This window comes from Malania oleifera, chromosome 7 (assembly GCF_029873635.1).
Source record: "Malania oleifera isolate guangnan ecotype guangnan chromosome 7, ASM2987363v1, whole genome shotgun sequence".
NCBI classification, from domain to species: domain Eukaryota; kingdom Viridiplantae; phylum Streptophyta; class Magnoliopsida; order Santalales; family Ximeniaceae; genus Malania; species Malania oleifera.
The window spans coordinates 55,565,091-55,637,179 of NC_080423.1; the positions used below are offsets into that span (position 1 = coordinate 55,565,091).

Sequence of the window (72,089 nt, forward strand, 5' to 3'; positions counted from 1 at the left end):
TGGGATGAGAGTACCTGCATTTTAACTAACTCACACATGATCATTGATAGACAAAGTTAAGAGGGTGGTTATGAATTTTACCCTTTTTCTTCTTATCTCCTCCAGTCTTCTTCTCCAATCTATATGTGTCTAAAAGTTCAAGAACTGAAGTCAGGTTTGAAGCTCTGCTTCTGATTTTGAATACCACATGTCTCCTGCTCTAAATGAGAGTTGTGTTGGGTGTATGGTGCACATAGAATAGCGCCTTCTGGTCTTTACACCTACAGAGTCCTCTCTCTGGAACTCTCAATTTAGCAGAGCTTCCTTCCCTCTATTTTTCTATCTCTCCCAATTCTCACAGGGTTTCTATATGCTTTCTCTCTCTCAATTTTTGCTGAGTAATTATGTGCTCTCTGAGGTGTCTGCTACAGTGCAGGAACCTCCCTATTTATAGGGAGGCTAGGCTACCCATTTGGTGCCAATTTCCCATAACAGAATGTCAGAGAGGGAATATTACTTTCCAGGCGTCCTCTCCTCCTTGCGTATGTGAATTTCCATTTCCATTCTTGAACTTCTTTCTAACCAACTGATTCCTTTTGGTGTGCATGTGGCTCAAGAGATCCAAGTGGCATTATAGGAATGGCGAGCTTTCAGGGCTCTTCCAGCTGGCAGTCCAGGAGTGGAGGGTTTAGGATCAGCTATTTGCTTTTTGTATTTTGCATTTTTGTTTGTTTTTATTTTTTGATTTCAGCTGCTAACAGACTAATTCCACTTTACGTAGGTGAGCTGGAGAGGTGCAGCCTAGAATGGATGGCATGGAACTTTTTATTTGAATTTTGGTGTACTTTTGTATTTATTTGTGAGTGAGGACTGTATGTACACGTACCCCCGAGTTGCCTTGTGTGCAACTACCATTTGTAACATTCCCTTTACATTACTTAGCACTTCATTTCCCTATATCATATCCAGTATTGTATGCATGTGTCTTATTTTGATGTTTATTATTTTTATTATTTTGTAAAATTCTTGTACATGCATCTTTCTGTGTGGGCTCCTACTGCTTGTGCCTCCTACCCCAGCATGTGATTTTTTTAATTTTGACCCCAACAGTTTGATCGATTTTGACTTTCTTGCTTAAGAAGCTCAGAGCAATAAATGTGACTTTAGGATTGACTAATTTTGACCAAACAACCCAGTAAATATGACTTTAATAACCAAACAAGGCATGTCCTAAAGTTAAGACCCAATTTCGAAAATAATTTAAGATTTTGAAAGCTCAATACCAAGTTTGGAAATTTCCAAACTCATGGAAACTTAAAGGGCTCAATCAACTAAACTAATTTTTGAGTTTTGCTTAGGAACTAGGATATTAACTTGTCATGAAGGACAATACTTCTAACATTAGAGGACCTTGAAGCCTAGCCTACAATGAACATGGAAACTACATGACTCAACTAAGGAAAAATGGTCTTAAAATAAGCTACATTAGACGTACTCGACTTACGGACTCCTAAGACTCAAACCCTAACACCTAAAGGAGGGATTAATTTTGGAACTACGGGGTACTATACAACAACCAAGATTAATTTTGCAACTAAAAGAGTTAATTAAAATTACCATAAACCCTCCCTAACAATTGGCTTAAAACCTAAGACTTGGACTAAACATTTACAAGACTCGACTTTAAACCATATTTTTTATTTTAGAAGAATCGATCGACATTAGAAGGACTTGATTGAGGGATTAGGGTCTTAATTTCAAAACTCAGGGTTAGTCGTGACTCAAAGTCAACTCCTGTTTTGTTGGGTTTTCTTGGGAAGACCTGGTTAAAATTAAGGTGTCAACAATTCAGATCCAAGAGAATAATCATACAAACGTTAACACAAATAATCATAAATTCATTCTAAATCCCTAAAAAATACAATTAGACCAGTATCTCTCTCCCCCTTTTCCCTACTACATTGCCACTCCCTAACACAGAGCTTAAGTTCATTTATAAGTTTTATAGTGAACATGAAAGAATGTTGTTGTCTTCTCCCTCGAAGATTTCCACTGTGAAGTTTCCAGTAGGCAGTGATTCTGCACTCAAAATGTTCTTCTCACCATCATATGTAGTCATCCACATAGGATGCTATGGACCATCAAAGAGTAGAGGTTTTTTCCAATTTATCCTTTTTCTAAAAATATATATTAAATAATACATTTCTTAGGAAAATAATTCTCGAAATAATCCTAACGTAATCTTACTATTTGGAGTAGCGAGATTTGCCACGTGTCATTTTGGGAATTATTTTTTCAAAAAAAATATTATTTAATATTTTTTTTTTAAATGATAAATTGGGAAATAAATTCTTCTGCGTACTAAATAGGGAAATAAATTGTTTTAATATATTTTTTTTAAAATGATAAATAGAGAAATAAATTCTTTCAATAAATTTTTATATGCTATAATATTATTATATATAATAAAAATATTAATAATGATATCATAATATTAATATTATTTTAAAATTTATGTAATATATATTATATATAAATTGTCAAATTATAATAAATATTATGTTTTCAAGAATCAAGATTTGATTTCATAGTAAGAGATATGAATCAAAATATAGACAAAAGGGGAAATCTCATTTTGCATGCAGAATTGGAATGAGATTTCCAATAAGTAAACATTGAGAACGAAAATCAATTATTTCAATTTCAATTCCTATAATCCCAATTATCAAGCACCGCCCTAGTATAGTTGTGGAAAATATTTTTATTTTTTATTTTTTAAAAATTATAAAAATTATAATTGATTTTCTAGTTTTTAAGATTCATATTAAATAGTTAGAAAATAAATATTTTGTTTAAAAAGTCAAAATAATTTTTTATTTGTAATTTTTAGATTTTTAAATAATTATTAAGGTAATATTTTTTAAAAAAATTAAATTATCTAAGTTAATATTTTTGATCACTAATTTTGGATTTGAATTCATAAATCAAAATTTAATATATGAGTGAATGCTCTCAAGTCTTAATTAACAAAACAAGAGTTAGAAATCTAAAAAACAATAAAAAATATTTGTTACCTTTTCTATATGAATTTAAAAAATTAAAGAACGTCATTTTTAATTATTTAAAAAATAAAAAATAATAAAAATAGAACTATTTCTACAAGAAAATAGTGTCAAATTTTTTATACCGTTAATTTATTTTAGAAAAAATTTCTAAAAAATGAAAAATTAGCTATTTTTTAAATATTTTTTAAACTAAAAATTAAAATTAAAAATATTTTCCATAACTAAATAGACCCTTAATTTTTTTTAAAGTCTTCATGATATTTATTTCTACATTTAACTGGTGATTAAAAAGCCATATATGATGGCAATTTTTATATTTTGAAGAATATAAAATTTTAAAAAATTTGACACTCTTATCTTTATGCTCACATATGACAATGCTCACAAAATATGAAAATTTTAATTTCATACAACCAATGAGAATCTTATATAGAAATTTTATTTTTGTTATGAACTAAATAGAGAAATGGATATCGTCTATACATCTTTTATATTGATATAAGATAGACTAAATAAAAATATTTCACACTTATCCCATTTTTAAATCGTTCTAAAAAGAATCTTTAAATCTAGTGAACAAAACAATACTTTTAAGTAAAAAAAAATTTTCAAAAATATATTAAATAAAAAGGAAAATAGATATAATTAAATAGAAATTTTTTTTTTCATAAATTTATTGTTCCAAAAGTAATAAGAGAAAGAATTAAATTTTTTCTATATTGATATAAGATAAACTAAATAAAAATATTTCACACTTATCCCATTTTTAAATCGTTCTAAAAAGAATCTTTAAATCTAATAAACAAAACAATACTTTTAAGTAAAAAAAAAATTTCAAAAATATATTAAATAGAAAGAAAAATAGATATCATTAAATAGAAAATTTTTTTTTCATAAATTTATTGTTCCAAAAGTAATAAGAGAAAGAATTAAATTTTGTTTTATTTCTTAATTTATTACGCAGAAGATTTATTATGAGGAAGAATTTATTACGCAGAAGATTTATTTCCTGATTTATTATTTTTTTTAAATATAATAAGAATTTATTTTTCGATTTATTACGCAAAAAAATTTATTTCTCGATTTATTATTTTTAAAAATATATATATTAAATAATATTTTTTTTTGAAAAATATTTCTCGAAATGACACGTAGCAAATCTCGCTGCTTCAAGTAGCGATATTACGTCAAGAGTGTTCCGAGAATTATTTTCCGAACAAAGGTATTATTTAATATATTTTTTATAAAAAAAAAAAAGGATAAATCAGGAAAAAACTCTGAGAGAGTAACTAGTTCCTGATCATACGCAGATCAGATTTTGTAATTTTCCCATGTGGACCATTCTTGAATGCTCCATGCGGTTTGATATCAACATCATAGTGCATTATGAAGTCCTCAGAATTGAATCTGATTGGATAGTGATTATCAAGAATTGGGCAAGTTCTGATGGAATTTCTGCCACAATCAGGCCGTTTCAAGGGTTAAATTTTGTCAGCATCATAATAAGGCCGTTTCAAGAATTCAGTGACTGCACAAGTGCACATCTGAAATAATATGAAATGCAAAAAGCAATAAATAAAACACTTCAAACTATATATATATGTCTCTTAAGAAACAGCTTTAACACATTTACCACAGAAGCCTTTAGATCAATATCCTCAACATTTCGTTTAATAAGAAGGAAAAAAGAGAAGGATAACTGTAAGGAGAAAAGAAGAGTGAAAAATCTTATTCCCTCATTTGATTGGGTGAAAGAGTTAGGAGGATCATTGTAAGCTTTTCAACTCCTTCCAAGACCATTTGCTTCCAAAACAGGAGAGCAAAGGATGCAAAGAGAATTGCCCACTACATTTTCCCTCTCTTAAAAGAACAAAGGAAAGGGCGCCTGCTTTCTTTCCTTCACTTTTGCCTCCCTTGCACCTTCTGTCTTTTCTCCTTTGTTTTCTCCTACCCAACACGGTGAATTGCCCACTACATTTTCTCTGTTCTTTGGATTTAAGGTTTTCTCAGCTTTCGTAACAAACTGAAATAAATCAATCTTAGACTTTCACGTCTTAAATCGGTCTTTTGTTTTGGATTTGGTGTATCTAGGTTGTTTTGGGAAGATTCACCATCCCCAGCAGTATAGCATCACAAGCATAAATGCAGGCACTCTCTTTGCCGATTAAAAAACTGCAGCCGCCATCAGATTGCTCAAGCAATAAACTAATAACATCCCTCATCTCATTTATTCTTTGAACAAGCCAAAGCTACGAACATGCCCAACAGAAAACAAAAGTTCAGAATCAACAATGCTTAATCTTATACAAAAAATCACAAAACAATTCACAAGAATCAGAACTTACAGTTAATTTTGAGCGAAACATATTCTTCTAAACAAGAAAATGGAAAGGAAGCACATTTTTTTTGCCTTTCCCTTTTTCTTTCGCTTCCTTTCTGGGACATCAAAAGCAGTAAAAAGAAATAACTAGAAATTTCTCTTATCCTTTTCCTCCTTTTGTCCTTCCCTATTAGGATAGCATCGGTCCTAAACTAATCATCGTGAAGGAAATTAAACAAGATAAGTATCCACATAAAACTTTCATACTGAAACGTTGTAACCTTTCCCACATCAATGTTAGATGCCTTAATTTGAAAGCACTCCAGTCGAAGTCAACAAATTCACACAATGCAAAATACCATAATTTTTTATTTGACACAATGGCCTGACATTGTACCATTAACATTCATGGATGCTCTTGCCAGTCTCAATTCATCAGCCACCTGATATAACAAATTTAGGGCAAACTAAAAAGTGCGTCCCACATCAGTAGACAAGGAAAATTACAATGCTTAAATCAAGTCAGACAAACCTGACACTGTAACCATAAGCATTGTAACCACAAGAAAAATCCTCATGAAGGTTTTTTATCTTACTAGCTGCGTTCCACAGCTACGGAATCATAAATCCAACAAAATATTCAGAACTAAATCATAATAAGGACGATAGAAAATCTATAATCTCAAGATCTAGTTACAGATCCATACCAGGAACAGCTTCAGAAGATCTTTCAGACCTAACAGGAACATAAGCCTGTCCCCTATCCCAAACAGAAGATCCAGTACCCCTCCGATCTTTACCAGAACCAGCCTTGGTCGAACTCTCGCCGGAATCCGGCTTTGTTGGTCCCAAACTCTTACTGGAAACCACATCAACCGCGGGCCTTGGGAACCATCCTCGGCCAGAACCTTCCTGGTTACTCCATTCTTGAGGATATTGCTGCCCAGAGCTAGAACTTACTTGATACTGACCTTCTACATAGATAGGCAGAGGAGTTTGCTGACTCGAGGCAGAACCTCAATCACCATATCCAGCACCGCGACTGCCACCGCGACCGCGACCCCGACCATCGCCGCCACGACCGCCAAATTGATACGGTTGATCCGAATATTGTCCCTGTGTAGCCCCTTGGTAGGAGGACGAACCCCAAGTTCCAGATCCACCACCTCTACTCCTCCCTCTACCGCCACTGCCACCGCCACGGCCGCCGCCTCGTCCTCTGCTGCTACTTCCTCCCCAACCGTAACTCTCCATTTCACCCAAACTCACACAAGAAGAAATAAATTCAAATCAAAGCATCAAATGAAGCAAACCCAAGACAGTCGATGATTTGATCAAGCACTTATTATAGGAGATTTTTGGAAGGGAGGCAGGAGCGCGAGGTCAGCTATATATAGACGTGGAAGGAAGAAGATGAACCAGAGACGAGGGCACCGGTCCAGATGGTAGAAAGATAGGCTGAGGTAGAAGAAGTGGTGATGGCCTTTGGAGGAGATAAAGTGGGTAGAGAAAATTTCAGAACAAACTTTTTCGCTGATCCACTCAACATGCTTGGTTCTCCCATGCCGAACTGAATCAGAAGAGAGAGAGATGATATAGCAAACTTCTTGGAGTTTTTTCCCGTTTTAATTTTTTTTTTTTAAATATATTAAATAATACCTCATTCTGGGAAGTATTTCCCAGAATGACTCTAACGTAATCTCGTTAGTCCAAGTAGCAATAATTAACCAAATCTCGCTACTTCAAGTAGCGATATTTACACGTGTCACTGGAGTTTATTTTTCGTAAAGCACAAATCTCGCTACTTGGAGTAGCGAGATTTAATTGGGAGAATTGATGCTTTGCCAGCCGCTTTCGACGCGTGGTAAATCTCTGCCAACCACCATTTGACGCGTGGAAAATCTCGCTACTCCAAGTAGCGAGATTTTATTGGGATAATTAATGCTCTGCCACCTGCCTTTTGAATTACCTCCACTGGCTCTCGACGCGTGGCAAATCTCGCTACTCCAAGTAGCGAGATTTGCTTCAGATTAACCTCGCCCGTTCTTCCTCCTTTCTTGTGCGAACAAAGTACCTGTTGCAGAAGTCGAGCAGGTGACTGTTGAAGGGAGCCGGAACAGGTGACCGTTGAAGGGAGCCGGAGCAGGTGACCGTTGCAGGCTTTATCAAATCGAAAATTATATAAGGAGATGGGGTAAGTTATGTTTTCCATGTTCAGTGCTTACATTTTTACATTATTTTGATTTCATCGAAAGCTTTGATAATCCGAGAAAGAGTTTGTGATTTGTGTTAAAAGATTCGTGGACAAACATTACTGAAGGTTTGTATTTCATTGTTTTGGTATTTAAATTTAATTTTTTTACTGATAATATTTTATTTGTATTTCATTGGTTGGGTATTTGAATTTAATTTTTTGCTAATAATATGTTATTTTTTCCATTCAAACTATTGTTTAATATTTATTTATTTTTTTTACGATTGTTATTTCATTGTAAAATGCATTATGTTTCGTGCCCTATAAATTGTTGAAGTTTCCCCCACTCACTAAATATGTTGAATTTCCTTCTACTCTTTTGAATATAATTGTGCAATTATAATTAGATCATATGGATTACTTTAAAAGTGTGAAATTTTGTTATTCAATTCTTAAATTTTCTTCTACTGTTTTTAATATAATTGGGCACATCCACTAAAGTTGTAAACATAACATGCAAATTGTATGGTTTTAATTGATACTTTGAGTTAATGTGAGTGCACATTCTAATTATAAATTGTATTGTCATATATATAAGATCCTAGGATGTTATACCTTATTTTTCGTGTTATTAATAATTATGTTGAAAATTTTTTTAAAAAAAATTCTGACTCTTATATTAATGTTAAAGAAGTAAAAAAAAAAATATGTGATATTTTTATAATGTACAAAAGAAGAATCTGAAAATTGAGAATTATTTTCTAAACATTGAACACATCTTTAGGCTTTTCTCTTCCCTTTATTCTTTTCTTTTCACCAGTTAATTTAGGACTAGTTGAAAAATTAAAATTTGACAATATGTTTGGTTAATATTTATGAAAATTAATATAAGTTAATTTTTTTAATTAAATAATATTTATGTATTATTTTTAAATCAATTGATATTTTAAATATATAATTAAAAAAATAAAATTACAAATAATATATAATAAAAATATTATAAAAAAATACAATTTATTATAATTATTTTAATTAATTGTTGTACTATCCAAATTTATTTTATAATAAAATATTTTTTTTATATGACAATTGAAAATTTGTTAAAAATATTATAATATTGCTATATATATATATATATATCTTAATTTGAATTCTATTTCAATTTTTTTCATAAACAGTTAAAAATTGAAAATAAAAACAAAAAAATGACCACATAAGAAACATATTTATATAATATGTTTTCTTGTTCACTTTTCTAATCTTTAACTAAATAGTTTTATTTTATTTTTAGATTTATGAATTGGTTCTTCAAAAAACTAATAAAAAAAAAATTAGGGCCAGCACAGCACAATGATCATATATATATATATATATATATATATATTATATTGTTGGATGCTACGCCTTCTCAATTTCAAAAACTAACTCATAGGATAAATCTTTCCAAATACTTAATAATTGATTATTAGTACCTTTCACAATAATTCCAATAATCTCTCTCTCATACATGAGACTCCAATTTTAACCCATCTCGAGAAGAATGTTAAAACTTGTTTTTGACACTAGTATTTCGGGTGGGATTTTTTCCATACTTATATATATGTATGTGTGTGTGTAGGCTATGAAAAAAATGTTGCTTTGGGAATGTGTGTGTGTAGGTTATGAAAATAAAATAAAATTTATTACCTCTTTGTCTGCCTACTCAAGAATCCAGCTATAATGTGAATTGCTGTTTGGACATTATTGAGTTCTCCCTCTCCTAGACTAAGATGATCATGTGGGCAATGTTTGACAAGTTCTCTTCGAGTGAAGAGTTTTCTTAGTTCTCCAAGCTCATAGCCTAAATTTCTGTTATATTTTGTTCACCAATACTGACAAGCGTACTACTTGATTTCCAACAATCTACTCAATTCTAATTTACCCAAAATCACATACACAGAGGCAATGTTCACAGAATCACAGCGCTAGCTATGAAAGGTTATCTCACCCATCCTCTGTCATTAGTCCATCCTATGTAATAGAACAATGACTTTAACGAATATTAAAATAGAGGCAACTCCTACACTGCACATAAACTGCCAAAAAAGAAAGGTGCTTGAACAGCTGACCATCATTAGAATCCTGAAGTAGCAGAAGACAATTAGTTGGATTATCCGAGTTATTTGGTAGGTGCAGTAGTTCTAAAAAATGCGGTTCCTTAGGGATCAAATTAAAATAAAAAATTCCATGAAAAAAGCCCCATATGTATAACATCCTAGGGTGCGGGGTGCCTGAGGAGGCCACAGTCGACAGAGCACCATTAAAGATCCAACGGTACGAGGGCGAAACCGGCCTCAACTAGTCACCGTCGATGACACTGACTGGGAACACTGTAGAGATGATAGCTAAAAGGTCACATTATTAAAGGAGAGTAGTAATGAATTTTTTCCTCCCCGAATTTATGTATTTTTCACCAATATATCGATATAAATGCAGTGTTCACATTTTAAAGCACTTGCCATAAGACAATCCCATTCCCATTTCATGAATCAGGATGTTATGCGTTCTAAGTAACATTTTTCCAAAAGATCCCTTCAACTCCTTTGAGTATGGGTGTTTGGATTAGCAATGAATCCTCAAAAGGCTACTTAACAAAATTGAACTTCAAATTAAGTGGCAACGCAACCCATAATGAGGCAGAGTACGAAGTACCATTTTGGAAAAAATACTCTTAAGAGCACCATTTCATAGTTCTTTGGATTCTAAGTTGAATTACAATTTTGGGAAAATCTGAAGAATATGTCATATGGGGAAAATCAATACATATTCATGTTGTTTATTCATAGACGCTGAATTCATCTATTTATTTTCTTTCTGAGAAAGTTAGGTCCAAACTCTAAGTTCATTCATTCATTAGAATTTGTATACATCTATTTGGTTTATAGTTATTACTTATTTCGTCTCATTTACACATCACTTATACATACAATTTTGTCTTGCGTAGGTTTGTTTTATTTCCCAATCGCCAATCCAAAGGCAGGAAGCTCAAGTAGTGATCCAGTCACGGTATTTTTATATATAGGGGGGAACATTATAACCACAACAGATGGTGTTAGGTATACTAGTCGGCCAGTTTGACTTATTCGAATTGGCCGTAAGTGTAAATTAAGTAAATTATATACGAAGATATATAAATATTTGCATATTGATCCAGATCAATATGCATTGCAGGTGACCGCAAGATACCCTGCGCGAGAGTTAAATAATACAGCGTTCTACGAGGCTGTTCCGATTTCAGATGATTATGGGTTGTGCATTGTATTGGACGCACACTGTGTCGGTGAGACATATTTGACGATGCAATTGTATGTCGAGACTATTCCTCAAGTGGGTGTAATTGCAGTTAGGCAACCAGATGAGCCCGCGGAGCAATTGGGTGAAGTCGGTGAAGACACCGAACAAACACATCAGGTCGATGTTGGTCGGGAGGTTCGTGCTACGTCCACGGTCGATTTTAATGAATATCCGGGATCGTCATTCCAACTATCGGAGTACGAAGCACCTGTTCCTCAGATGTTTACATAGGGAGGTTGCGAAGATGTCCCAAGTGCGGTACCAGCATCGTTGTTTGCCATTGCAAACGACGCATTGGACGAGGGCATGAACATTACAAATGATGTTCATATTGAAGACGAACACATGCACGAGCAGGAAATGGGTGAAGGGTTAAATGATGTCCCCGATGATGTGAACTTACCTCACCATGACACGGACGACGCAACGTTTGACACACAATTCATCGGCGAGCTTCCGATGTACGGTCATATTGACCTAGCTGCTGCAGATTTAACTGCAGTCGATGAGCTTCCCATACGCGTCACTCGTTGGGAAGAATCCTCTGAGTTGAGTAAGGGGATGCTCTTCGGTTCGAAGGATCAGTTGATCGCCGCAGTGCGAATATATCACACTCGCACCCACCATGACTTCCACGTGGTGCGATCTACTCCTGAGTTGTGGGTTGCTAGGTGTCCAGGGGACCCGATTTTGCACATGGAGATTGCGTGGCATGTCTCGGATGATACACGTTTTTTTTTTTTCCAATCATCCAAATATAGTGGTCCGCATACGTGTTATGGAATGAGAATTATATCGCAGGACATAACCAAATCACGTAGTCCCTTTTGCCTGGGGAGGGATAGTGACTATGATCAGGGAGATGCGTCGACGCATCGCTACATTGAAGGAGTTCATCCTCAGGAATAGAGATAGATAGAGAGAATATATAGATGATATATAAGCATTTTAGCAAGGAATAGAACGAGCTAGTGGTTCCCCGCACAGGAGTCGTGAACTGCCCCTAAGAACGCGGCCTACACCCCGCAGGGGTTCCGACTCAATACCTAAAAGGAAATCCACCAGAACTAAAGTTCAATAGTTTTGGACGTACAACATTTTCTATAACTATCATTAAGTCAAATTAGGCTTAAAAGTCTTACCTCAACTTAGGGATGATTCCTAACGTTCCCAATCAACGCCCCTGGAAACGGAAACTTCCAATATTAAACTTTAATATTTTAAAGCGTACAACACTTCTCTCAACTGTCACAAATCCAAAAATTGAGTATAAAATCTTACCTTAGATTTGGGATGGTTTCCTCCTTGCTTCCACTGATGATCCGCTCCAGCAGATTCGGTGAGAACTCCTCCAGGAGTGTCGTGGTAACTTCGGATCGTCGATCCGACGTAAAAATAGCCCAAAAATGAAGAGAGTGAGAGAGAGAGAGAGAGAGAGAGAGAGAGAGAGAGAGAGAGAGAGAGAACCGAAGGAGAGAGAGAGAGAGAGAGTTAGCTTCTTAAAGAAGCTTTAAAAATCCGAATTTTTGTATATATAAAACAGGGGATTTCGTCGACGAGCCCGTTCTTCGTCAATGAATCCTTCACAAATTTCGTCGATGAGACCCTATATTCGTCGACGAAATTCAAGCTGCCTTAGAACCCCTCTCGATATTTTCTCGTCGACAAAGCCCTGTGTTCGTCGACGAATTCTCTTAAGCCTTCGTCGACAAGCCCCCTGTATTCGTCGACGAAGTCCTATTGATCCCTTTTTCCGTTTTCCCTCCCAAAGTTCAATGTCATCGACGAAGTCGATGGCCTCCTTCTGTTTTCGATTTCCATTTCCCTTTCTTTATTATTTAAATTTCATTTTAAATTCGGGTCGTTACATGGCCACTTCCCCATCCCATTATCACAATGGGCGTGTCTCTCTAGATTAATTTATAATGTTCATAATATTCCCTTAATCCCGCTTTTTAATATATATATATATATATATATATATATATATATTTGAATTTCATTCTTCCTAATTCATATTTATGAGTTCCACGATCTTCTTTCTCTCTTCCAAGAGAAAATAAGATAAGATTCGTTGTAGATCCTCAATTTTCTCTCCAACCAAACACACCCACACAAATAGTAAACAGAGTAGAATCCCAAAAAAGGGGAAAGGAGGGTGCTTTGGATAAGATAATAATAGAATAGAAAGATTGGCCAGAAAATTTACTAGAATTCTCAAGAAACTGCTCTCTTGTCCATACAAAAGAGAACTCAAGAACCCCAAACACCCAGACTCCACCACCTCTCTTACTTATCATTTATGATTCTAAAAGAATTAAAAAGATTCCAAGAAATTGAAAAATGGACGAGGAATAATATTTACAAATTTCACCATAAACCACACAAAAATGTGAATTTTTTTATTAACAGATGTAATCAGTGAGCACTCAAATCTTTTTACAACATCTAATAATAAATAAAAGGATAAAATTTAGCAATATCTCCTAAATTTTTTTAAATATAATACTCTTATCCCTTGAGTTCTTAAAAATTATTAAAACAACCCCTAAGATCTAATTTTATTAATAAAATGAATCTTCAACTAGCTAGCCGACAATTAACCATTAAATATATGCAAATATATATATATATATATATATATATATATATATATATTCGTAATAAAATGAGGTTTCAAAATGACATTAATTCAAAATTAAATTGAGAAAATTGACCTATAAAATGCTTTAAAAAAAAAAAAAGCAAATCAATAAACTAACCAATTCTCAAATGGACTAGTATAGTCGGTTCATCCACTTTGAGTCAACTAATTGGCATTCTATTATTTTTTATTTTAATTTTAAAAAATAATATTTAAAAAATAAAAATTACTTATAAATCATTAAAAAAATTACAATACTACAAAGTGTGTGTTAGATGTAATTTTTATAAAAATTTAATGACTATATACAAAATACAGTGCAATATTTTTAAATTTAAGCAATTTATCAAACATAGTGTTAAAAAAATGCAAATTAAAATTTTAAAACTCGCCCTTCATAAATTAAAATTATAAAGTTGACTGTTAGTTATTCTGTGTGTAAAATGTGTGCTAAATTTATAAAGAAAACTCAACTTCTATGTAGAATTTTCAAAAAAAATATCGTGTTTGATCAATTTTTCCAACTTAATTTATTAAACTAATTTCATTTTCTTAATTTATTTTATTACAATTGAATGAAAACGGATAAAAATTGTCATCCTTTTTTCTTTTTCCTTTTTTTGCGTATACTAAATGGTTGACTAACAACTAACTAACGAGAGATTCTTTTTGTTAATAAAATTAAACCTTGAAAATTTTTTTGGTAGCTTTCAAAAACTTGGTAGTAGAGTGTCAATATTCATAAAACTCAAGTGTTACTATATTTCATCTAAATAAAATTTTTGGATAAAGTATATATATGTACTTGCAAATATGTGACATGGGTTGCTCCTAATTGTATGTGAATAATATTGTGCAAAATATTTTTATAATTTTTAAAATATTTTACATATATTTTTAAAATAAAATAATAATACGTTGTCATAATTTATACAAATATTATAGTGCGAGTATTTAAAATTATTTTTTAAATTAATGTTTTTTAATTATAAAATACAAACAATGGCATAAAATATTGTTATGATATCACATAAATATATGGACATTAAATTTTTTAAAAAAAATATAAGATATAACATGACATGAATATTTTAATTAAAACTATAAGAAATATTAAATTTTGAAAATTATATAAAATTATAAATTAAAAAGAGTAATAAGTAGATTTTTCATTATTTTTTATTTTATAAAAATTCTCAATATATGGTTTTTTCCAGTGAAAATATTAATTAACTTTATTACAACTTCTAAATTGTGATTTTAATTAAAATGTGAATTATTGTTATATTTTGTTTACTTAATGATCAATGAAAGTTTTTTAAAAAATTTAAATAAATTTTAAATATATTATTTATAAGGTACTTCTAGGTCTATAGTTTCATTTTTTAAATTAATATTTTAAAAATTGTATTTTAATTTATCTAAATGATATTATACACTTTACGATAATTATAAAAGACATTAGAGGAATTTAATAATTCTATTTTGAATGTATATTTTATATAACAATCATAATACCATTGTATTTATTTTATTTTTTTGAATGAAATGAAGTTTTTATATCCAAATCTTAACCTATCTAAAGTACAAATGTTAAATGTAGAATCTAACGTTATTGAATTTCATTTTTTTAGAAATACTATTTTAGTTCTTAAAATAATAATATTTTTGTATAAAAAATCATAATTTACTAATTTTATTTTGAATGTATATTTTATATAACAATCATAATACCGTTGCATTTATTTATTTTTTAATAAAATGAAGTTTTTAGATCCAAATCTTAACCTATCTGAAGTACAAAATTTAAATGTAGAATATAATGTTACTGAATTTCATTTTTTTAGAAATACTATTTAGGTTTTGAAAATAATAATATTTTTGTATAAAAAATCATTTACACAATATTTACTTCATATATAATATTTATTTGAATATCCTATTTTTTTTTTCATTTTTAGGTTTAACCTTTAGTATACCTAAGATAGATTTTATAAATGTAATTTACGTAATTTTGGTTAAATTTATTTTCTTTTAAATAAGTATTTTTTTCGCAAAATATTTTACTTTATTCATATTTTTTATACATGTGATTTTATCTAATTTCAATTAAATTTACTTTAAATAGATTATAAATTTATTTTTTTAAGATTATTTAATCTCAAAAATAAGAATATTTTTTGTCAACAAAATGATCTACACTATCCATACTTCTATTTATAATACAAAAAATATTTAATTATTTTAGGAATGTTAGTTTGATAGTAATTTACTTTTAAAACTAATAATATTTTTTTCACAAATTAATTTGGAATTGCATCTTCACAAGTTTTGGATCTTTCTTTCAAATAATAAGCACATTTGTCCACAAAATGATGTGCACCACTTGTACTTCACATTACTTCATATGTATTTTATAAGTTTCCTAAAAAGTATACTTATCATAGATTTTTTTAATGTAATTTATGTAATTTTGGTTAAATTTATTTTCGCTTAAGAATGTTTTTGTATTACTTCTAAAATATAAGAATATTATTTTCACAAAATATTTTATTTTGTTCATATTTTTATGAATATAATTGTATTTAATTCGTATTTATTTTTTATGACTAATTGTTCTTACTACCAAAAGATAAGAATATTTTTATTAATAAAATAATTAACAAAATCTATTCTACCTGTAATATAAAAATTATTTTGAAACGATACTAATTTACTTTTAAAATAAGAATATTTTTTTTTTCCATAAATTAATTGACAATTACATCTTTTAGGAGCCTTTAATCTTTTTAAATGATAAGAATATTTACCCACAAAATGATCTGCATATATGTTGTAAACATATATATGAAAATATAAAGCCTACAGCTAAAACAAGTGCGTGCATGCCATTCACACGGATTCAGACAAAAGGCACAGCTGAAAAATGAAAATCCAGCCAGAATCAGAAATATTGCCTCTGAAGCATAGTTCGATCACCACTTAAGAAAAACAAAAAACACACAAAAATATAAAAACAAAAACAAAATCTACATAAAATATCCAATACACACCACACCAAACTCCAAAGTCCAAAATCCAAAATCCAAAACCCAATTAGATTCACGCACAAACTCCTTAACTAGTTTGTTTGACTAGAAAAGGGTCAGAGCCTGTACTGGGCCTTTCTCTAAAACCAAAAAAGGTACAAACATCCTTCAGCCATGTGTGAGGTAGAAAATTCCAGGAGAGAGTGGCTGCCGCTACAGCCTGTCAAACGAAGAACATGGCATCCTCAATGTTGCTGTGCAACCTGTAGGTCCTTTCACTGAATGAAGGTCCAGCTGACAGTGCTGCCGATGATGGTGCTGGAGACTGGGAAGGTGCCCGTGAACCCCTTGGCAGCCCACCCTCCATTAGAGCCTCTTGGTACATCCTGCCTCTATATGCAACAAGATCGGCATAATACACTGGAGGCACCAGCGACACAGGCTTCGTGCACCGAGCAAACGTGAAGCACAGATTGTATATCAGCTGCTGCAACTGATCAGAAGTAAAGCCATGCTCATCCCACAAGACATGATAGTGTGTGGGCTTGCTTGTGCCCAGGCTCCCATAGTGACTGCAAAGATAGAAGTCAAACTCAAAGGGATGGACGATTTTGGTGTCCACCACAGTGCCTGGAGGCACATTGCCAGCTGCTCCCCCATCTCTTGGGGACTCGGGGAACAAACGGGTTAGGTGTCGCTTCCGTGCCACAATGAGGGTGATTGTTGGGCAGTAGTCCTTTGTTTGAATAGCCTTCTTGAGATCAGCCAACTCTTCATTAAGAACCATATCAAATTGACCTTCACTTACCCCATCACGGAAGACCACAATCTTTTCTGGCTTAACTTTATTATGTTTGGCGTAAGTATCAACAAGCTCTGCGCACATGTTGCCAAAGTTCACTATCTTCTCTTTTCTATGGGCTTGAGGGCAGACTCTTGCTGCATAGCAATTTGCAGCAGGCCAATTCATGGTGGCAACCACTGCAGCAATGGAAGGGCAAGTCTTGTTTGAAGCAGCAGGATGATTGACATCAGCACCCACAAACATAACAGGGCTTCTCCCCTCAAAACGGGGAAACCGACTGATTAGCTCCACATTGCTGCCACCAAGTTTGGCATTAATCTTGAGAGCAAGATTTGCAAAATACTGGTCATTGAGTCTGCTTGTTGACAAGCAACATTGAGTCACAATACCAATTTGGGTTTCAGATATCCATTTGAGATGCTTATAGCCAGGATCCCTTTTTGTCATCACACACAAAAGAATTTGCAACTGACCCCCAGCAGAACGTTTAGCATCCTCATTAATTGAGTCAAGGACTTCATGAAGCGCATTGACATTGGAGAACATGCTCATTTTAGTGCACTCATATGACAGAGGTTCCCCCATGTCAATCCCCAAATTCTGGCACCGATTAATAAGTGCCGGAATGAAATGGTTTGCATCCAATACATTGAATCGCTCATTTGCAGTAAAGTCAAGCACAGCCCACCGTTCAACTGATTTGCCTTCAACAACAGATTTTCCAACAAGGTTCCACTGGCATTTCTCCTGGTCCAACTTAATCTTATTCACCCTGCCATTGGAAGCACCTAACCGCAACTCTGGTGGCCCAATGACACGGCCTTCAACAGTTGTCATATTTGTATCTACTTCCATTCCAAATTTCTGAACAATGCCTCCACTGCAAGTTTAAAACACACAGGAGTCAAATAAAGTAACCACATATTTTACTGTCAAGTATGGTCTACCAATCTAAAAAATTTGGCGGCTGGGAGCAACTTCATTTAGTTCAAACAAAAATTCACAACAATTTTTTACAAACAAATCGCCTACACCATCAAACATAATACAATATCACCAAAAAAAAATATGACAATAATATGAAATACAATTACAATGCTGGACAAAAACAAATTTATAACAACAACAATGACATTGAAGATCTTGACAATCGTACAACGAAACATTTTTACCACAATGTGAATGGAAATTTAAAAAAAACAAAATCTAAAAGGCATATTAAACTTTCTAATAAGCAAGCATCTGCAAACGCAGACGCTCTTGTGCTATTTTTTTCTTGTTTGTCGTTATAATGATGTTTACATCTCTCTCTTATTATTTTCATTATTGTTGCCGTTTGGGTGGTCTTTTTTTTAGCCCGGGGGGGAGGGGGTGGGGAAATAACCATGCATTTGCACGGATGAAATTTGGATTTGTGTGGACTTTGACAAAACATAAGTAAAAATTGTAGTAAGTTTCTTCTCAATCCACACAAATCAAATCCAAGCCCCAAAACCTGTGCTCCCAGCCACTACCTGAGAACAAATATGACTACAACAACAGTGTACATTAATTTTGGTACAAAATTCAGTTCAACTGTGTGACAGCATCACAATAATGTTTTCACTTCAAATTGATTTCCATTTTTATTCTCAGAAATAACTTTTCTGCAAACTAAACATAACCTAAGGTCCTAATTCCAAAGCCCCAAATAAAACGTTATAAATTATCTAATTACTACTCAAGATTATTTATTTGCTACCTGCAATGCACAGGTTATATTCACTAGTACATATGAATACGTGTGTTTGTGTGTGCCTGCGTGCGCGGGCTTGCGAGTGTATAAAGTACTGTATTTTACTTACCCACAGGGTCCATACTCTGACTGCACCATTTGACATATCATACTCTTCCTATCATTTGCCCTAGCCAAAGATATGTTCTTCAGCAGCACAGCTGCCTTCTTGTCCTTCCTCTCCAGCTGCTCTTTTGGATATCTCTGTCCCTCAGCCAGGACACAAAATTCCATTGGGACATAGTTCTTTCTGTTGTTTTTCCCCACATCTAAGCAAGGAATGTCCTTGAATCTAATTTCTTTGTCATACTTGTCCCTGAAATAATCCACCAAGCATATCTCCCTTGGTGAAGCCTTGCCCTCTGGATCATCAAGCTTGAAGGAAAGATGGCGAGTGTCCACATTAGTCAAGCATGCAATGGTATATTTCTGCTTAGTACGACGGTGAGTCACCGTAACTTTCAGCCCTATCAAAGCATCCTCAGCTTCTCTCTTGAACCTTCCAAAATCATTTAAGTTAAACCCACGGATATGCTCCTTAAGGAAATCAATAACTGGAACCCGCTTCCGAAATGCCAAAACCGAATAGTCAAGGCACAGCGCTAGACCCTGGAAGGTGGGCTTCAGACTATGTTGAAACCCCCTAGATGCTGCAATGCCATATCCAAGATCATCTCTTGGGTTGAATTCTGCATGGAAAAAGCTCCGGCCAACTGAGATTAACCGCCTAGCTGGATTCTCTTTCATTACCAAATCCATTCCTTGTAAGGTATCACGAGGCATAAGTAGGAGGTTCCCACTTAAGTACTCTTTCAACTTGCAGAACTTAAGTTCATTTACAAGTTTTATAGTGAACATGAAAGACCGTTTGTTGCTGTCTTCTCCCTCAGAGATTTCCACTGTGAAGTTTCCAGTAGGCAGTGATTCTGCACTAAAAATGTTTTTCTCACCATCATATGCAGTCATCCACATAGGATGCTGTGGACCATCAGAGAGTAACTTGTTCCTGATCATACGCAGATCAGATTTTGTAATTTTCCCATGTGGACCATTCTTGGTTGCTCCATGCGGTTTGATATCAACATCATAGTGCATTATGAAGCCCTCAGGATTGAATCTGACTGGATAGTGATTAACAAGAATTCGGCAAGATTTGATGGAATTTCTGCCACAATCAGGCCGTTTCATGGGCAAAATTTTGTCTGTACCTTCAGGTTGTAATGATGGAGGCAGCTGGTCTGCTGTATTCAGTGACTGCATATCTGAAATAATATGATCTGCAAAAAGCAATAAATAAAACACTTCAAACTTATTGAAGTTTCAATAGATAAATACATAAATAAATAAATATCTATATTTCTTAAGAAATAGCTTCAACAGATCAATATCTCAACAGTTTGCTTAATAAGAAAGAAAATGAGAATGATAACTGTAAGGGGAAAAGAGTGAAAAATCATTTTCCCTCATTTGATTGGGTGAAAGAGTTGGGAGGATCAAAATAAGCCTTTCAACCCCTTCCAAGGCCATTTGCTTCCAAAATAGGAGAACAAAGGATGCAAAGAGAATTGCCCACTACATTTTCCCTCTCTCTTAAAAGAACAAAGGAAAGGGTGCCTCCTTCTTTCCTTCACTTTTGCCTCCCTTGCACCTTCTGTCTTCTCCTTCTTTGTTCACTCCTACCCAACACGGTGGGTGAGTGAGGGAGCACATGCACATGTGTGCATTTGTGTGTGTGTGTGTGTGTGTGTGTGTGTGTGTGTGTGAGAGAGAGAGAGAGAGAGAGAGAGAGAGAGAGAGAGAGAGAGAGCCAAAGAAGAAGTTTTTAATGCATTGAATTGCAGTAACCATCGGCACGAAGTTCTGTCAACCATTAGCATCAAGTTTTCCATAAAATAGTTTAGTTTGAATACAAGATCAAGATTAGAGACAGAATCAGCCAAGAAAGGTCCATTTTTAACCCTCTTTTCTTTGGATTTAAGGTTTTCTCAGCTTTCATAACAAACTGAAATAAATCAATCTTAGACTTTCACGTCTTAAATCGGTCTTTGTTTTGGATTTGGTGTATCTAGGTTGTTTTGGGAAGATTCACTATCCCCAGCAGTATAGCATAAAAATCATAAATGCAGGCACTTTTTTGCTGATTAAAAAACTGCGGCTGCCATCATATTGCTCAAGCAATAAACTAATAACATCCCTCATCTCATTTATCCTTTGAACAAGCCAAAGCTACAAACATGCCCAACAAAAAACAAAAGTTCAGAATCAACAATGCTAAATCTTATACAAGAAATCACAAAACAATTCACAGGAATCAGAACTTACAGTTAATTTTGAGTGAAACATATTCTTTCAAACAAGAAAATGGAAAGGGAGCACATTTTTTTTGCCTTTCCCTTTTTCTTTTGCTTCCTTTCTGGAACATCAAAAGCAGTAAAAAGAAATAACTAGAAATTTCTCTTAACTTTTTCCTCCTTTTGTCCTTCCCTATTAGGATAGAATCGGCCCTAAACTAATCAACATGAAGGAAATTAAACAAGATAAGCATCCACATAAAACTCTTAAACTGAAACGTTGTAACCTTTCCCACATCAATGTTAGATGCCTTAATTTGGAAGCACTTGAGTCGAAGTCAACAACAACGAACAATTCACACAATGCAAAATATCATAATTTTTATCACCTTGCAGTCAATTCATCATTTATTTGACACAATGGCCTGACATTGTACCATTAACATTCATGGATTCTCTTGCCAGTCTCAATTCATCAACCACCTGATAGAACAAATTTAGGGCAAACTAAAAAGTGCGTCCCACATCAGCTGACAAGGAAAATTACAATGCTTAAATCAAGTCAGACAAACCTGACACTGTAACCATAAGCATTGTAACCACAAGAAAAATCCTCATAAAGGTTTTTTATCTTACTAGCTGCGTTCCACAGCTACAAAACTGTATTGTTATTTTTATTACTAGTAGAGAAATGAGCAGACATAGGACCATCTTAAGAATTCAAAAAAATAAAAGCATCTGTAAAATGAGTAATCTATTTCTGTTTTAGTAATAGATTATAACATGGAGTATATAAGAATCTATGACCAAAAATCAACAGTTGTAATCATAAATCCAACAAAAAATTCAGAACTAAATCATAATAAGGACGATAGAAAATCTACAATCTCAAGATCTAGGTACAGATCCATACCAGGAACAACTTCAGAAGATCTTTCAGACCTAACAGGAACATAAGCCTGTCCCCTGCCCCGAACAGAAGATCCAGTACCCCTCCGATCTTTACCAGAACCAGCCTTGGTCGAACTCTCGCCAGAATCAGGCTTTGTTGGTCCCAAACCCTTACTGGAAACCACATCAACCGCGGGCCTTGGGAGCCATCCTCGGCCAGAACCTTCCTGGTTACTCCATTCTTGAGGATATTGCTGCCCAGAGCTAGAACTTACTTGATACTGACCTTCTACATAGATAGGCAGAGGAGTTTGCTGACTCGAGGCAGAACCTCTATCACCATATCCAGCACCGCGACGGCCACTGCGACCGCGACCGCGACCGCGACCCCGACCATCGCCGCCACGACCGCCACCTTGATACGGTTGATCCGAATATTGTCCCTGTGGAGCCCCTTGGTAGGAGGACGAACCCGATCCACCACCTCTACTCCTCCCTCTACCGCCACTACCACTGCCACCGCCACGGCCGCCGCCTCGTCCTCTGCTGCTACTTCCTCCCCAACCGGAACTCTCCATTTCACCCAAACTCACACAAGAAATAAATTCAAATCAAAGCATCAAATGAAGCAAACCCAAGACAGTCGATGATTTGATCAAGCAATTATTATAGGAGATTTTTGGAAGGGACGCAGGAGCGCGAGGTCAGTTATATATGGAGGTGGAAGGAAGAAGTGTAGATGCCGGAGGAAGGTGAAATGACTGCTTTGACCCTCCATTTACTTGCTTCGAAAGCTTCCAAATTGCTTAGGAAGCAGTTAGGGAATGTGGAATGATCGGTTTTGCAAGAAAAATCTTTTTACAAAGATTCCAGAAGCATCATGGAACCAGAGCGGAGGAGGGAAAAGACGAAACTGAGGGGAAGGGGGGGGGAGGGAAGGGTTGGAAAGGACCAGTTGAGTTTTTTCCGAATTTGATTTTAATTTATTTAAAAATATTTAATAAAAGTTTTGAAAACCTCATTTTCTCATTTGATGCGTCTTAAATGAAAAGGCACCGCATGATTTAACGTCTTTTAATTTGAGATAGCTCAGCATCCTAATACGTCAAAATTTTTTTAAAAAAAATGCTACATCAAGTAGCATTTTTTGCATCTTCTAAATGATGGATGGAGAGCACTTACTCAAAACTGGATGTAATTGAAACGGTAACGATCAAATATATATATATATATATATATCTATATAAGTATGTATAAAGTTATCATAAAATAAGGTATAAGGTAAAGGGATAAAGAAAAGAAAAAAAAAATAAAAATGAAAACTTAGTGCTTAAGCTTCTTGGAGCAAAAGGAAGTGGAAAAGAAGGAAGAAAAAAAAAAGTTTCTCATGCACACAAAGGAAAAAGAAGGAGAAAAAAAATTCTCTCAGTTCACGTTCTCCACTCCTCTTTCTATGATTTCGCGACGAATTCTCGCCCAATTAAAAATCTGAAAATACCACTGGACTTCATTCTCCGCCACCGACATATCTACCGAAGTGAATATGTCGTAGGAGTAACCTAAACATATCTCATGTGGTAAGACAAATTCTCATTCTTGTTTTAATTTTTCTTAAATTTTAAGCCAAACGGCCAACGGACACCACCACGAGAATTTAGAGATGATTCTCTACAAGTCTAGTGAAACAGATTTCTCATGGGGTCATTGTAGACATAACCCCAAAACTAGGATAAATGGGTTATTTAGAAATTAACTGTTATTTAATTATTGTAAATTATGAAAGGTTAAAATAATATTTTATTGGAGTTGATTTGATTGAATCAGGGTTCAGGTGAGCGTTGTGGGTATAATTTTGGGAACCCTGTAGGCGTGGTTCAGGAAATTAAGTAAGGGAGAATAAAATTATATCAGTATTTTATTGAGATGAACTGGTTATTTATGAGCATGTAAAATTTGTTATTTATTTATATGATTTTTTTTAGAATAACTTGAGTATTAGAATATGATGATTTTGTTTAAGGTTTATATTTGGGATAATTGCATATGATATTAAATTTGTATGACATGGGAACAATTTTTCCTAATAAATTAAATATGAATTACTGCAGTATTTGGATTTGCATGTGGAAATGTATTGATCTGTTGGACTACTATGTGGTAATGCATTAATGCATTTGTGTGAACTAACTGGTGTGGTTATTTGTGTGCATCTCAATATAACGTTGGCATGAGGAGGTTGTTATATTGCCTAAATATAAATCATGAGATGACGTTAGCAAGTCGAGGAGCTTGTCATATTGTTATTTATATGGGGTAGGACATTGGCAAGTTAAGGAGCTTGTTTACCGATATAAAACGGGTAGGTCATAAGGATTGGATACTGATGAATAGTGGTGCCTGTGTGGGCCACGTGTCACAGAAGCTGAAGTGGCGCCTGTGTGGGCCACGTTATATCATGTGTGGATAATGGCGCCTGTGTGGGTTATGTTATGTATCATGTGTAGATAGTGGCACCTGTGTAGGCCACGTTATGTATCCTGTGTGGGTAGTGGTGCTTGCATGAACCACGTGTAGATAAAAAGTACGTAGGTGCCTGTGTGGGTCATGTACTAATATGTACGCAGTTGCTCTGTTTGGGCCACGTACTAAAAACATTGGAAGACAAAATTTAAGTTGCATGATTCCTGTGTGGATGTGTTGTGCATGTGAATTTAATTAAAATATAATAATAATGATATAGCATATTGTGAATGCATGTGTGTGCGTGCGGCTAGGTAACATACCACCAGGGGCTTGCTGAGAAAGGCGAGTGTTATGCTAGGTAATTTCAGTAACCGAGAAAAATAAAATTTACAATAATACTAATAATAATAATAATAATAAAATAATAAAATAATATTAATGAATTAAATTAACAAGTAAAATGAATAGTATGATAAGGAAAATATATATATATATATATATATCTTGAAACATATATATATATATGTGTGTGTGTATATATATATAAGTAAGTTATTATGATATATATTTAACATATATAAGTTAAAGGTATATATATATATATATATATATATATATATATATAAAGTTGTATAAGCTTCTCCAGGAAGCTTTGAAAGCCAAAATCCAATTTGAAGTGGATTCCTGTGCCTACGCCAGTGCTCTCTCTCTCTCTCTCTCTCTCTCTCTCTCTCTCTCTCTCTCTCCCCCCCCTACGACTCTCTCTCTCTCTCTCTCTCTTCGATTCGGAGCTAGTTTTACGCCTGATCGACAAACCAAAGCCACCACGACGCTCCTGGCGAAGTTCTCTGCAAATCTGCCGGAGCGGATTGTTGGAGAAAGCAATTTAGAAATCATCCCTAAGTTGATGTAAGGTTTTTTAAGTCAAATTTGAAGTTGTGACAGTTGAGAAAAGTGTTATACACGTTGAAATATTAAAGTTTAATACTGGAAGTTTTCGTTTCCAGGGGTATTGATTGGAACGTTGGAAATCATCCCTAAGTTGAGGTAAGGCTTTTTAAGCCAAATTTGACTCTGTGGCTGTTATAGAAAATGTTGTACGTACGAAAATACTGAAGTTTAATATTGGGAATTTTCAGTTTCAGGGTATTGGTCAGGAAATCTTACGGGGGTTAGACTAGATTGTTTTGGGAGCTTTCTCAGTAGTCAGGTAAGGGGATAAACTAAGCTAGCTTTGTTTTGAGAAAATACTTGTATATATATATTTAGCATCTGATTTATGGAAAATAAATATATTTATATATATATATGTGTTATATTTGCAAAATACTATGAAAATGATCGTATGATTGAATATGTGAAAATCCGTTTATGTGGCATGAGTAAAAATGTTATGAAATACTGTTTTCTAAGAATGTGGATGATATGAATTTTTATGATGAAAAACCGGCGTACGGGTCGAGATTTTTATATGATTTGCCGGCGTACGGGCCGTGTTATTTGACTGTGATTTGCCGGCGTACGGGCCATGCTATGTGGATGTGATTTGCCATCATATGGGTTGTGCTATGATTTGTTGGCGTACGGGCCGAGCTATGATAAAATGTGTAATTCCGGCATACAGGCCGATGATTTTCATAAAATATGTATATGTGAAAAATGATATGATTGATTTGATAATTATTGATATGAGATATTCATGTATCACGATTTTAGTATATGTATATGATATTAGAACCTGGTTAGCTTGGTCTAGGCTAGCACTTGCACGGTACCGCTGCTGTGTGTCCATGGTCTTCGTAATCATGACATTTGTGTTAACGCCGCTGTACGGAGTGGTGTGAGATTGGATGGTTGATGTGGTTTATAAGAAGTGTGCTGATCGCCCCTGGTGTACGGACCAAGTCTGGCAGACCCATCGGACCTACAAACTACTGTTTGACTTGGCAGTGGCCGGCCAACCATTGTCAGGTCCCGCCTTCGGGCCACACAACCCAATTATGTGGGGATAATACATGATAACAATCAACTAACCTACTAGGAATGTTTTATGTTATTGTTATTATATGAGATGAAATATGATTATGAAAAATGCAATATGTTCTACTATGTTTTGATGGTATATGTATGTTTTCCCAAATTTGATAAATAGTACTGAACATGTTATGTATGTATATGTTGAACACAGAATACTCATGTTGCCACACACTAGTATTACTTTATTTCCTTTGCTGAGAGGTGTCTCACCCTTCATCTTATAAACTTTTCAGGAGCCCCTAATAGGAGAGCGGGAAAAGCTCCGCTGACCTAGTGCTGGATATTTGCCCTTTTTGAATGGTAAGTTTCTTTTTGTAGGAATAGTTAGATTTGGTGGGAATTGTCCCTAGATTCCATTTTTGGGATGTATATATGGAAATACGAAGGGATAGTGACTCTGGTATTTGTAGTCATATGATGGGTGTTTTGTAATTATAATATTGAGGAATATGAAATGATCATATGCATGTGATTGTATGTTTCCTTCTATTTAGGCTTCTGCTATATGTTATGATGTATCCCTAGTACCCACGGGTCCAGGTGGATTGTGACCTGCTGAGATGGAATGTGAGATGTGTGGTATTGATTTTATGATGATATTATTATTATAAAAAAATGTGAAAAAATGAGCAAGTCGTGATAGCTTGGTATCAGAGCCTAGGCTGCTAGGTTCTATAGACTTTAGAGTGCAGCAGAAACAATACCAGAGTTTAGGAAATGATTTGAGGTTTTGTTCTACAATCTAGAGGCAGGACTTCTGTGGTAGTTTCTGTGTTTTTCCTGGGGTGACGATTTCAGGAAAACCATAGTAAGTTATTGTCAGGTTGTGTTCCTAGAATGTAGGACTGGGGATTAAAAATGAATTAGAAATGTTGAGATAAGTGGTGAGGATAGGTGGGTAAAATATAAGGATAGGATTTCTAAGTTGCGTCTATTGTTTTCAGGATGGATCCAGAAGGAAATAGTGCCCATGCCAGTGGCAGTGATGGAGCAGGACCATTAGGTGCAGCTGGGACCGACTCTGACACTGTATTACGTAGCGTGGCTCAACAGGTTATGGCTGATTAGGCTAGGAGTTCGAGGGAGTAGAGTGGTCCATTTGTAGGCCATGGGTGCACCATAGAGAAGTTTACGAAGATCAATCCTCTAGTGTTCTCAGGTGGAGTTGTTCCTGTAGCCGTTGAGAACTGGATGCAGGAGACTGAGAAGATCTTGGTTGTACTATAGTGTACTGAGGAATAGAGGGTCCTCTTTGCCATCTATAGACTGACAGGAGAGGCTAAGAGGTGGTGGTCTGTAGTGAGACTACTAGAGCAGTAGAGGGTGACTCTGATAGCCATGACATGGGACGGGTTTAAAGATTTGTTCTTTGATAGGTATTTTCCAACTACTGTCAGGGAAGTTAAGGTAGAAGAGTTCCTGAGTCTGAAGCAGGGACAATTATCCGTCCAGCAGTATGCAGCACATTTCATCGAGCTCTCTCGCTTTACTCCATACATTGTGCCTGATGAGGTGAAGAAGGCGAGACAGTTTGAGAGAGGCTTGAGGCGGAGTATGTTTAGGAAGGTGGTGGTGCTGCGGATCCAGGACTTGGCTGAGTTGGTTGACAGGGTGGCCTTGGCAGAGATTGGTGAGCATCTCGATGCGGATGACCAGGGAAAGAGGAAGAGATCTGCATCTACGAGCTACCAGCAGGGTCACAGACCGGGTCAGTGGAGGAGAGGTAACCATGGTAGAGGACGGAGGCAGGAGACGGGAGGACGCGAGATACAGATAGGGCAGGGTCCTTCAGTCTGTCAGATGTGCGGTAGGAGGCACTGGGGAGAGTGTCGAGCTGGTGGTGTAGTGTGCTATCGCTGCAGTAGATCGGGACATATAGTGCGGGATTGTCCTACCCCACCAGATGCAGCTCTAGTGTGCTATCGCTGCGGTAGATCGGGGCACATGGTACGAGATTGCCCTACCTCACCAGATGCAGTTCCAGCTCCTAGACCATACCGGGGAGGTTATCAGGTGCCACGTGGGGGCTAGAAGAGGAATACAGCTCCAGCCAGAGTGTTTACTCTGACGCCGGGTGAGGCTGAGACGGTGGGTGACGTGGTGATAGGTATGGTTGTTATGTTTTCTTTTAAAGTTATTGCATTATTTGATTCAAGAGCCACACACTCGTTTGTATCCTCAGGTTGTATTAAATTATGTGGGGCTGAAACACAACTGTTAGATATTGAATTGTTGGTATCTACACCGATTAGGTCAGTAGTAAGGTGTAATAGGGTGCTCCGAGATTGTTTAGTTGATATTCAAGGGAAGGCTTTGTCTTCCAATTTGATAGTACTGGACATGCACTGGTTTGATGTTATATTTGGCATAGATTGGCTAGCAGCTAATTTTGCCAACATAGATTGTTGTGCACGAGAAGTGATATTCAGATCTCCGGGGGAAGCAGAATTTAAGTTCGTAGGGTCGCAAGTACAATCCCCGCCTCAGCTAGTTTCAGCTATTCAGGCCAGAAGACTGCTGCTGAGTAGGTATCAGGGGTTTGTGGTTGTGGTGAAAGAGATGTCAGAAAATGAATTGAAACTTGCTAGCACGCTTATAGTAAAGGAGTTTACAGATGTTTTCCCAAATGAGTTACTAGGCTTGCCACCCGATCGAGAGGTAGATTTTTCCATAGATCTACTTCCAGGTACATCGCCTATTTCCAAAGTACCTTATCGAATGGCACCAGTAGAGTTGGAAGAATTAAAAAATTAGTTGCAAAATCTGCTTGATAAGGGCTTCATACAACCCAGTGTATCTTCGTGGGGAGTTTCGGTGTTATTTGTGAAGAAGAAAGACGGGACTATGAGGATGTGTATAGACTACAAGGAAATTAATAAAGTAACGATCAAGAATAAGTATCCTCTACCCCGTATTGATGATTTGTTTTACCAGCTCCAGGGTACAAGGGTGTATTCGAAGATTGACCTCAGATCTAGCTACCATCAGGTAAAGGTGAAAGTAGAAGACATCTCGAAGACGGCCTTCAAGACCCGGTACGGGCATTACGAGTTTCTCGTTATGCCGTTTGGATTGACGAATGCTTCTGCGGTATTTATGAACTTAATGAACAGAGTCTTCCACAGATACCTAGACCAGTTTGTTGTTGTTTTTATTGATGATGTACTAGTCTATTTTAGGAACTATGAGGAGCATGAGATGCACTTGAGGCAGGTTTTGCAGACACTTCAGGAAAAGAAGTTGTGCGCCAAGTTCAGTAAATGTGAATTTTGGCTTGAGAAGGTCGTGTTCTTAGGGCATGTTATATCTAGAGATGGTATTTCTGTGGATCCTAGCAAGATTGAGGCAGTAGTGAATTGGGTTAGACCGAGAAATGTCTAGGAGATCAAGAGTTTTTTGGGGCTAGCTAGATATTACTGTCGTTTCGTTGAGGGATTCTCAGCTTTGTCAGGACCCTTGACACGACTGATGAGGAAGAATGTCATATTTGAGTGGGACGACTGCTGTGAGCAGAGTTTTCAAGAGCTGAACCAGAGGTTAGTCACAGCACCAGTTTTGGTTATCCCATCTGGGGGTGAAGGGTATGTCATTTATAGTGATGCGTCCTTGAAAGGACTTGGCTGTGTATTGATATAGCATGGCAGGGTAGTTGCGTATGCGTCCAGGAAGTTGAAAGAATATGAGAAGAACTACCCTACACATGATCTTGAATTGGCTATAGTAGTACACGCGTTGAAAATTTGGAGGCATTACCTGTATGGCGAGCAGTGTGAGATTTTCTCCGACCACAAGAGCTTAAAGTATTTCTTCACGCAAAAGGAACTGAATATAAGGCAGAGAAGGTGGTTGGAGTTGATTAAGGATTTTGATTGTACCATCAGTTATCACCTGGGGAAAGCAAACGTGGTAGCTGATGCGTTGAGTAGGAAATCCAAGGAGCCAGTGTTGGCGGCTATGAGGATCCAGCATCCGATCATGATGGATCTGGAGAGACTCGACATAGAGTTAGTAGAGAGTGATCTCCCAATATGTATTGCCAACCTAGTGGTACAACCTACTCTGCAAGAAAGAATTAAAGTCGTTCAAAAGGAAGATCCAGTATTAGCAGAGGTGATACGCAGAGTGCAGATGGGTCAAGGGGAGGATTTCAGTATCGCAGATGACAGAGCTTTGTGATTCCGTTCTAGATTATGCGTTCCTGCCGATACTGAGATAGGAAGACTATTTTAGAATAAGCTCAAAGATCTCTATATACCGTTCATCTTGGTAGTATGAAGATGTATAGAGACTTGCGTGAAACGTTCTGATGGAGTGGCATGAAGAGAGAAATTGTCGAGTATGTAGCCCAGTGTTTGACGTGCCAGCAGGTAAAGGCTGAGCACCAGAGGCCGGTAAGGCAGTTGTAACCGTTATTTATCCTAGAGTGGAAGTGGAATCATATATCGATGGACTTTGTGTCAGGACTGCCGACGGCATTACATGGCCAGAATGCCATCTGGGTGATTGTTGACCGTTTGACTAAGACCGCCCACTTTATACCTATCAAGATCAGCTACTCCCTTAGCCATTTAGCGGAGATTTACATTCAAGAGATAGTACGTTCTCATGGGGTGCCAGTATCGATTGTGTCGGATAGAGACCCTTGATTTACATCACAATTTTGGAGGAGTTTGCAGGAGGCTCTGGGGTCTCAGTTCTCGTTTAGTACAGCATTCCATCCTCAGTTAAACAAGCAAACTGAGAGAACGATACAGATATTAGAGGACATGCTCAGAGCATGTGTACTAGACTTTGGGGGTAGTTGGACTCAGTTCATGCTGCTGGTAGAGTTCGCGTATAATAATAGTTATCAGTCTAGCATTGGCATGGCACCATTTGAGGCTCTATATGGTAGGAGATGCCGTTCTCCTTTGTTTTGGGATGAAGTGGGTGAGCGGTGATTAGTGGGGCCAAAACTTGTGTAGCAAGCGCGTGATAAGGTTCGGCTTATTAAAGGCAGGATTAGTGCAGCTCAAAGCCGACAGAAAAGTTACGCTAACCATCACAGCAGGAATTTAGAGTTTGATGTGGGTGATCACGTATTTTTGAAGATAGTTCCGATGAAAGAGGTTATGCGCTTTGGGAAGAAGGGTAAACTTAGTCCTAGGTTTATCGGTCCATTTGAGATTCTAGATAAAGTGGGATCGGTAGCTTATAGGCTAGCTTTACCTCCGGTGTTGTCCAGGATCCATGACGTATTCCATGTGGCTATGTTAAGGAAATACATTCCAGATCCTTCTCATATCATCAGTTATGATGAGTTGGAGCTTAGTGATTCACTGGGATATGGGGAGGTACCAGTACAGATTCTGAATAGGAAAGTACAGGAGCTACGTAATAAGAAAATTCCTCAGGTAAAGTTTTTGGGGAGGAATCATGCAGTAGAAGAGGCTTCTTGGGAATCCGAGGAGCAGATGAGACAGAGATATTCGCATCTATTCCAAGAAAGTTGATGGGATAAAATGCAAGTAGTTAGGTAGTTTCTTTTGCAGGTACATGTAATGGTTTAATTAGTGTAGTATTTTAGTTTTGGGAGAATGGTTTTCTTTTATATATGTAATCTTCTAAGACTCGAAATGTAACCATGGTATCCCTCCGCCATAAATGAGGGTAGGTAATAAAATGAGTAGACCCTTAAAGGATGGCGAGTTACGGGAACAGTAAATTTCGAGGACGAAATTCTTTTAAGAGGGGAGGAATGTAGTAACCGGGAAAAATAAAATTTTAAAAAAATAATAATAATAATAAAATAATAAAATAAAATAAATTAATCAAATTAACAAGTAAAATGAATAGTATAATAAGGAATATATATATACACATATATATATATATTGAAACATATATATATATATATAAGTAAGTTATTATGATATATATTTAATATATATAAGTTAAAAGTATATATATATATATATATATATATATATATATATATATATATATAAAGTTGCATAAGCTTCTCTAGGAAGCTTTGCTTCAACTAGTAAGTAATTATGATATTAATATATATATATATATATATATATATATATATATATAAAAAACTACAATTTTCACCAGGAAGCTTTGAAAGCCAAAATCCAATTTGAAGTGGATTCCTGTGCCTGTGCCAGTGCTCTCTCTCTCTCTCTCTCTCTCTCTCTCTCTCTCTCTCTCTCTCTCTCTCTCTCTCTCTCTCTCTCTCTCTTTCTCTTTGATTCCGGGCTAGTTTTATGCCGGATTGACAAACCGAAGCCACCACGACGCTCCTAGCGAAGTTCTTTGCAAATCTGCCTGAGCGGATCGTTGGAGAAAGCAATTTAGAAATCATCCCTAAGTTGAAGTAAGACTTTTCAATCCAAATTCGAAGTTGTGACAGTTGAGAAAAGTATTATACGCGTTGAAATATTAAAGTTTAATACTGTGAGTTTTCGTTTCTAGGGGTGTTGATTGGGAACATTGGAAATCATCCCCAAGTTGAGGTAAGGCTTTTTAAGCCAAATTTGACTTTGTGGCTGTTATAGAAAATGTTGTACATATGAAAATACTGAAATTTAATATTGGGAATTTTCAGTTTCAGGGTATTGGTCAGGAAATCTTACAGGGGTTAGATTAGATTGTTTTGGGGGCTTTCTCAGTAGTCAGGTAAGGGGATAAACTAAGCTAGTTTTGTTTTGAGAAAATACTTGTATATATATATATATATTTAGCATCTGATTTATGGAAAATAAATATATTTATATATATATGTGTTATATTTGCAAAATACTATGAAAATGATTGTATGATTGAATATGTGAAAATCCGTTTGTGTGGCATGAGTAAAAATGTTGTGAAATACTGTTTTCTGGGAATGTGGTCGATATGAATTTTTATGATGAAAAATCGCCGTACGGGCCGAGATTTTTATATGATTTGCTGGCGTACGGGCCGTGTTATGTGACTGTGATTTGCCGGCGTACGAGCCGTGTTATGTGGATGTGATTTGCCAGCGTACGGGCTGTGCTATGATTTGTCGGCGTATGGGCCGAACTATGATAAAATGTGTAATTCCGGCATACGGGCCGATGATTTTCATAAAATATGTATATGTGAAAAATGATATGATTGATTTGATAATTATTGATATGAGATATCCATGTATCACGATTTTAGTATATATATATGATATCAGAACCTGGTTGGCTTGGTCTAGGCTAGCACTTGCATGGTACCGCTGCTGTGTGTCCATGATCTTCGTGATCATGATATTTGTGTTAACGCCGCTGTATGGAGTGGTGTGAGATTGGATGGTTGATGTGATTTATAAGAAGTGTGCTGATCGCCCCTGGTGTACGAACCAGGTCTGGCAGATCCATCAGACCTACAAACTATTGTTTGACTTGGCAGTGGTTGGCCAACCATTGTCAGGTCCCGCCTTCGGGCCACACAACCCAGTCATGTGGGGGTAATACATAACAACAACTAGCTAACCTACCAGGAATGTTTTATGTTATTATTATTATTATATGATATGAAATATGATTATGAAAAATGTAGTATGTTCTGCCATGTTTTGATGGTATATGTATGTTTCCCAGATTTGATAAACAGTACTGAACATGTTATGTTTGATATATGTTGAACAAATAATACTCATGTTGCCACACACTAGTATTAGATTATTTCCTTTACTGAGAGGTGTCTCACCCCTTCATCTTATAAACTTTTCAGGAGCCCCTGATAGGAGAGCGAGAAAAGCCCCGCTGACCTAGTGCTGGATATTTGCCCTTTTTGAAGGGTAAGTTTCTTTTTGTAGGAATAGTTAGATTTAGTGGGAATTGTCCCTAAATTCCATTTTTGGGATGTATATATGGAAATACGGTGGGATAGTGACTCTGGTATTTGTAGTCATATGATGGGTGTTTTGTAATTATAATATTGAGGAATATGAAATGATCAGATGCATGTGATTGTATGTTTCCTGCTGCTTAGGCTTCTGCTATATGTTATGATGTATCCCTGGTACCCATGGGTCCAGGTGGATTGTGACCTACTGAGTTGGAATGTGAGATGTGTGGTATTGATTTTATGATGATATTATTATTATTATAAAAAAATGTGGAAAAATGAGCAGGTCGTGACATAATTTCTTGGTATCAGTGCAAAGAGATGCTACTTGTATGGGCGGGTAGACATCCCGATCCTCAGAAACCTTCGCCTTTAAAATAATGAAGATGTGTATACTGACGACAAGGTAATTCTCTACCCGAGGTCTTACAGAGTAAGGCGAGTGCTCTGGTAGGTATGTTAGGCCCTGAACCCCAAAATGGGACCCAAGGGTGAAAATATAATCTAACTTGTCCCTGTATCTGATAAAACATCCAAAGATACAGTACAATGGATGAGGGTCTGACCCCGTGGGGTTCCCAGGCACCCTAAACCCATCCAATCACAATCATATACGCAGTGAAAAAAGGTCATTCTATAACAACATATACAGTACCATACCAGAGTCTATGCAAGAGCAAAACATGGCTCTATCAAAACATACAAACGGGAACCCAAATACATCTCAAAATGGCAACCCACTGAAAATACAGTCCTAGCACTTACCCAAGCGCTAAACGCAGTACACCGGCCACTACGCTCCCTAGACCAGGACGCTAGTTCCGGTTACTCAAAGAACTTATAAAAATGTACGTATAGCAGGGTTGAGACACCTCTTAGAAGGGAAGAACACAGGTTATATCGGTGTGTGGCATTTGAGTGTTATCATAATACACTAACATGCATGGATCAATAGTCAAAACAATCAACACAGTTCTAGTATTTTCACAAACCAAATAATACAATCTAGTGTCAACACACCCTTCGGCTCGAAGCCGAACTATTTGGTGATATTTCACACCGTTGGGTAAAAATCGGCGATCTGGTGGTATTTCACACCCTTCGGCCAATGCCGGTAGTTTGGTGATATTTCACACCCTTCGGCAAACGTCGGTGCCCCCGGTAACCTGGCATAGCATCAGCGTTGAACCGGTGCAGATCTGGTGTTCACACACCCTTCGGCTTGAAAGCCGGCTAATCTAGTGGTATTGCGCACTCTTCGGAAAAAGTCAGATTTTCAAACCTGGAACAATTTTGAACCCCGTTTCTATTTCACCAAGATACAAAATATGCATGCTCATATAACCAAACAAACCACACCCATTTGGTAATCTAAATCATGGTTTTCCAAACAAATACAGTTTAAACAAGTCAAGGCATGGTCATCCCAATATCACAGTATAAATCAATATATACCCACGGTTATCAACAAAACCTGGGATGCAGCCCGTCGCCCCCTTTTCCCAAAACTGTAATAATGAAAAACCTATAGTTTTCCCCGTTAGATCCCCCTAAATGAGTAGCCAAAACACACACAAGACTCTGAACCACAGTTCCACCGTACTCGATTTCAAAAATAACCGATATAAACACAGTTCTCCTTACCTTTTCCCCGAAAAGCAAATCACGAACTCTAAGGTCCCTAAATAGCGAACCGAGTTCCAAAACCTACAAATCACAGTACAGAATATGCTCGCAAGACAAGTACCTACAAAACTACCGGATTAGAAATGAAAACTGAGTCTTACCTCGATTTTTCACCAAAACCCAAAAATCTCCGAAACGAGATTCCGATCCATAGAAATTGTAGAGAATCCTTCCACGATCCTCGTGGTAACTTCAGATTTCCGATTCCATCAACAATTGGCGAAGAAATCTAGAGAGAGAGAGTGTAGGGAGAGTTTTAGAGAGAGAGAAAGATAGGATTGAAGTTTCTTAGTGAGGAAGTAATGAAATTTTCTATTTATAGCCCTTTGACCCGGCCCTACTCGTCGACAAAGTGGTGTTCTCGTCGATGAATCTTTCATTGACTTCGTCGACAAATTGGTGGCCTCGTCGACGAATCTGAGATCACCGGTTTTTTTGAGACTCCTCGGCTTCTCCTCGTCAACGAAACCCTAAATTTCATCAACAAGAAGAACAATGGCTTTGTTGACAAAATATGCCAAATTCCCAATTTGCCCCTCTCTTATTTATTTAAACCCAGTTATCATGGTTCGGGTTCTTACAATCTCCCCTATTTTCAAAAATTTCGTCCTCGAAATTTGCCATCTCTCATTTATAAAGTCATATCCAGAAAACACATATACGAACTACTAACAAGAAACTGGCGACTACTACAGCGCAGTCCCAACATACTTATACACATACATACCCTCACTTATGGCGGAGGAATACCGTGGTTACATATACAACAGTCTCAGGAGTTCACAATACACACACACTCCCGACGACTAACCACCTATTCCAACCCACAATAGGATTATGTACAAGTGCTCAAAACAACTGTGGATACTTCCGGTGTATTTTTGTTTCCAGTTCCTAGAAGCTTCCTCAACCTCGTGGTTTCACCACAATACCTTCACTAACGGTATCTCTTTGGTATGAAGCTTTTGAACTTTACGGTCCAGAACTTGAACAGGTATCTCCTCATATGCTAAAGTATCCCCAATTTCCAACTCATCATAGCTAATAACATGTGAAGGATCCAACACGTACCTTCTCAATATGGATACGTGAAACACATCATGGACCTTTGAAAGTGCTGGAGGTAATGTGATCTTGTAGGCTACCGGACCCACTTGCTCAAGTACCTCGAATGGTTCGATATACCTCGGGCTCAACTTGCCCTTCCTCCCAAATCTCATTACCCCTTTCATTGGAGCGATACGCAGAAATACCTTACCTCCCACTTCGAACTCTAACTCACGGCAGCAAGCATATGCATAACTCTTCTGCTGACTCTAAGCTGATCTAATCCTCTCCCGGATCAAACCCACCTTCTCAGATGCCTGCTGCACAAGTTCAGGTCCTAACACCTGACGTTCACCAACCTCATCCCAACACAAAGGAGATCGACACCTCCGACCATACAAAGCCTCGAACGGTACCTTCCCGATACTAGAGTGGAAGCTGTTGTTATAAGCGAACTCTACAAGTGGCATAAACTGTATCTAGCTACCACTAAAGTCTAGCACACAAGCTCGCAACATATCTTCCAATATCTGTATCGTCCTCACCGACTGTCCATCAGTCTGGGGGTGGAACGATGTACTGAAAGTAAGCTTCATCCCCAATGCCTCCTACAAGCTCGTCTAGAATTGAGAAGTAAACCTCGGATCTCGATATGTCACAATGGACACCGGTACCCCATGCATTCTCACAATCTCATACACATACAACTCTGCCAGCCTACTTAAAGGATAGCCAACTTTCATCGGTATGAAATGTGCAGGTTTCGTTAATCTATCCACGATCACCCAAATAGCATTCTGCCCGTGAAGCGTTGGTGGCAAACTAGTCACAAAATCCACGGAAATATGCTCTCATTTCCACACCGGAATAGGCAAAGGCTGCAACGGCCCTGCTGGCCTCTGATGTTCAGCTTTCACCCGCTGACACATCAGACATTGCTCTATGAACTGAGCAATCTGCCTCTTCATACCAGACCACTAGAAGGTCTCGCGCAAGTCCCGATACATCTTTGTACTACCAGGATGTACCGTATACATAGAATGATGCGTCTCCTCTAAAATAGTCTTTCTGATCTCATCATCGTTTGGAACACACAGTCTGGTCCCAAACCTCAATACACCCCCTTCAGAGATGTTAAACTCTGTAGTCAGTCCCTACTGTACTTTTTCTATAACCTCTGCCAACTCTACATCACTAGCTTGCGCGGCTTTTATACGCTCAAACAAGGTCAGTTGGACCACCATACCAGCAAGAAAAGCCTGATGATCACCAATCACCAACTCTATACCCGAGCTTTCCAAATATCATCTGATGTGACACTGAGTTACAATTGCAGATATAGCCGTAGGCCCTGACTTCCGACTCAATGCATCAGCCACCACATTAGCCTTCCCCAGGTGATAACTGATCGTGCAATCGTAGTCTTTAATCAACTCTAGCCACCGCCTCTACCTCATGTTCAACTCCTTCTGTGTGAAGAAATACCTAAGGCTCTTATGGTCAGTGAAAATCTCACACTGCACCCCGTACAGATAATGTTGCCAGATCTTCAATGAATATACCACAACAACCAATTCCAGATCATGCATAAGGTAGTTCTTCTTATACTCTTTCAATTGCATACGCTACTACCTTACCCTACTGCATGAGCACACATCCTAGGCCTTTTAGGGACGTATTACTATAAATCACAAACCCACCATTCCCCGAAGGAATGGTCAACATTAGAGCAGTAACCAGCCGGTGCTTCAACTCTTGAAAGCACTGCTCGCAATCACTAGTCCACTCAAACTAAACTCCCTTCCTGGTCAATCGTGTCAGAGGTCTAGTCAATTTAGAGAAACCCTCTACGAACCGACGATAGTAACCCGCCAATCCTAGAAAACTCCGAACCTCCTACACATTCTTCGGCCTTACCAAGTTGACCACAACCTTAATCTTGCTAGGATCAACTGATATACCATCCCCAGTAACCATATGGCCTAAGAACACAATCTGACTCAACCATAATTCACACTTCTTCAGCTTAGCATACAGCTTCTTCTCCCGCAGAATCTGTAACACTAACCTCAAATGTTCCACATGCTCTTCTGTACTTCTTGAGTATACCAGAATGTCATCAATGAACACCACCACGAATCGATCTAGGTACTCATGGAAAACCCTGTTCATTAGATCCATGAACACCACTGGTGCATTCGTCAACCCAAAAGGTATGACTAAAAACTCGTAATGGCCATATCTGATTCGGAAAGCAGTCTTTGCTATATCCTCCACTCTAACCCTCACTTGATGATATCCTGAACACAAATCGATATTCGAAAAGATCCGCGTGCCCTGCAACTGGTCAAATAGATCATCTATACGAGGTAAAGGATAATGTTTTTTCACAGTTACCTTGTTAATCTCACGATAATCAATGCACATCTGCATCGAACCGTCGTTCTTCTTCACAAATAGCATTAGAGCTCCTTAGAGTGAAACACTAGGTCGAATGAATCCCCTATCTAGTAAATCCTGCAACTGCTCCTTCAACTCCCGAAGTTCTGCTAGAGCCATCCGGTATGGAGCTTTAGAGATCGGTGCCTTACCGGGCAGCAACTCTATCGCAAACTCCACCTCATGATCTCGAGGTAAATTGGATAAATCATCTAGAAATACATCCGGGAACTCGCTGACTACCTGAATGTCCTCGAGGCTCAACTCATCCCGCGGCGGTTCCTTCATACAAGCTAGGTACCCCTGACATCCGTCTAAGAGTAGCCTCCTCGCTTATAATGCCGACAAAATTTGTGGTGCTGGACGCACACACGATCCCAAGAATTCGTACTCTTGCTCCCCAGGAGGTCTGAAAACTACCACCTTCCTATGACATTCGATCACAGCATAACTGGAGAACAACCAATCCATCCCCAAAATGACGTTGAACCCGACATGTCATATACCACAAGATTCACCGATAGCAGCTTCTTCTGAATTTCCACTGGACAGTCTACCAACATTTTCCTACAGAAAGATACACTCCCAGATGGCGTAGTAACAGATAACACATCATTCATGTCTTGGGTCTCAACCCCACATCATCCCACAAAATTCACAAACACAAAGGAATGGGTTGCACCCGAATCAAACAGAACAGAAACTTTATTCGAAAGCAATAATAAGGTACCTATCACCATGTTATCTGCATGCTCAGCATCCGCTGGAGTAAGAGAGTATACTCTGGACGGAGCTGTATTCACCTGAATGGTTCCCAGAGGTATTTGATTGCTTCTTGGCTCCCACTGATTGCAGGCACATCTCGCTTCGGTGCACGACAATCACGAAACATGTGACTTGGTTGGCCACACTTATAGCAGTTACCTCCAAATGACTGGCACTCACCCTCGTGCCATTTGTGGAACAAGTGGCACCCGAGCCCCACTTGGCGGGTTCAGGGCGTCACATTGTGGTATCAAAGCATTAGGTTATAGGTTCTGCAGAATTTAGGATTGATTAATGCCAGAGTATAGGTACAAATAAGGATAAGGATAGGAATAGGTAGATTAGGATGTTAATAGGATATTTTGAGTTTTAATTCGTAGCTTAGAGGCAGAAATCCCTTGATGGACTTTTTTGAGTTTCTGAATTCGGCCAGTTTCAGAAAACTATGGTAAATCTGTTGATGGTAATGTTTCTAAGCAGAGAGACTGGAACTCAGAGTTAGAAGGTTAAGTTGATTTGGGGATAAGCTGGTTGTTTGATGTTTTAATTGAGGATTTAAATGTTAAACTGATTTGTTGTTTTATAACTATACCTAATGTGATATGAAGGTTCTAAATTCGCTTTTGTCCTGTCTACAGGATGGATTCCAGGGGAAAGGACATTGATGCTGGAGAGGAGAATGATGTAGGAGCTACCAGTGCGGGCGGCGTTGACCCACTTGTAGTGGAGAGCTGGGTGCAAGAAATGGAGAAAATGTTGGTAGTATTATCTTGCACCGAGGCACAGAAGGTTCTCTTCACTACCTTTAAGCTAACAGGGGAGGCCAAACGTTGGTGGCAAGCAGTGAAGCTGCTAGAGGAACAGCGGGTAGTACCCACGGATATGACCTAGAGTCGATTTAAGGATCTTTTCTATGATCGGTACTTCCCTGCCGCCACCAGGGCTGCGAAAGCAGAGGAATTTTTCCTCCTGACTCAGGGGCAACTTACTGTGCAGTAGTACATTGCGAAGTTCATGGAGCTCTCTAGTTTTGCACCTTTTATGGTTCCAAATGAATTCCAGAAGGCGAGGTGGTTTGAAAGGGGATTGAAATCTAGAATTCACAAACAAGTGGTAGTCCTGAAGGTACAGAGCTTTTTAGAGTTGGTGGATAAAGCCACCGTGGCAGAACTGAGTCTGCAGAGGAGTGCAGAGATGGCAGAGCAGAGGAAGAGGCCTATGCCTCCCAGTTTTTCTAATGATGCCAGATAGGGCTCATGGAAGAGGGACAAATATGTTGGGGGACAGAGATTTGATAGAGGTGATCGAGGATGTCAGAGCGATTCATCACCTCCTTATTGTGCTCGTTGTAAGTTGAGGTATTGGGGAGAGTGCCTAACTAAGAACATTAAGTGCTATTGGTGTGGCAGATCTTGCCACATGGCCCAAGATTGTTGGGGACTGCCGAACAATGCACCCGCTCCTGATCAGCACTAGAGGAAGGAGCCACTGCCTCATGGTGGTTCGGCGCGTGTGTATACCATGGTTCCAGCTAATAAGGATATTGCTCGTGGTGCAAGAGCAGGTATGATTTTATATTAAAAATTGATTTGATTTTAGATTCATATGCTTACTTAGAATTGTGGAGTATATTGAATTTGTGGTATAATAATAATTAAGTAATTTTAGAGTTTTGTAAAATAATTTATTAGTGAATTTCGGGGATGAAATTTCATAAGGAGGGGAGAATGTAACGACCAAAAAAATATATATTATTAATTATTTAATTATTATTAATAAAATAAATTAAATTAAGAAATTTAAGGATTGTGGGTGTGTATATATATATATATATATATATATATATATGTATGTATACTTATAAAAGTATATATAAAATTATTATATAATAAGGTATAAGGTAAAGGGATAAAGGAAAGAAAAAAAAAAATGAAAACTTAGTGCTTAAGCTTCCTGGAGCAAAAGGAAGTGGAAAAGAAGGAAAAAAAAAAAAAGCTTCTCACGCACATGAAGGAAAAAAAAAAAAAAAAATCTCTCAACTCATGCTCTCCACTCCTTCCCTCTCCACGATTTCGAGGTGGATTCTCACCCAATTGAAATCCGAAAATATAACTTGACTCTATTCTTCGCCACCAACATATCTACCAAAGTGGATTTGTCGTAGGAGCAATATAAGCATATCTCCTGGGGTAAGGCAAATTCTTATTCTTGCCTCATTTTTTCTTAAATTTTAAGTCAAATGGGCGATCGGACGCCACCACGAGAATCTAGGGATGATTCTCTACAAGTCTAGCGGGCTTGATTTCTCGTGGGATCGTTGTAGACATAGCCCCAAAATTAGGATAAATGGGTTATTTAGAAATTAATTGTTATTTAATTATTATAAATTAGGAAAGGTTAAAATAATATTTTATTGTGGTTGATTTGATTGAATCAGGGTTCAGGTGAGCATTGTGGGTATAATTTTGGGAACCCTACAGGCGTGGTTCAGAAAATCAGGTAAAGGAGAATAAAATTATATTAGTATTTTATTGAGGTGAGCTGGTTATTTATGAGCATATAAAATTTGTTATTTATCTATATGATTTTTTTTAGAACAACTTGAGTATTAGAATATGATGATTTTGTTTAAGGTTTATATTTGGGATAATTGCATATGATATTAAATTTGTGTGACATGGGAACAATTTTTCCTAATAAATTAAATATGAATTATTGTAGTATTTGGATTTGCATGTGGAAATGTATTGATCTGTTGGACTACTGTGTGAGAATGTATTGATATGTTGGATACTTGTGTGGTAATGCATTGATGCATTTGTGTGAACTAACTGGTGTGGTTATTCGTGTGCATCTTAATATAACGTTGGCATGAGGAAGTTGTTATATTGCCTAGATATAAATCATGATATGACTATGGCAGGTCGAGGAGCTCGTCATATTGTCATTTATATGGGGTAGGACATTGGCAGGTCGAGGAGCTTGTTCTACTGATGTATGAAGGGTAGGTCATGGGGATTGGATACTGGTGAATAGTGGTGCCTGTGTGGGCCACGTGTTGCGGAAGCTGGAGTGGTGCCTGTGTGGGCCACGTTATATCATGTGTGGATAATGGCGCTTGTGTGGGCCATGTTATGTATCCTATGTGGATAGTGGCGCATGTGTGGGCCATGTTATGTACCTTGTGTGGGCCACGTGTAGATAAGAAGTAAGTAGGTGCTTGTATGGGTCACGTACTGATATGTACGCAAGTTGCTCTGTGTGGGCCACGTATTGAGGACATTGGAAGATGAAGTTTAAGTTGCATGATTCCTGTGTAGATGTGTTGTGCATGTGAATTTAATTAAAACATAATAATAATGATATAACATATTGTGAATGCATGTGTGTGCATACGGTGAGGTAAACATACCACCGGGGGCTTACTGAGAAAGGTGAGTGTTCTGCTAGGTAATTTCTTAGTATCAGTGCAAAGGGATGCTATTTGTATGGGCGGGTAGACATCCCGATTCTTAGAAACCTTCGCCTTTAAAATAATAAAGATGTGTATGCTAATGACGAGGTAATTCTCCACTTGAGGGCTTACTGAGTAAGGTGAGGGCTCTGGTAGGTATCTAGTAGGTACCAGAGCAGAGGGAAGCTACTTGTATGGGCGGATAATCTTCCCTATTATCGGGGACTTTCGCCTGCATAAAAATTATGTGCTTGTGCATATTGGATGTGTATATGATATTAGATGTCAGTGATGTTATTAATGATATGTTTTCTCAGTTGTTATTGATGTTATGTGAGAAACATTTTATTTTGATATATAAATATTAAAACTCATTTGTCACACACTGCTACAATTTATTCCTCCCTTACTGAGAAGTGTCTCATCCTAGTGGACTAACAACTTTTCAGGTTCTTCTTTAGATCGATTTTGAAGGCCTAGGCTAGGATTGTCTTTTTGGTGGTTCTTTTTTGGGGTATTGTGAGATACTAAAATATATATGCAGATATATTTGTACTAGGTTATGTTTTAAATGATGGTTGTGGATACGGATATTTGGATGTTGTAGTGTTCGTTTTTAGGTTGTTATATAGAACTCTGGTATTTATTTGAGGTTATTTATTTATGTTCTGCTGCGTGCATGTTAAATATGGTATCAAATACAGGAGATTGGAACACGTGGCACCCGGGCCCCATTTGGCGGGTTGGGGCGTCACAAAAACTCAGTGACGATTACATTCAAATACACTTAATTGATTTCAATAGATAATTTGAAACAAAATAAACTCTCAAATACAATTTCTCTCTTCTCACTTATTATTCACCCTCTCTACACCACATATTACATTACACACACACACACACACACACACACATATCTATTTATAGCAAAGCATTTGACGATAAGTGAAGATTATAATCAATAATGGTGGGCTAATTGGTGGGTTGCCGTCGACTCCAATGCAAATTCAACAATAGTGGGTTGGGATTGATGAAGCTGCCACCTGTCAAATTTTGCTGCCACCGTCCCATCGTCAAGTTTAATCTTCAACATCCCCCTTTAAACTTGACTCTCGTAGTTTTGTCATTCCGAGAATTATCTTCAGTCTTACAAAAATATCATGCCTAAGTGACTTTGTGAAAATGACAATAATATGATTATACGTTCTGCAGGATATCAGTTCGGCTTCTTTTTCCTTGATATGCTCCCTGATAAAATGATACCGAGTATCAATATGTTTACTTCTTGTATGGTAAACTCTTCGCAAGTGCAATCGCTGATCGATTGTTGATGTTGACTTCTATGGGGTTATCTTGAAGAAATTTCAGATACTTCAATACATTCCCGATTCATATACCATGAGAAATAGCTGAGCTATTAGCAACATACTTAGTTTCACATGATGACAACGTTATAATGGGTTGCTTCTTTGATGACCATGTAAACGTTGTATCTCCCATGAAGAATGTGAATCCAGTCATACTTTTTCTTTCATCAAGATCTCCTCCCTAATCACTATCTGAATAACCAATAAGTTTGCAATCACCTTTTGATGAATAAAACATACCATCAGTGATGGTACCTTTGACATAGCGGAGTATCCTTTTTGTTGCATTCAGATGGGACTGGTCAGGAGTCTCCATGTACCTGCTGACAAGTCCAACTCCATAGAGTATGTTTGGTTTGATGCACATCAAATACCTCAAGCTTCCATCCAAACTCTTGAAATATATGGGGTCAACGTTTCCTTACTCATTCTTTCTCAACTCCAATCTCATTTCAACCGGAGTTGTCACATGATTGCATTTTTCCATCCCAAACTTCTTTAATACTTCTTTTGCACAGTGGCTCTGGGAGATAAAGATTCCCTTCTCGCTTTGCACGACTTCTATGCCAAGAAAATGAGTCATCTGACCAATATTCGTCATTTCGAATTCTTTGACCATGCTTATTTTGAAGGCAGCAAACATCTCTGGATTGTTGCCGGTGAAAATTATATCATCAACATATAGCACTATAAAAAAACTAGTTTTTAGTGACGGATTTAATTTCGTCACTAAAAGTGGGTATTAGTGACGGTTGTTACATAGGAAAACATTTTTAGCGCAGAAATTGTCTCGAGAAAATATTAGCGACAACTTCTGCAGTATTAGTGGCGAATTAAGTCCGTCACTAAAAGATACTTATTAGTGATAATTAAATAATCGTCACTATATTATTTAAAAAAAAATTATTTCAGAATATTAGCGATGAATTTAAAGATTCGTCACTATTAACCCATTATTAGTGATGGATTTAGGAGCCGTCACTAATACTTCTTTGATTTAAAAAAAATAAAAAAAAATATTTCAAAATATTAGTGACGAATTTGAAGATTCGTCACTATTAGCCCCTTATTAGTGACGGATTTCAGAATCGTCACTAATACTTCTTTTATTTAAAAAAAAAATTTAATTTTTTTTTCACAATATTAGTGACGAATATTCAAATTCGTCACTATTAGCCCCTTATTAGTGATGGATTTGGGAACCGTCACTAATACTTCTTTTATTTATTTATTTTTAAAAATTCACAATATTAGTGATGAATCTTCAAATTCGTCGCTATTAGCCTCTTATTAGTGACAGATTTGGGAACCATCACTAATACTTCTTTTATTTAAAAAAAAAAATTTTCACAATATTAGTAGCGAATTTTCAAATTTATCACCATTAGTCCTTTACTAGGGACGGATTTGAAAATGGTCACTAATACTTCTTTTATTTAAAAAAAAAAAATTATTTCACTCTCTTTTCCAAAGTTGCCCCCAATCTCTCCCTCATTTCCCAACTTTCCCTAATCCCTCTATCCGTGGCAGCCCCAGCTTCTTGCCCTCGCTCGTCGCCATTTGCTCCTCCCACCGCCGCCGCTGCCGCTGTCGTAAAGCTCCTCCCAGGTTTTCTTCTTCTTCTTCTTCTTCTTCTTCTTCTTCTTCTGCAAACCAACGTGTGTGACTGTGTGCGTTGTTTGTGTGCGTGCGTGTGTGGTTATAGATGCATACAAATTCACCCATATTTTTCAAAAATAAACACATAGCCACCCTCAGAATCTGCCAATCTGCTGCCTTGTGAAATTTCATAGCTAGAAAGTGCCCCTTGCGTTGCCCTGCACTACTGAAAGCCAGAAGCTCTGACTCTATGCACCGACATAAGTGTTTTGAGCAAGATTTCTGCTCCCATTTTTTCAGAATGTTCTAAATAGTAAATACCACCATACATCATAATATCAAGTTGTTCTTCATCTATTTTGTTAAAAAAAATCAACTTTTTCAATTGTTCACTGGGAACACTCTGTTAATGCAGACTTGAGTTATTGTTTGGATTTTCACCACTGCGCAATGGATGAACCTAACTATTGTTGTTGTTGTTGTCATTGGACCGATGATGTTTTTTTCCTATCAATTTGCATCCTTATTTTTCGTTCTTATTTTTTCACTAAATTAAGAACATAATATCTGCATTCTATCTGTTTGGTACAAAAATCTTTTGTTTCCTTTGATTTGCACACACTTGGGATTATGACAACATCCCAACCAAATGGGTTAGCTGTGCCTGATGCTAGTATGCTCCCAGTCAAGTCAACTTCTAATGTATTGGAATTAATAAATGTTGGACAAAGGAACAGAGCTATAGGTGCCACTGCTCTGAATGAAAGACGTAGCCGCTCCCACAGGTCCCTACAAATGATATTCAGTATGTTTATCTCTGCATTATTTTTTAGTTATGAATGCATTGTGAAATTCATTAGATTTGTCTACTTTGTGTCGTCACTATTCATGTTCATGGAACCGATTTGAAGTCTGGTGCTACTTTTCATGGTAGTCTTCATTTAGTAGATCTTGCTGGAAGTGAAAGGGTAGATCGCTCAGAGGCAACTGGAGAAAGACTTAGGGAAGCACAACATATAAATAAATCACTATTTGCACTTGGGGATGTTATCTTTGCTCTATTACTGAAGAGTGTTCATATACCATACATAAACAGCAAGCTAACTCAAGTCCTCCAGAGTTCTTTGGATACTACTTCTTTGTTCTGCAGTTTAACTGAGATAATTAATGGATATGTCTCTGTTGCTTTCTACATTTGGCATTTTGAGTTCATGAAATGTTTGTCATTTATATTTTTCTTACTGCAGGTGGTCAAGCAAAGACCCTTATGTTTGTGCAGTTGAATCCAGATGCAAATTCCTATTTTGAAACTATGAGTACCTTGAAGTTTGCAGAGAAAGTCTCTGGAGTTGAGCTAGGTGCTACTCGGAGTAGCAAAGAGGGCAGGGACGTGAGGGAATTAATGGAGTAGGTGCATCCCTCATCATTTTACTACCTCTTTCATACTTGACTGGAAATTTTTATTTGGCATTAAATTTCAGTAGCTATGTGTTCTCACTGGTATGTTGCTTGTAGCTTGGGCACTCATATAGTCGTATACAAAATGGTTGTTTTATGTGTAAAATGATGGTAAAGAATAATGCTGAATATTTTGGTTTTCATGCAAGTTATTAAAATATGGCATAGATTTTGAAATGGAAAAAAGTGAATTATGAAAATTAATTGAACAAGAGGAGGAAGCATAATATCATTCAAAAAAGAAAAGAAAAAGGTGGAGGTAGTTTTACTATTATGACTCATTAATATTTATGAATGTTTCAAAATCTCATTCTTGCTCACCTTTTGAATGTCAAGAGATCTATTTTTTTTTCTTGCATCCTAGTGAGTAATCTCTCCAAGCTTGGAGATAAGGTTGCATCAATCATGTCATCCCAAACCCTCAATTGGCATGGAGCCTTGAGCACTAGGTATTACATTTTTATCCTAGTGAGTAATGAACAAAAATTAAGAACCGCATCCACGATAACAAAAAATTAGAAAATATTGGAAAACACTGAAGTATCTTAGCTAAATTACTCAAAGATTAACCTTTGTCATGTATCACATAAATATGTCTCTCTGTTTGTGTAGTATAATTTCAACCTCATCTATGTCTATTTTTTTAGAATTGCTACTTTGGCATGTCTTATCTGCCGTTTCAGGATGTTTGTGTTGGCCTTACAAGACTTAACATCCTATTTTTATGCTAACAAACAAGTGAAAATTAACATATTTTGTTGAGTAATGATATTCCAAGACTCATAAGGATCAAACATGAAAATGTAAGATCAAGGATTCATTCCAAGCTTATACTTCAAAGAAAAATGATCATATGAAGTTTAAAGTATGAATTTCAAGATGATATATCTTAAAGTTTGAAGACAAGAGGCAAAAAGAAAGTAAAGCAAGAGAGCTCAAAGAAAAGACAAACATGAAGACTCAAGCGTCAAGAATGTTCAAAGTCTTAGAAGTCTTTATGTAAGTGCTTCCTATTTTTAAATAACTCTTGAAATATTATTGAAACTCTTTTAGGATTGAATATGGACTTAGAGACCAAATTTTTAAAACCTTGGAAAATGTGTTTGACAAAGTTATATTTAAGTCTTTCAAATAAAAAAAGGGTTTAAAAATGAAAAATGAAAGATTTTCAAAAAGTAGACTGGTTAGCCAACTGACTAGAACACACTGAGATTGGCTAGCCGACTGACAAAACATTAGAATGAATAACTGTCCAACTGACAGATAGTTTGCACTGAGATTAGTCAGCCGATTGACATACCCAGTCGACTGACATTTATTTGAGTTAAATTCTGAACAGACAAAAAGGTATCAGCCACCTGTCCAGCCGACTGACCCTGTGAAATACACTACCCAGTCGCCTGTCCAGCCAACTGACTCCACAGGAATTTGAATTTTTAAATCTCAATGGGAAAATTCTAAAAATCAGTTTTTTAAATTTAAATATTATAAAAATTTGGTGGACACTTCAAGCAACATGGGGAACAGGGAAACTCTTCTTAAAGCTTCTATAAATACATGACTTTACAAATCAAATAATACCAAGAGTGAAGGAATTGAAAAATCTGCTGAAAGCTATCTTGCAAACCGGTTGTTCTCTCTTGCTCAAATTTTTACCTAGCTGATATTGCTGAATTTTTGAAAGAGTTGATCTTCTTTCTGTTGTTAATCCTCATCCAAGAAGAATATTGGTGATCTCTATACTTGAGTTTTAATTCTATTTCATTTTGGTATTTAAATTTTTGAAGTACATAGAGCTGAATTTGTACTAATTTACTCTGTTTGAGAGTGTTCTTGTATGTAGCTACTCTTTTATATTCTTATAGTATTTTTGACGATTCCAAGGTGTTTGGATTGTTGGCTAAGCATGAGAATATTGCTTAGAGAGGCGGGCTTTAGCCTAATTGAAGGAGTGACTGAGTGAGGGGATATCACTTGGAGAGGCGGGTTCTAACCTACTAAAGGAGTGTGTAAACATTGTTGTTTTGCTCGGCAAAGGAACTGGTTTAGTGAATCCTTTGGTGGTTTGCCAAAGGCGAGGACATAGGCTGGGGATAAGTCGAACCTCATAAAAATCGTGGTCTCACTCTCTCTTTCCCTCGCTCTTTACTTTCAGCATATATAAATTATGTGGATGTTTTAAATTTCTAAATCATATATACTATGTGAATTAGATATTAAATAAACTTAAGTTTAATTTGTTTTTGGGATTGTGGAAACCGAAAAGGAGTACATTGGTTGAACCATACTTTACGAAAATCGTAAGGGAGTACATTAATTGGTGAAATACTCAAAGACTCTTTAACTAAAAGTTTATTTAATGTCTAAGCTTTTGGAAAGAGTATTGGATTTTATATTGCACTTCATTTTGAGAAAGCAAAGTTATTATCACAGGGCTTGCACTAATCATAGGGCTTACATCATATACAGGGCTGCAAACAAACAAAAGTTGAATCTTATATCTTAGTTTGGATATCATGGTTGATTGGAAAAATTGATTGATTGGTTACTTGATTGTTTAAATACTTGTGTTGTGGATTGAATATTGTTTTGAGTATTTATTAAATTAACAAGAAGTCAAGAAATCATTAAAAAGAATTAAAAGAGGATAAGAATTTTTGAAAAGACTTAAAAAAAAAATTTTAAATCCAATTCACCCCCCCTCTTCGGACTACACCTTGGTTTTTAGTCTACACCCCAATTATATAGCTAGGCTATTAGCTTATACTCATTGTTTAAAGGGCAATGTATGCCTCTCCCTAAGCATAGCCAAACCTACAAGGTTTTCATATTTTTTCATAAGATATCAATTCTTCTTAGGAAGGTATCAAATGAACTCCTTGTCAAAAGGTATAATTATCTTTTCCTTTTGAGAAAACTTTACTAATATTTTGCAGCTTTGACAAGTCATTAGATAATACTTTCAAAATATATAACTCCACTGGCCACAAAAAGAAGAAAATTTAACATATAACTAAGCCCTCAAGAAACTTTAGCACAAAAAAACAATAATAAATAAATAAATAAATGACAATAGGAACAATCCGAAACAAAGAAAATTTATCTTGCTTGTTACTTATCAATGAAATAAGAAGTGCGGACACAATGTTCCCTTGAAACATCTCCCTAAAGACACAGAACAATAACTGTAACAGGCAAATGTCATGACTAAGACATCATAATTAGAAAAATAAAAATATAATCAACATTAATTAGAACAACTTCACTTACAAAGTGAGAAGAACAATTTCTGCTTGGAAGAATGAAAATCCTTGCCTCCAAATTTTTCATAGACATCTAACTAGTGCTTATACAATTTTGGCTTGAGACTATAATTAGAATCATAGTTATCATCCTGCAAAATTGAAATCAAATTCTACAAGGATACTAAAGTTTCTAAATATATTGCAAGTTCAAGTAAACCATCAATTCTAATAAGAGTACAAAAACTAGAACATAACCCTATTTTTGATTCTTCATAACATAAACCTATTTTTATTCTTCATGAAAATATAGTAAGCCAAGTTGAAAGTTCAACCAGAATGGTCTTTAACCTTAAGCAGCTGCTTGTGACAAAGACTCAAAAGTTGTAAGCCAGGTCTATAGGAATTAATGTGATGTTCAATTCACTATAACAAAATCAAAACAAGAATGGAACTGAGGTAGGAATGTAGTGGAAGGGAATAAACAAAGTGATTCCCATGTTTGGCTAGCATATGGAATCTAGTCTAGAGTACTAAGTCACTCCAATTCCATTTGTTTCATGTAATGAAATTAGGGATTGCAATCAAATTTGTGTACAAAATAATTTGAAAAATAACACAAGGAAAATTAAAATTAGACCCGTTCAAGAATGGTTACTATACATTCATGCCTCATCGTACATGTGAGACGAAACAATTATTGAAATTTAATTGATTAGTAGTCATACTATGTTGACTAATAATCAATTGAATAAGTTAATTATTTGTTTCACTTTCGATTAGTAATGTTTGTATTTCAATCACTCTTGGATTGTTAAATTCCAACGCTTTCTTAACCTCCTCCTAAATAAATCTTCCAAACACTATAGCCTAGAAGTAATACAGGAGCCTCCCAACTCCTTAACTGAAGATCTAACAACATTAAACTCCCAATTTAAGACCCAATTAGGGAAATGAAGATCAAGAGCATACATAAAATTTAGTCAAAATAAAGATCTATATCCATAAAAAGTAGATCCATTGATTTAGAAGAAGGTGACTTATCTTATTAGAAGATATGTAAAATGTAGTTTGAATTGTATGTTGGTAGTTCTGTTGCTTGTTTAATTCAATTTATACGCTAAATTTTGAATTGTTGGGAGATATTGGAGCTGTATTGCTTGTGCTGTTAGGATTTGATTTATCTTTTCTACAATTTCATATATGCATAAACAGACCCTAGGTTGTGTACTACTGCTGCTGGCTTAGCTAAACTTAGGAAGAACTTTTGTGACTTGTAGGTTTGAGAAATGTTCTATTCACAGATGACATGTTGCTGAAATTTTGTTAAATTCCAATGCTTTCTTAACTTCCTCCCAAATAAATCTTCCAAACACTATAGCTTACAACTAATATAGGAGCCTTCCATCTGCTTAACTGAAGATTTAACAACATTAAACTCCCAACTTAAGACCCAATTAGGAAAACAAAGATCAAAAGAATGCTGTTTAGTGTAAACACCCAGGTTTGGAACATATCTTTATGGAAAATGTCCTATTTACAGGGGAAATGCTGCCAAAATTTTTCAAAACTTCTATAATTTTGGAAAACATAATCCTATGGACTTTCATGTATATCATTGTCTTTATTTTTGAGTTATGGTTGTCTTGAGCACATTGAGCATCTGCATGATACAAAAATCTTCTGAATTGCATACTTTTGTGACTTGCAAGTTTAGGAAAAGTTCTATTTATGAAAGATATGCTGTCAAAAAATTGTTAAATTTCTCTCAAAATAATCAAAGTCATATACCATATTTGTGAGAATGATTATAGTGTGCTAAATGTTAAAACATTTTTGAAAGGATGAGTGAAGTTCAAATGAATTTTGAACTCATCTCTAAATTTACTTTTACATATGTTAAGTGAAAATTCTATCAATAATGGAGTCATTTGCATTATTTAATTATTATACTCGTATTTAGGTTCTAAAAAGCCATGTAAACCATTATCAACATCACATTCTATTTTTTCATAGAACGATAGTCTGATATAGATTGTTTGTGGGATACATAAACACATTACATTATTTAGTACTGATTATATGAAGATCTTGTGCACTCAAAAAATTCATTAATTATTAGTTAGATTATTGTGAACTGTTTAGTGTAAAACCCAAGTTTCGAACATATCTCTATGAAAAATATCCTATTTATAGGGAAAATGTTGCTAAAATTTCTTAAAACTCATAAAACTTAACTATTTAAAATAGCATCATTTTTTTTTTAACTTTGTCCAAATGTCCAATTATTTTTCTATCAAATCACTAATACTTATAGTACGTATATGATCAAAAAGCGTATACTAATTTATTTATTTTTTATAATTCTTAATTTGTAGGGTTTGTGGCTGTCACAACATCAACACGATGCCATGTACTACAGTCGGATGCAGTTTTTGATTTTTTTTTTTTTGTATTTTTTTGTTTTTTAAACATTTGAGATTCATGTATAAAATATTCGGAATTTGTATAATGTATTTGTATTTGATTTTGAATTAGAATTTTTAATAATTTATGAATCTTTTTAATAATTATGGTTTAATGTTATCAATGTGAAAATATAATTATAGATTTTCACAGAAATTGATGATTAAAAAAATATTAATTTTAAATTATTAGTGACGGTTTGAAGGATCAAAATCGTCACTTATAATTGTCTATAGATATTAGTGAAGGATCAAAATCGTCACTAATAATATACTATTAGTGACAAATTTTGATCATTCACTAAAGGCCAAGTATTAGCGACTGTTTTAATCATTCACTAAAGCCCAACAATAAGTGACGAATTTTGATCCTTACCCAAAGACCAAGTATTAGTGACGATTTTGATCCTTCACTGATACTCTACTATTAGTAACGGTTTCAGATTTGTCACTAATAGTCTGGTATTAGTGATGATTTTGATCTTTCACTAATACTACACTATTAGTGATAGTTTTGAAATTCGTCACTAATACTCTACTATTAGTGATGATTTTGTGCCGAGCCAATATAAAATTTATAGTGACGGTATTGAGGTTTTAGTGATAGTTATAATTCGTCACTAATACTACATTATTAGTGACGGTTTCAAAATTCATCACTAATAATTAGTAATAATGACAGATATAATAACTAATTTAAAAATATCATTAATACTTATAAATTCGTCACAAATACTATTAGTGACGGTTTTGTGATTATTAGTGAAGGTTTTGATCTTTAACTAATAACCTTATTTTTTGTAGTGTAGGCAGACAATCAACATGCTTTCGTCTGTCTCCATCTTCATGTATAGTACATGCTCGTAGAGACACTTCTCAAATCCATTCTTCTGGAAATAGTCATCAATTCTCATGTTCCATGCACGAGGTGCCTACTTCAAACCATAGAGTGTTTTCTTCAGCTTGTACACTCTATCTTCTTCTCCTTTCTTCATATATCCAGGTGGTTGATCAATTTAGATCTCTTCTTCCAAAAAACCATTCAGAAATGTTGATTTCACGTCCAAGTGGTAAATCTTTCATCGATTTTGGGCTGATCGTGAAATTAGTAATATGATGGTTTTAAGCCTGGCAACCGGGGCAAAGATTTCTTCATAATCAATCCCTTCTTTCTACTTATAGCCCTTGGCAATAAGTCTTGCTTTGTATTTCTGAACTTCTCCTTGAACGTTCTTCTTGGTCTTGTAGACCCGCTTCACACCAATAGTTTTCCGGCCCTTTGGGAGATTTGTTAGCTCCCAAGTATTGTTCTTCTCGATGGATTGCATCTCCCCATCCATCGTTTTTCTCCATTTTTCTTCTTCATTAGCATCCTCAAAGCTAACTACGTCGCTGGTCAACAATAGATAGTATAGTGTAACATACTCTTCTATAGGTTCTGTAGTTTCATATAGGTTAGCTAGATTACGGGCTCCTTTAGGCCTCATATCTAAGATTTCATGCTCAATTGGTGACGGAACTTCATTTCTTTGTGGTGAACCATGTGGAGGTGTCTGCAGCTCAGGAACTTGTGACTCAATAGCCACTTCTCTTGTTTGTGTGGGTTCTTCTCCTTCAAGCATTAATTCTGCATCTTTAGAAGATTCAGCCTGGTCCCACTTCTAGGATTCATTTTCTTCAAAAATAACATCCTTGCTGTGAATAACTTTCTTGTTGATGGGGTTGTATAGTTGATATTCCATGGTGTTGTTACCGTATCCAACAAGGATATATTTCTCTCCTTTATTTTCTAACTTTGTCCTTCTTGCCTCTGAGATCTTGGTGTAGGCAATAGAACCAAATACTATAAGATGACTTGCACTAGGCTTGTGAGTACTCCAGGCTTCAAGTGGTGTCTTTATATCAAGATTCTTCGTAGGACACCTATTGAGTAGATAGACTGCACATGACACTACTTCTACCCAAAAACTTTTTGGCATGTTCTTATCCTTTAACATGCTCCTAGCCATGTTAAGGATTGTGCGGTTCTTCCTCTCAGCTACACCATTCAATTGGGGAGTGTATGATAGTGTGAACTGTTTTGAATCCCTTGTTGCCTAAGGAATTCCAGGAAATTTTCGTCCTTGTACTCTCTTCCTTGGTTTGATCAGAGTGACTTGATGTGATAGCCACTCTATTTCTCCACAAAAGTTTTGAATTCTTTGAACTTGTTGAACATGTAACGCCCCAACCTGCCACGTGGGCATGGGGTGCTACTTTAGTGATGTCTGTGTACTTGATACCATATTTATCATAATAAATGCAATGGAAATAATGAAACATTTTCCAAACATACATCACTAGAGTTCTAGGTTTGCTTCACACATAAAGGTTTCCAAACATTCATATTACAACCCAACCAAAAAGGACAATTAGTTCTGTCCATACAACCTATTACACAAATCCAGCAACTTACTACATTACTTAGATACACCTGAGCTCATACAGATACTCACAATAGAGACTATTCTAACTTCCACCCCCTTATCCTGCTAAGCACAATTCCTGGTATTTCCTAAAAAGATGATTCGTATATTGAGGGTGAGACACTTCTCAGTAAGGAAGATTAAGTTAATATCAGTGTGTGGTCAGCATGCATTTAGTGTTTATAGAAAACATCCATCCTTTGTATAACCAAAAATAACCATGTTACATTATACTTACTTTTCATAGTTAAAAATGCTTATCTCATTTTCCTGATTTAAACAGTTCAGTAATTACATAACATCATTTACATAAATCTACAGATATGCATAAAAGACATTTTCTGGGACTAATACCATTTATTTCTCCCATGGTATGGGTTGTGCGGCCCGAAGGCAGGATAAAGCCTGAGGTGATTAACCCAGACTAAGTCAAACATACATTTGTATCTAACTCTGACTACGCAGGCATCCGCAACTTGCTTGCATGGTTCCGATTGCCCTACCACATCCTGAAAGTAAGGGCTTCCAGGGAAGGTACACCCTCTACCGAGCCTAATCGGCTAAAACCACCCTACACTGCTATCTAGAACAGTGCAGGTGCACATGGCCACATAATGAATCTCTAGCAATGGTACCATGCTCATAACATAACTGGTCCTCAGGGTTCCAAAAGCATATCATGCAATTTAAGTAATAAAACTGTATTTCAAGATCATTTCGTATAAAACCTGTCATATCATAAAATCTCAGCCCTCGGCCGTCATATAAAACTCTACTCACGGTCGTTAAACATAATCCTGGCCCTCGCGACCTTACACATAATCTTGGCCTTTGCAGCCATCATATAAAAGTCGGCTCATCGCCGCTATATCAAATCCCGACCCTCGTGACGGTCATAATAAATCCTTGCGTTTTCATAAACAGTTCTAGTATTTCACAAGTATTCACCATTTTGAATATAAAATAGTGCATACATATCATTCACCTGCCACACAATTTTCAATACTTTAAACATAGCCCATAGGCAACCAAGAATACATAGTATATTCGATTTAGAAGGTAAAATAAAGCTTCATATCGTTCGTTTTTACTTAATATAGCATAACATATATCATAGGCTTGAAAAATGGGCTTTTGAACGGTTGGTTTTCAAAGCAACAACTGAACACATAAATATACTTGTCCCAAAAACATTTCATATCGTTCAAATTCGTTAAAAAGCTTACTTAACTTAATCCCTTTATTTGATTCTGAAAAAAAAATTGAAACGAACGGAAAAACTTGAAACTCTAGCTTTTTGAACAGGTAGAAACACAAGATCCTATTAGTCGGAAGGAGAGAGAGTGATCCGGGAGCAAGAGGGAACCTGTAGGAGCCTTTTAGCGAAGAAATCTCGAAATCCTAGCAGGGCTCCAAAAGAGAGAATTTTGAGTTTCCTAAAAAGAATGAGCTCACTTCTATTTATAGGTGAGTAGCCCAAGAGAAAACCGGCGCCGGTTTTCCTTCTACCCACAAAACCGTTGTTGGTTTTGTGATTGACTCACTCAATTGACCCAAAACTGTCGTCGGTTTTCTTCATGCCTGCAAAACCGTTAATTCTTCATGCCCGACTTACCAAATTCCTTCTTTTTCTTTTATTTTCCTTTAATTCTCTCTTTTATAGTTATTTTCTTTCATTTTTCGGGTTCGGGTTTCTACGATCTCCCCTCCTTATAAAAATTTTGTCCTCGAAATTTGCTAACTGTTACTACTCACTTCCTAAATTCACGATTCATCTCTACCAAATGGTCGGTAGCCACCTACATAGCTGCCCCGTCCTATGTTTATTAGATACCCTCACTTGTGGTGAAAGAATACTGTGGTTACACATAATGTTTGGGGAGTTTACAATACCATACAAAACTCTCCCAAAGACCATCCGTACATAAACTCATAAACAACTAACAAACTAAACATACTTACCTGTAAATAAAACTAACACTTACCTGTTCAACCGTACTGGTCTATCTAATATTGATCCTCACTGAAAAGTTGAGGGTAATTCTAGCGTATTTCTGTCTCTTGCTCTCAAAAAGCCTCCTCAACCACATGATTTAAGCCACAACACTTTCACTAACGGTATTTCCTTAGTATGCAGTTCCTGTATTTTCCGATCCAGAATCTGAACTGGCACCTCCTTGTAAGCCAAAATATCCTCGATCTCCAAGGGTTTATAGTTGATCACATGTGTAGGATCTAATACATACTTCCTTAGCACTGATATGTGGAAGACGTCATGAATTCTAGACAATGGTGGGGGTGACACCACTCGATAAGCAACTGGACCAATCCTTTATAGGATCTCAAACAACCCGATGTACCAAGGGCTCAGCTTGCCTTTCTTTCTGAATCTCATCACTCCCTTCATCAAAGCAATCCTCAAGAATACCATATCCTCAATCTCGAACTCTAATTCCCATCAGCGAGTATCTGCATAACTCTTCTACCGACTATGTACTGCTTTTATCTTCTCCCTGATAAACTCAACCTTTGTAGAGGTCTGCTGAACTAATTCCGGCCCCAAAATCTGCCGCTTGCCTATCTCATCCTGGTACAACAAAGATCGACACCGACGACCATATAAGGCCTCATATGGTGCCATCTTGATGCTAGCCTGATAACTACTATTATATGCAAACTCAACTAACGGCAGATATCTGATCCAACTACCACCGAAATCCAGTACACACGCCCGCAGCATATCTTCCAAAATCTGAATGGTCCTCTCAAATTGTCCATCCGTCTGTGGGTGCATTGCAGTATTGAAAGTGAGTTGAGATCCCAAGGCGTCCTGCAAAACTCTTCTAGAAATGAGAGGTGAATCACGGATCTCGATATGAAATTATAGAAACCGGGACGCCATGAAGCCGTACTATCTCCTGTATATAAAGCTCTGCTAGCTTATCCATGGAGTAATTGACTATGATCGAAACAAAGTGCGTAGTCTTCGTCAGCTGATCCATAATAACCTAGATATCATTCTCTCCATGCACTATCGAAGACAATCCCGATACAAAATCCATCAAGATATGCTCCCACTTCCACTTAGGGATGTCAAGTGGCTGAAGTGGTCCTGCTAGCCTCTGGTGTTCGGCCTTCACCTGCTGACACATTAGACACTACTCTACAAAATGGGCAATCTCTCTTTTTATGTTAAACCACTAGAAAGATTCTCGTAGATCCCTGTACATCTTTGTGCTCCCTAAATGTACTGTGTATTAGGAGCGATGTGACTCTTCCACAATGGTTCGTTTAATCTCCGTATCATTCGGTATGCAGATCCTGGTGTGAAATCTCAACACCCCATCATCTGAGACATTGAAATCTGCATTGAACCCATCCTGTATTCCACTCACAAGCTTAGACAGCTCTGCATCTTTCATCTGAGCTGATGTGATCTTCTTTCGTAAGGTTGGTTGCACTACCAAGCCAGTATTGAATGCCCGGTGTTGATTTCCTTCTACTAACTCTACACCCAACCTTTCCAAGTCTATCCTGATCTCATGCTAAACCCCAATTACTAAGATCGATGTAGGCACTAACTTCTGACTCAAAGCATCAACTACCACATTAGCTTTCCTGGGGTGGTAACTAATAGTACATTTGTAGTCTTTAATCAATTCAAGTCACCTACGTTGCCTCATATCCAACTCCTTTTGGGTGAAAAAGTATTTGAGACTCTTATGATCTGTAAAGATCTTGCACTTTTCATCGTTTAGGTATTGTCGCCAGATCTTTAGTGCAAACACCACCACTGCCAGCTCTAAGTCATGCGTAGGGTAGTTCTTCTTGTACTCCTTGAGTTAGCAAGAGGTGTACGCAATAACTTTTCTCTATTACATCAAAATACACCCAAACCCTTTATGGGATGCATCATTGTAGATAAGTAACCATCATCCCTTGATGGAATGGTCAACACTGGGTTGTGACTAGACGCTGCTTCAATTCCTAGAAGCTCTACTCGAACTCACTAGTCCAGTTAAACCTACTGTTCTTTCTCGTAAGCTGTGTTAAAGGACCTAACTGCCTGGAGAAACCCTTGACGAATCGGCGATAGTATCCTGCTAGACCCAAGAAAAATTTAATCTCATGTATGTTCTTCGGTCTCGCCCAATCAACTACTGCCTCTACTTTGCTTGGGTCCATTGAAATTCCTTCCTTGGATACTACATGTCCCAGAAATGCAACCTGTTTCAGCGAGAATTCGCATTTCTTGAATTTAGAAAATAACCTCTTCTCCTTGAGTACCTGAAGTACCTGCCTCAAATGAGCTTCATGCTCTGCAGAACTCCTCGAATAAATCAAGATGTCATTAATGAACATTACCATGAATTGATCCAAGTACTCATGGAACACCTTGTTCATTAGGTCCATGAATTCTGTAGGCGCATTCGTCAAACCAAACGACATAACAAAAAATTCCTAATGGCCATACTTTCAAAAAGTTGTCTTTGATACATCCTCTGACTTCACCTTCAACTGATGATACCCGGACTGTGGATTGATCTTAGAGAAAACCTGAGTGCACTTCAGCTGGTCAAATAGGTCGTTAATACGAGGTCATGGGTATTTATTCTTCACTGTCACATTATTAATCTCCCTGTAGTTGATGCACATCCTCATCGACCTATACTTCTTCTTCACGAACAACACCGTCACTGCCCAGGGTGATACGTTCGGTTTGATAAAACCCTTATCTAGAAGTTCCTGAAGCTGCTTTAGTTTAGCCAGAGCCATTCGATATGGAGCCTTGGAAATTGGTGCCATCCTTGGAGTTAACTCGATGGCGAATTCCACCTCACGATCAGGAGGTAACCCTGGTAAGTCCTCAGGAAATATATCAGAGAACTCTTTTATCACTGGGATATCCTCTAGCTTTAATCCCTCCTTTGGTGCTTCTTTCACATATCCTAGGTAGCCCCGGAAACCCTCCAGAAGTAATCTCCTTGCCTGAATCGTTGAAAGGATCCGTGATGCAGAGCGCACACATGACCCTACGAATTTAAACTCCTGCTCTCCTATAAGTCGGAATAGTACCTCATTCTTGTGGTAGTCTATGCTTGCATAGCTGGACGCTAGCCAATCCATTCCCAGAATAATATCGAATCCATGCATATCAAATACGATTAGACTAGTAGACATCTTCCTCCCCTGAATCTCCACTGGATAGTTTTTAACCACCTTACTGCATACAATAACCGACCCTATCGGTGTAACCACACCCAGCTTGACCTCTAATGACTGAGTCTCTGCTCTGCACACTTTAACAAACCCCCAAAATACAAACGAGTACGTTGCACCTGAATCAAAGAGCACAACAAATTTATTGGAAAGCATATAATGTTACCTGTAACTACATCTCTCGCGTGCTCGACATCACCCGACATTATAGAATATACCCATGCCTGGGCAGTGCCCCCCTGGTAAACACCTCGAGGTGTCTGGTTTCCTCTCCTATACTGATGCTGTGGAGGTGTGTAATTCACTATCGCGTGATAATCCCGCGCTTGATGCCCTGATCCACCGCACCGATAACAGATAACTGATCCCGCCATACACTCGCCCCAATGTATCTTATGGTATTTGGGACAAGTAGGACGCTGAGAATTTCCCTGAGGGGCTCGAGATCCTATCTCTTATCGTTGGCCTATAAAATTACTAGGTCGCTTCCACATACTCTAGCTGGAGCTTGACTGAAACCCCTGAGGCAAGGGCCTTTTCTTTTAATTTGCTACTTTCTCCTCCTTTTGAATGTTGGTCTCTACGGCCATGGCTCTATCCACCAGCTTGGTGAAACTCTGCGTCAGTAATTCCACTTGTGATTGTACACTTTGCTTCAAACCTCTTTCAAACATCCAAGCCTTCTTCGGCTCATCAGGGACCATATGCAGAGCGAAACGAGATAGCTCCACAAACCTGGCCATATACTGCTACACAGTCATGGACCCTTGTTCCATATGCAGGAATTCTTTTACCTTTTCCTCTCTAGTGGCAATAGGGAAGTATCTATCGAAGAAGACCTCCCTGAAACGGCTCCAGGTAATAGATGTATACCCTTGACGCTGTTCCTCCACCAACTTAGCCGATCTCCATCATATCTTCGCCTCCCCTAACAATTTAAAGGTGGAAAACCTCACCTTCTGTTCCTCCATGCATTCCAGCACACCCAACAACTCCTCCATCTCCTGAATCTAGTCTTCTGCCGCAATTGAGTTCGGTCCTCTCGAAAATGCTGACAGATTTGTCTTAGTAAACTACTGGAACGTGCAACCTCTATCAGGCTCTAGCCAACCCTACTCTCGAGAATCCCTTCGAGTTTCCTTCCTAGCTTGCTATGCTATACTGCGCAGCATTATCGAGGCCTCAACGTCATCCTCGCTGGAGGCATGTACATGATTATCTCCTCCAACCACGACCTCCTTTCCCTTGGGATCCATCTTGAAGATAGGATAGGAACCGATTTAGAAATTCCACATTTATTATGGCTGATGCTAGTATAGAATGAAGAATAGTATAACATATGAGTTTGCAGTGAAAGGAATCATTTATACACTTCTGCTACAGAACTGCCAAGGTACCTGTCCTTAATCATAACGCTGACACTACGTACCTACTTCTCCATCCTATCAATCTCAATCTAAATTTCTGAGCTCCAGTTCCTCAACCTAGAAACGAAAACATCGATGGATTTACCATGGTTTTCCTGAAATCTTCATTCTAGGAAAAACACAGAAGATCGTCGAAATGTTACCGTCCTTAAGCTTCCAGACTAAGACTCGCTTAACCTACCCATTCTCATCCCTAAATTATATCAACCTATACTATGGTGATTATCTACTGTCAAATGCTGCAGAACCTAGCAAACCTAGGCTCTGATACCACTTGTAACGCCCCGACCTGTCACGTGGGCTCGTGGTGCTACTTTAGCGACGTCTGTGTACCTGATACCATATTTATCATAATAAATGCAGTGGAAATAATGAAACATTCTCCAAACATACATCACGAGAGTTCTAGGTTTGCTTCAAACATAAAGGTTTCCAAACATTATATAACAACCCGACCAGAAAGGACAATTAGTTTGGTCCATACAACCTATTACATAAATCCAGCAACTTACTACATTATTTACATACACCTGCGCTCATATAGATTGTAACAACCCGAAAATCTATACCATTTTTTTAATAAAATAAATTGCAAAATATAATATTATGATACTCTTGTATAATCTGCTATAACATCTCAGACCCCAAGCGAGCATTGAGGAAAACCTAATTATATTACATACTTAAGTAGCGGAAAAACATAAAACTGTTCATCCATATAAACAATACCATAATTTAGTAACTCTTCCCAAACCATACATACATATTTACATATTACCTCAATATCATCCACTCAAAAATACAATCTCCTAAATACACTTACCCTACAAACAGGGTAGTGTAGTCGCATTCTCTATTTGTGATCTTGATACGCTCGCCTAACTGGATCACTTGAAAATATTAAATTACTAAAATGAGACAACGTTTAGTAAGAGGGAATATACTATTACTAGTGTGTGGCAATTGAGCTTACATAAATATTATACCGGTAAATAACTGAAACAGTGAAAGCTGTTTAGACAATATACAATGCATTTCATATCTATTATGGTTTAAAATACATCTAAAATATTTGAGTTTCTACTTATTCATACTTCTAGTATTGTAATGTGTTTGTTGATTTTCTGTAAATTTGTATACATATACAAAATTGCGAAATATACCTTGAAAAACTGTACGTCATGATTTAACCCCTTATGACAAGATTATGCAGCCCGTAGGCAGGACTTAACTCTGGTTGGCCTACCAGGCAAGTCAACTGTAACTCTACCAATCCTCAGTTTGGCCAATCTGCAACCTCTCCTAAGCACGGTACTGGTATCTACCTCATCAAACCAGCTACCTCAATCCAGTCTTCTGGGGGGCCTTCAATCCGTCCAAGCATGGTAGACGGAAACCTTCCACACTCTTTCTAAGATGTGTTGGTTGTGCTCTGATTTGTTATAACAATGATATCATGCTCTGATAACTGAATATTAACTGAACTGATTCATCAGGGTCTGATACTATATAGTACTGATATACATAATAATCATCTCGTTGTTTCATCATGATTCCAAAATAACCATAACACCAAAAGCTAATATGAAAATACTGTAATATCTGTATTGTATAAATTGTATTACCATAGTGTTATGGGAAATACCCATAACACCAGAAACTAATATAGAAATACTGTATTATATAAGTTGTATAAACTGTAATATCATAGTGTTATGACTTTAGTATTTTGGAAATCATGGTAATCTGCATATGCTGTAAAATATATGTCTGTATAAACACTGTAATTCACACTCTTGTAAATATGATAAAACATATCTCTGCAAAATAATATAAATTATACCAATTTGAAAACTGTATCATTTGTGCACTAATCTGATAAGGTCTCATAAACATATTTCTGTATAGATACTATAAATCATAATAATTTGGAAACTGTATAATCTATACTGATCTGTTAAAATCTCATCACACAATAAAACAAGTAAATATATCATATTATAAAAAACTATATTTCTAATATACTAATAATTTGTAAATTGAGTAATAATCTAGAAAGCACATAATTTTAATAAACATTCTGAAGTTCTTAGCATAACATATATCCCTTACCTGACTAACTGGGAGGCTTGCCTCCAACTCCACTTTCACGCCCTTGGCATACTATCCTCAAAATCTTGAAATAATACATATATACCTATTCCTCAATAAATCACTGAATTCCCCAGAAAATCATCTCATTCATATTTCCTGAATCTGCAAACTCGTAATTTCATAAACTATAATTTATCTGTAATTTACCTGGGATCCTGATAAGACACTCGTTGGAATCCTCAACCCATGCCTACTGGGTCCAAATACACCCTTATCCTGAAAACATATCACCCTAATTTTACTCCACAAAACTCCAGTATATTCTAATATAATTCAAAATCTAAACTCAAATAAGCCTGATAAAATTGAAAATATCCAAATAATCTACTTACCCTAATTTTGGGATAGTGCTCAAGTTGCCCTAATCAACAATCTATTTTAGCAGACTAGTAGAGAATCTCCCCAGGATCAACATGGCGGCTTGTGATCATCGAAATGGGGAGAATTGGGGTAGAAATTGTAGAGAGAAGGAGGGAGAGCCAAGCAGGAGAGAGAGAAAATTGAGAGAGAATGAATTTTCTCGCTAAATTGTCATTTTCCACTATTTAAAGACCTTTGGTCATGTGGCCTCGTCGACGAGTCACGTCACCTCGTCGACGAGTCCAAGACGGGGGTTCGTCGACAAACACCTAACCTTCATCGACGAGTTTCAGGTCCTAAAATCAGTCCTCTCGGTAAGTTCTAGTCGACGAGCCCAAGAAGACTGTTTGTCGGCGAACGCTTTCGTTGATGAGACCCTGCCGAGTCCCCTTTGAAATTTTAATTTTCTCTATCCTTTCTTTATTATTTAATTTCTATAATTATTCGGGTTACTATATTTTACCATCCTTATAAAATTTCGTCATTGAAATTCACTATTTGTATTGAACACCATTCGTTGAGAAAAATGGGCTACCTATCTTATTACTTACCCTCACTTATGGCGAAGGAATACCGTGGTTACATTCAGGGTTCTGGGAGATTGAAAATATACTCATAAAAGAAAATTCTCTCAAAACCAAAACACAACCTGCCCTATAAATCTAAGATACAATCATACATTCATCACTTTGTACTGAATAAAATAGAATTATCGTTACTTGAACAACATTGACTATTATTGTATCCCACCAAACAGGTGTGGGTATTTCCGCCTGATCTTCTCCTCAAGTTTCCATGAGGCTTCCTCTATAGTATGGTTCCTTCACAAGACTTTCAGTAATTGAATTTTCTTGGTGCGTAGTTCCTGTTCCTTTCTGTCTAAGATCTGCACTGGTGCTTCCTCATATGCCAATGAATCTCCGAGCTCTATCTTTGCATAGCTGATCATGTGGGAAGGATTTGGGATGTATTTCTTCAACATGGAAACATGAAATACATCGTATATTCTAGATAGGTTTGATGGCAGAGCTAGCTTATAGGCAATTGACCCCACCCTCTCAAGTATCTCGAATGGGCCAATGTACCTAGAGCTTAGCTTATCCTTCTTCCCAAATCTCATAACTCCTCTCAGTGGAGCTACCTTCAGAAATACTCGATCTTCCATGTCAAATTCTAACTCTTGGTGGCAAGTATCTGCATAGCTTTTCTGCCGATTCTGAGCTGCACCGATTCTGTCTTTAATTAGTCGGACTTTATTGTACACCTGCTGCACCAATTATGGTCCCAAAATTCGCCTCTCACCCACTTCATCCCAGTATAGTGGAGAATGACACCTCCTACCATACAATGCCTCGAAAGGTGTCATGATGATGCTGGCCTTATAGCTGTTATTATATGCGAACTTAACTGGCGACATATATTGGGTCCATCTACCCCCAAAATCCAGCACATATACACACAGCATATCCTCAAGTATTTGAATCGTCCTCTCTGTCTGCTCATCATTTTGACGATGAAAAGTTATGTTGAATGCTATTTGTGATCCCATAGCGTCCTGAAAATTCTTTCAAAATCGTGATGTAAATCGGGGGTCACAGTCTAAGACTATGGATACCGGCACACCATGGGAGTGTACTATCTCCTGAATATACAACTCTGCTAGCCTATCCATAGAATTGTTGACTTTAATAGGGATGAAGTGAGCGGTCTTTGTTAGTTGATCTATGACCACCCAAATAGAGTTTTGTCCCTGTCGCGCTGGCGATAGCCCTGTTACAAAGTCCATAAAGACGTGATCCCATTTCCACTTAGGGATGTAAAGTGGCTGCAATTGCCCCATAGGTTTCTGGTGCTTAGCCTTTTTCTGCTGGCACGTCAAGCACTGCTTTACCAATTCAGTAATCTTCTTCTTCATGCCGCTCCACCAGAAGGATTCCCGTAGATCTCGATACATTTTAGTACTACCTAGATGCATAGTGTATAGGGATCTGTGAGTCTCCTCTAAGATAACTCTCTTGATCTGAGCATCTGTAAGAACACATAATCTGGTACGAAATCGTAGGGCTTTGTCATCTGATATACTGAACTCTTCCTCTTACTCGTCTTGCACTTTATCTATCAACTCTGCTAGTTCTGGATTAGTTCTCTGGGTAGCTTTAATCCTTTCTTGCAATGTAAATTGTAACACCAGGTTGGTAATAAATGCCTAGTGATCACCCTCTATCAGCTCCATACCTAACCTTTCCAAATCCATCTGGATAGGGCGCTGAATCTCCACTTCTGACACCGTTGCTCTTGTTGTTTTCCTGCTCAGTGCATCAGCCACTACATTTGCTTTCCCTAGGTGGTAGCTGATAGTACAATCATATCCTTGATAAGCTCCAACCATCTTCTCTGCCACATATTCAAATTCTTTTCATACTCTTTAAGCTATCTAGATGCGTAGGCGATGACTCTTCCATGTTGCATTAATACACATCTGAGTCCCTTTAAAGATGCATTACTGTATATCACAAATTCATCCTCCCATGATGGAATAGACAATATTGGTGCAAAGACCAACTGCCACTTTAACTCCTGAAAGCTCTGCTCACAATCATCGGTCCATTCAAACGTCACATTTTTCCTCGTGAGTCGTGTTAGCAGACCCGACAATCTGGAAAAACCATCCATAAAGCGTTGGTAATGGCTTGCTAGACCTAGCAAACTTCTGACCTCCAAGACATTTCCTGGCTTTACCCAACTCACCACTGTCTCTATCTTACTTGGGTCAACTGATATACCATCCTTGGAGACCACATGCCTAAGGAAAGTAACTTGTTTCAACTAGAATTCACATTTCTTTAACTTTGTGTAAAGCTTATTTTCTCTTAATACCTGCAATACTAGCCTCAAATGATGCTCGTGCTACTCAAAACTCTTCGAGTAGACCAGTATATCATCTATAAAAACTATAACGAACTAATCCAAGTATTGATGGAACACCCAATTCATTAAATCCATAAATACTGCTGGTGCATTAGTCAAACCAAATGGCTTTACCAGAAACTCGTAGTGCCCATATCTGGTTTGGAATGCTGTCTTTGATACGTCCTCTACCTTGACTTTCACTTGGTGATAACCTGATCGAGGTCAATTTTAGAGTAGACTTAGGTCCCCTAGACCTGATCAAATAAGTAATCAACCCTGAGAAGAGGATATTTATTCTTGACTATTAATTTGTTTATATCCCTATAATCTATACACATCCTCATGGTCCCATTTTCTTTTTCACGAGCAAAACTAATGCTCCCCAAGGTGACACGTTGGGTTTAATAAACCCTTTATCCAACAATTTTTGTAACTGATCCTTCAATTCCATCAATTTGGTTGGAGCCATATGGTATGATGCTTTAAACACCGATGCTAACCCTGGTAGTAGATCCACAGTAAATCAATCTCTCGGTCTGGTGGTAAGCCAGATAATTCATCTGGAAAAATATCTGGAAATTCTTTAACCATTGGAATATCAACATGATTTAGTTATTCCTCTGGTAGCTCTTTTATATAAGCTACATATCCCTGACATCCACCTTGAATCAGTCTTCTCACCTGAATAGCTGACACAAGTTGTGGCGAGACATGCATACGTGAACCCATAAATCTATATTCTTGCTCACCTGGGGGTCTGAAAATAACTTCTTTTTGATAGCAATTTATGCTGGCGTGATTAGCTGCCAGCCAATCCATACCCAATATTACATCAAATCCCTACATATCTAATATCACGAGATCAGCTGGTAGCACTTTCTCCTGAATGACCACTAGAAAATCCCTAAGTACCTTCCTACATCTCACTGTAGATCTAGTCAGCGTGGCTACAGAAAATTCAACATCTAACAACTGTGCTTCCACCCCAGCTACTTTAACATACCCCGACGATACAAAAGAATGAATGACACCTATGTCAAATAAAACAATAACTTTATATGGTAAAGCAGTAAGTATACCTATAATGATGTCTCTAGAAGCCTCGGCGTTTCCTGGCATCAAAGCATAAACCCTCGCCAGTGTTGTGTTCTTTTGTTGACCTCTATGGGGCACCTAATAACCACCTCGAAGTGGTTTGTGAGTTGGTGTGTGAATTAGCAGTCCCTGATATGACCACGTCATATAGCCAAATCTCCTGCACCGATAGCAGACGTTCTCTTTCATCATACATTCACCTGGATGCCTCTAGCCACATCTAGGGCAGATAGGAATATTCTGCCCACCCTGAACACTGCCGTGCCCCATCATCTGCCTTTGGCCTCCTCCATATCGGTCTCCCCTCCCTAGGCCTCGGATGGAACTTGTCTAAAAACTCGGAGGCATGGGCCTCTTCCTCTAGCTTGGTACTCCTATATCTGTCTGCTCACTCTCCTCTACTACCATAGCTTTGTTAACTAGCTCAGAGAAATCCTGCATCTTTAGTACTGCCACTTGCTTATATATGTCTCGTCTCGAGCCCCTCTCAAACATTCTAACTTTCTTAGCTTCATTTGACACTATATAAGGAGCGAATCGTGGCAGTTCAATGAATTTCGTTGCATACTACTGAATTATCAATGGTCCCTAGGTCAAACTCAGAAACTCTTGTACTTTATCCTCTTTAACCGTGGCTAGAGATATCTATCGAGAATATGTCTCTAAATTGGGCCCAGGTCATCGGCACTGGAATAGGTCTCTGCTCCTCCAGTAATTTCATGGTCGTCCACCATATCTCAGCTTCTCGTTCCAACTTATACGTGGCATAGGGGACTCTCTATTCGTCGGTGCAATGCAACACCGTCAATACTTTCTCTATTTCCTGCATCTAGTTCTCAACAACTTCAAGATCACCTGCTCCTGAAAATGCTGGAGGGTTCATCTTTGTGAACTTGTCTATCGTGCATCCTTGAGCTGTAGATGGACCTCCCTACTCCTAGAGCTTCGAACAATCTCAGTCATGACCTGCTAAGCTACGCTGCATAAGATAGCATCTGAGTCCCCGCTTCTTGCACCAGAAGGCCCTACTCCATCGTCGCCACTAGCATAGGCACTACTACCTCCTAGATCCTTCATGCAATAACATCAAATTATCCTGAGGATCCAAACCTTATAATACTATTCTATCTAAAATACCCCTCACTTCCTATCACTAATTTAATGTCTAGTTCTACCATATGGAAATAAAAATCAATGATAGTTTATTATGATTTTCATGAAATCGTCACCCTAAGAAAATCACAGAAACTACCCCAAAATTCTGCCTCCAGACTGAAGAACAAAACCCTAAATTCTTATCATAATTCCCCAACATCAACTCACTGACATCCTATGTAACGACCTGCTTAATTTACATGTTTTTTTTTTTTTTTTAATACTATGATATTTAACATGCTCCGATACCAAACTAGTTAAACCCAATCATTTACCTAAGCAGCGAGAAGCAGAAATCAAGTAAACATAACCATATGTAAATATATATACAATACCAGAGTACTAACATATTCCCAAAATATACATATATATTTGTTCCCTAGAATACCCTCAACTATGTTGGGATATACAAAAATCCTCCACAATACTCACTTCACTGACAGAGCACTATTGAAGCCCCTCTATCTGCGAGCCTGGTCTGCTCGCCTACCTGGATCACCTGAAAAAAATGATTCAACACTGGGATGAGCCAATGCTTAGTAAGACGAAATATGCTATTACTAGTATATGGCAAATGAGCTACAGTATTATGAAAATATGTTTGCATATAATCATGTATAACTGGATACGTAAGTACAGTACAAGTAATAAAATACACCACCCTTTCCATGTTGCTTAACATAACAGTATCATAGGTTACTATTTAAAATACTTCTAGTATACATAAGTATGTTCCCTGTTTTTGTAAATCTGTATGTATGTAATAGTAACTGAAAATTTTCCCTGTGGATAACTGTGTGTCATGATTTAACCCCTCATGACAGGGTTGTGCAGCCCGTAGGTGGGATCTACACTGGCTTGCCAACCAGAATAAATCACTAGACTCTATCGGTCTGATTTGCCTACCTCAACTCATATCTGATGGGGAGATTGTCCACCTCAAGGGCTTAGGTGATTGACCTACTACCACATATTATCTGAATAGGTGGTTGCACTCATAACATAACATAATATCTGTAGCAACGGTACCGTGCTCTGTAACTACATAGTCCAATAGGGTATGATATTATATAATATATCTCTATATACCACTATCTGATTTACC

At 37.0% G+C, this 72,089-nt stretch overlaps 3 protein-coding genes across 4 annotated transcripts; 1 reads left to right on the forward strand and 2 right to left on the reverse strand.

Moving 5' to 3' along the window:
• Positions 1 to 4,687: 4,687 nt before the first annotated feature.
• LOC131159736 (uncharacterized) lies at positions 4,688 to 6,958 on the reverse strand. Of its 2 annotated transcripts, none has more exons than XR_009137859.1 (2): positions 5,390 to 6,958; positions 4,688 to 5,293 (listed from the first exon to the last, which is right to left on the reverse strand). XR_009137859.1 is itself a non-coding variant. In XM_058114878.1 (2 exons), the coding sequence occupies exons 1-2, from the start codon at positions 6,234 to 6,236 to the stop codon at positions 5,132 to 5,134; spliced, it is 327 nt and encodes a 108-aa protein (XP_057970861.1). In that variant the 5' UTR covers positions 6,237 to 6,931; the 3' UTR covers positions 4,688 to 5,131. The 2 variants fall into 2 exon arrangements, 1 of the variants encoding a protein (XP_057970861.1); XM_058114878.1 differs by having other exon boundaries at positions 6,072 to 6,931.
• A 9,497-nt stretch (positions 6,959 to 16,455) lies between these two features.
• LOC131159737 (protein argonaute 2-like) lies at positions 16,456 to 23,310 on the reverse strand. Its single transcript, XM_058114880.1, has 3 exons — positions 22,348 to 23,310; positions 19,214 to 20,420; positions 16,456 to 18,249 (listed from the first exon to the last, which is right to left on the reverse strand). Exons 1-3 carry the CDS (start codon positions 22,901 to 22,903, stop codon positions 16,788 to 16,790), a joined length of 3,225 nt encoding a protein of 1,074 aa, XP_057970863.1. The 5' UTR covers positions 22,904 to 23,310; the 3' UTR covers positions 16,456 to 16,787.
• A 17,345-nt stretch (positions 23,311 to 40,655) lies between these two features.
• LOC131160844 (uncharacterized) lies at positions 40,656 to 41,864 on the forward strand. Its single transcript, XM_058116724.1, has 4 exons — positions 40,656 to 40,668; positions 41,047 to 41,110; positions 41,252 to 41,480; positions 41,613 to 41,864. The coding sequence occupies exons 1-4, from the start codon at positions 40,656 to 40,658 to the stop codon at positions 41,862 to 41,864; spliced, it is 558 nt and encodes a 185-aa protein (XP_057972707.1).
• Positions 41,865 to 72,089: the final 30,225 nt, after the last annotated feature.

Excerpts from the sequence above, each read along its gene's own strand:
- LOC131159736 (XM_058114878.1), bottom strand. The coding sequence starts at position 6,236 with ATGTGGTTTCCAGTAAGAGTTTGGGACCAACAAAGCCGGATTCCGGCG. Across the intron at positions 5,294-6,071 it reads ATCTTCTGAAGCTGTTCCTG|CTTTGGCTTGTTCAAAGAAT; the intron begins GTATGGATCTGT and ends GCATGTTCGTAG.
- LOC131160844 (XM_058116724.1), top strand. Across the intron at positions 41,111-41,251 it reads CAGAGAGACTGGAACTCAGA|GATGGATTCCAGGGGAAAGG; the intron begins GTTAGAAGGTTA and ends TCCTGTCTACAG. Across the intron at positions 41,481-41,612 it reads AGCTGCTAGAGGAACAGCGG|TACATTGCGAAGTTCATGGA; the intron begins GTAGTACCCACG and ends ACTGTGCAGTAG.
- LOC131159737 (XM_058114880.1), bottom strand. The coding sequence starts at position 22,903 with ATGGAGAGTTCCGGTTGGGGAGGAAGTAGCAGCAGAGGACGAGGCGGC. Across the intron at positions 20,421-22,347 it reads ATCTTCTGAAGTTGTTCCTG|ATCATATTATTTCAGATATG; the intron begins GTATGGATCTGT and ends TGCTTTTTGCAG. Across the intron at positions 18,250-19,213 it reads TCAGAGTATGGACCCTGTGG|TGGAGGCATTGTTCAGAAAT; the intron begins GTAAGTAAAATA and ends TTAAACTTGCAG.